Source organism: Miniopterus natalensis, chromosome 1 (genome assembly GCF_054644295.1).
Source record: "Miniopterus natalensis isolate mMinNat1 chromosome 1, mMinNat1.hap1, whole genome shotgun sequence".
NCBI classification, from domain to species: Eukaryota; Metazoa; Chordata; class Mammalia; order Chiroptera; family Miniopteridae; genus Miniopterus; species Miniopterus natalensis.
In genome coordinates, this window is record NC_142081.1 from 162,271,149 (window position 1) to 162,343,237 (window position 72,089).

The 72,089-nt window shown below is 39.7% G+C and overlaps 2 protein-coding genes across 2 annotated transcripts; both read right to left on the reverse strand.

Moving 5' to 3' along the window:
* Positions 1–1,032: 1,032 nt before the first annotated feature.
* AMBN (ameloblastin) lies at positions 1,033–11,777 on the reverse strand. The gene is made up of 11 exons (XM_016207078.2): positions 11,685–11,777; positions 10,663–10,731; positions 9,147–9,197; positions 7,805–7,852; positions 7,192–7,302; positions 5,164–5,400; positions 4,236–4,274; positions 3,920–3,979; positions 3,790–3,834; positions 3,364–3,408; positions 1,033–1,572 (listed from the first exon to the last, which is right to left on the reverse strand). The coding sequence occupies exons 2-11, from the start codon at positions 10,714–10,716 to the stop codon at positions 1,033–1,035; spliced, it is 1,230 nt and encodes a 409-aa protein (XP_016062564.2). The 5' UTR covers positions 10,717–10,731; positions 11,685–11,777.
* Positions 11,778–21,822: 10,045 nt separating this feature from the next.
* On the reverse strand, positions 21,823–52,806 carry AMTN (amelotin). Its single transcript, XM_016207079.2, has 8 exons — positions 52,753–52,806; positions 49,790–49,876; positions 48,746–48,811; positions 48,014–48,103; positions 44,497–44,532; positions 43,067–43,093; positions 40,984–41,248; positions 21,823–22,121 (listed from the first exon to the last, which is right to left on the reverse strand). The coding sequence occupies exons 1-8, from the start codon at positions 52,804–52,806 to the stop codon at positions 21,823–21,825; spliced, it is 924 nt and encodes a 307-aa protein (XP_016062565.2).
* Between the last annotated feature and the right edge of the window lie 19,283 nt (positions 52,807–72,089).

Genomic DNA, 72,089 nt, shown 5'->3' on the forward strand with positions numbered 1-72,089 from the left:
GGAGGCTACTTCTCAGGGGTGACCAGACTGGCCTTGGAACCTCTTAATTTAGGCAAACAGCTTTCACTGATACATACGTAGTTTGGTGACAAGTAATCATCGCTTTCTGGGTTCCCTTTTCTGTTGTTATATTTCACAGGGATGAGCTAACTCTCACATGGTCTTTGGACTTTTCATGGCACTTTTCATATGTGTGGTGGGTTTGGAAAGATCTCTTTTGCAGTGTTGTTGTGAGATAACATATGTACAGTACTTGAGCTTGGCCCAGAGTGGCTGTTTTTGCTATTATTGTGATTGTCTGTCTACTTGTCAAAAATCTCCATTATAAGTTCTCAGGGAAGGGACTACGTCCCTGTTGCCTAGTGCAGTACCTAGGACATCAATAGATGCTCAGCAAACTTTCTGTGAAAGAATGAATGAATTTAATAAAACGCGTTAAAGAGCAGCAAAGGTAGGAGGTGAGTATGCTTTTCTTGACCATTTAAATATATGTAAATAATAAACGTATAATTCCTGATTTTTCAGTGAGAAAAATTCTTTATTTAAAATAGGCTAAATGTTTTTACTAGAGTAAATAAAATACTCTACAAATGAGAATTTAAAATCCAACATACCAAACCCAGTAATACCAGTCAGGAATTTCCCACAGATCCCCACTAAATAACATTTGAATAAAATAGTTTATAACTCTGAGAATATGTGCCTTTGCTTAGAGAAAAATATCCAAAGCAGTGTCACATTTCCTGGATATAACAGTATCTGTCACACTAGTGAGAGAAATTCTGTAATGCCTCAGAAACAGTGATTTTCAAATGCAGGGATTAATAGTATTCTAAGTCACAGAGACAGTTGACACCTTTTATTTCAATAAGAGAATGAAAGCAAGAAGGGAACCTACACTATTTCTAGCCACTTGTATTTATTGATTTGCCTTTGCTGCAGAAGGGTAGTAAGTGTTTTAGGGAAAAGATAAGCTATGGGGACAAAGCTGGGGAGATTGTGCACACAGAAGTAGCTGATATCTCCAGGCACTCAGGGCTCTTGGAAATGCCACGCATTGTGCATAATATGGGGCTGCTGGGCCTTGTTTCCCGGCATCGATGTTTGCTCTGTGTCTGGGGTCACTGTGGTATCCACGGTCGTTTCTCCCAAGGGTGTGGTTGTGTCAGCACCATAGGACTCGTAACCTTCAGCTAATCCAGGGGTCATCAGTGGGTCTGCAGCTGCTGGAGTAACCCTGGGGGATCCCTTGCTGTGCCCTGCAGGGCCCCTGGCCAGGTTGGGAATATCGCCCTTCGGGAGAGCAAGAAGCCCCCCAAGGGCACTAGGCACTACTACCTCTGGAAGGAGAGCTGGGTTTTCTGGGTTGGCCGGGTTGACCTCCGGCACTGGGGAGCTCTGCACAATTCCTTCACCCTTCTCTGGGCCTTTGGTTGCAGCAACTGGGGAGTCAAATTCCAGAGTAAAGTCCCCACCCATGCCTGGATGGGGAGGCATCCCTCCGAGGCTCGGCCTCATGCCTCCGAATCCTGGGAACATGGCTCCATAGGCCATGGGGCCTCCTCTGCCTCCCTGGAAAATACCATTTACCAAAGACACGGTTATCACATATTATTACTCAGCCATGCAGTTGTACCTGGTCAGATTCACTGAGAAACCACAAAGCACTGATAGGGAACAGGGAGTTGGCTGACAGCTTTGTGTAAGCACATTTCTCACTAAACTGGCTTTGAAATACAAGAGAGAATTCTGCACTTTCCTGGGAGGGGAAGCCCACATGCCTGGCCAAACGGGTAGGAAAGAGAGAAGCGGGCTGGAACCAAGCCTATAGGCAAAAGGCAGTTTGAATTTCATTTTAAGAAAAAAGAAGCAGCTGAAATGGACAATACCATCCTAAAACAAACAAAAACGGATCCATTCCTGAGTTTGTTGAGGGATGTCTTGAAGGATCTTGTCAATATCATTTCTCAATATCCCCCAAATGAATGAAGCCCCATGGAAGAGTTTCTGTTTTTTCTTTTCTTTTTTTAAAAAAATGTGTTAAAAAAAGAAGCTTGATTTCTCTGGAGGAACTGAAGTATTTTGTTCCTTTGGACAGTTAGAATTCTAGAACTGAACATGTTTTGTTTTGTTTTTCCTTTGCTGCCCTAAATTTCAAAATTAAAACCTTGGGCCATTCACAACAATTGTTCAGGGCTTTGTAACTTGCATATCTGTATTCTCATTTCCTCACACTTTTTATTTATTTAAAATTCTATCTTCAGTTTTTTTTGGTTACATTTATTGTGCATTCTTCATAAGCTACAGCAAAAGCTTTTGAATGTGAGGCAGAATATAAATAAATAAATTAAAATCATAAGATAATAATTATCGCTTACTTGAAATTTCACCCAGTTGTGCTGGTGTTATATAGATACAATACTCTCCTCTTACTTCCTCCTGGCTCCCCACTTTCTGTATCATCTGCTCCAGGGATGGCATTTTGAAGCCCTGGGCCGGGCTAAATGCCACCTCCTTTCCCTCCCCTATAGCTCTGATGGCCTTACCACAGGACTTTGACATTATCTGCCTTCCTGCTGATCTTTTCCATGGATTCGAATGTAAGCTCCTTGCGAACAGGACACTTACTTATTTTGCCTCTGTCGCATCTTTCTGTGCGTCTACCTCACAGAAGGCACTCAGGGTCAAGGTGCACATTTTCTTTCAGGGATAGCCTGTGGGTGTGTTTATTAATCTGATGAGGTCTGTAGTTGCTGATGGTTTGTTAATTAGTATGGTTTTGTTTTGCTTTGTGCGGCAACAGATGTGACATGAAATCTCCTAGAGGAAAAGTCAAATCGTGTGAGTCTATGGATCTCACATTTTAAAGTCATAATGTGTGTGGATAATGATAACAGAATAAGAATATACTTGAATTAAGTTATTAATGTACTTTCAATTTTATAGCAATCAAATTTCAAACTTGGTTTAATTTTCCTTTTTTCTTTTTGAGCCCTCAGTTTTGAGGTCTAAATGATTTGTGATGCTGTTGGATTTGTTTTGAGGAGTTAAATGGTCCAAGAAGGAGCAGGAACTTTGCATGTACCACGTGTATCTTTTATGGTTTGGGGCGTTTGCCGTTCAATGATGGCTTTTCAGGAGGGATTTCTCCTCTCCTCAGGGTCAAGAAATTGGGCAAAACCCTATGCTCAAGAATGGCCCCCTTCAGAAAACGTCTGTCTGGGAAATGTGACGAACCCTTTGCACGCTGCTTCAGGGTGAAGCGCCTGTGGGCTGCATTTACGGCCGGGCCTCCTGCAGCCCGGCATCTGTGACTGTTCTCCCCGGGCACTAGCTTAGGAAGAGCTGGAAGACACTACTCACCGCCATTTCTTCTGAGCTCATGATGCCCAGTCTGGTAGGGGCGTTCTGTTAAAAAAGAAACACTGCCTGTGTTATGGACCAACGGACTCCTATTGTAGCTACTCAAGAAAGTTAAAGGTCATTTAGTTTCTCCTTAAATCTTAAAGTTAGTGCTGTGTCCAGAGGCAGAGTAAAGTGGAGAGATGAGAGTAATTGAATAAATATAGCCAATTTGGATAATTCAGGTAGCAAATGTACTTTTTCTTTAATGCTGTGTGTGTGTGTGGCCAGAATTATCTAACTAGGAAGTGCGTCTCTGACGTTTCAGTTGCTAAATTAGGCATTCAGAGAACATGGAATCTATTGTGTGAGGGCTGAATTTTATAATTTTATCTCTCAAGGTAACATTTAATTAAAAATGATACTTTTTATAGAATATGGACTTACCAATTGATTTGCTCCATAAGACATGTAAAACATTCCTGGATAAAGCTAAATATAAATACAATAATCATCACAAAATGCATTTTCCAAGGGAAAAACTTATAAGTAAATGTGGTATTTAAAAAATACTTACTGGAGATGGTTTATTTTGTGGCAGCGGTCCCTGAGATATCAAACGGGCTATTGAGAATATCTTTAAGTGGTAGAAAACAGAAAAGTAATTCATTTTTGCTACAACAGACACCAACCTCCCATTCCAGCCATTTCTAAGACTTATATGAAACATTTTCAGATGTATTCATATGACAATGTGCTTAATATTTAAGAAAACAAAGGAACTCATTATATTTCATATTCATAATAAATGGGGCAATTTAAAATTTTTACTCTTCTTTCTTAAAGGATAGAGATATTTTCCCCAAGAAAGTCTTATTGAGATCTATACTTACTGATGGACCTTGTGGATCAGCAAAATCCATTCCTGGTAGCTGCAACACAGATAAATATTAACATTACTAAACTATCAAAATAGACAAAGGAAACCGAACACACTTTTATTTACAAATGTGATAAAACAATCTCAAGTAAGTTCCTGATTTTTACTTTCATTAGTCTCAGGGGCTGCAGACTGAGAGACTGCAGTTGCCTTTTACTGACTCTCAATTGCCCGGCAGGGGATGCAGCGTGTCTGTCATGGGCTTGCTCTGTCTTGCACAGTAGAAAGTAACGGGCGTTGGAATCGGAGCATTCCAGGTTGGCTGAATCCTGACCCTGCCACTTGATTTTTGTGGGATACTGGGAAAATGTTCTAACCTCTCGAAGTCTGTCTTACCTTTTTGAAAAGGATAGTAGTATCTATCTTTATAGCACTGTAGAAGGATGATATGGGGAAAGGTAAATGTCTGCAGATCCTAGTTACATGGCACCTTCCTTTTCTGTCCGTCACTCTTGTCTCTACATTATTGTGAGATACTTTTGTCTTCTTTACCACCAGGTAGAGAAACAAGAATGCAAAATACTCCTTGCACTGCCTAGGGCTCCACCACTCTCTCTGTCCTTCCAACAGTGAAAAGGGCCCCGATGATAGGAAGCCTGGACTTCTCTGGTCTTCCCTATTTTCTCTAAAAGCTTTCATTTTTGGCGACTAAGAAACCAAATTTTACAGACACAGGATCTTTTCAAAGCCATGCCCCACTCCTGGTGGCAAAGGACAGGAATAAATGTTTATGTTCTACTCCCAGATATGCCAACTGCTTAAAACATATTTGTATCTTCATGCATTATGTCCTGAAGCTCTGATTATTTAAATGTGTTCTGCAAATGGGTTTTCTTGCATGAAGTTAGTGGGTGACCCCTTTCTGACTTCGGAGGAATTACCTCGGCCTTTGGTGGCTTATCTGATGGTGCCACCTGCTGTTGAATGATTGGCCCCTCTTCCTGCTGCAGGGGTGGCTGTCCCTGGTAAACGGGAGGCTGAGGTCCTCCCTTCTGGATTGTGTCTTGGATGGCGGTGACAACGGTCGGATGGAGGAAAGGTTTCTGCCCGGGCTGGTGAGGCTGCAGGGATGGCTGCGATGGGAGAGGTGGGGGGTGCACAGGCAAAGAATATTCATACTGCAGAGAAATTTGAAAGGAGTGTCAGGAGGCGCTGGCTCACTGAACGGCGCCGTCTAGAATTTCTAAAGCACAAGAGCTTGGGGCGCTTCCACTCGGGAGAACCTGCCCTGGACGGTGGGAAGCGATGGGCTTCCTCGTAGAGCGAGTCGCTTCCTCCCCTTGGTCCTCACAGCCGCCTGGTGCATCTCTGTTTACCACTTTCTCACTGGACCACAGTGATTTATCAGCCTCTGTCCCCAGTCGACAGGAGGATACCGTCTTATTTATCCTTATAGCCCCAGGACTTAATTTAGGTCCTAAGAAGTGCCTGGCACATGATAGGCACTTAACGTAGTTTTTGAGTTAATGAAAGGAGAAAGAGTCATTAAATAAAATGCCAATCACATTTCTGCACTACAGAGTCCATTGTGGAAAAAATCAAGAGGAGGAACAGTCACCATTAACATTATTTACTGTCCCACTAAATGTGGTTTGGTGAGCAATGCTACCTGTTGTGGGAGGCCAACTGGACTTATAAGTTCCTGTTAAAACAACCATGTTTTCTTGATCTTTTACAAAATCACCTGTGGTAAATGGCTCTCTATTATTTTAAAATCGATTGCCAGCTCCTCACAGTGACATGGAGCTCACCACAACCGTTGTCCACCTCTGAACTCCGGTGGCTTTCGTCCCTCATCCCTCCTTCGTTACTTATACCTCACAACTTTGCACTTTGTAATATGTTCTCTTGTCTTATTTCCCAGTCAGATCTGAAATTCCATGAGCCTTGGAGCCATTCTTAAATATCTTCACTTGCATTCCCGAGCTACAATTTGGTTTATGTGTTAGGCACCTAACAAATAATGGTTACAGTTAATTGATGTGTTTATTGATTGCTGTAAGGCTCATGATGTTTCAACCAGCACTTTGGCATCATTTTGAATGTGCCTTTTAATAATTATTTGGGGAATCTTGATTAACGTGAGAACCGCCCAGGATTTAGCCTGTTTTTATTCTGAGGATAGTTTGTCTATTGTTATTGCTGAGATCTTTAACATAGGTTTTATATTTGGGAATCTGTATCTTCTTATTTGAAATAAATGTTAAATGGGTTGAAAATTTGGACCACCATTTTATTTTATTTATTTTATTTTATTATTTTATTTTATTTTATTATTTTATTTTATTTTATTATTTTATTATTTTATTTTATTTTATTTTATTTTTTTTTTATTTTGAGTTCCAGTGGGCTTTTATTGAGATAAATGAACTTAAGTCAAGATTTTTATCAATCATCTTTTCTGAACTTTATAAGCTCAGCAGAGACTCCGGTCCATATGTGCACATACAACTTAACACATCCTGACAAAAACAAAGCCCCACTGGAACATCTGCCAATGAACAGAAAGCCAGTTTCCCTTCCCCAATGTTCTCAAAGGTTCGAGTCCCCACTGCTCACTGCTCAATGCAGCCCATCCCTTGTGGCTAGGGACAATGAAATCATACCCCATTTTTATTGAACAAAAATTTTTCTTCAGGTTTTAGTTTTGTTTCAAAAAAGGAAACGGTGACTTTGTTTTCTGCAGGCACCCCCCTCCCCCACAACCACTGGCTAAAATACAGAAGTCTGTGGACCATTTTATTTTAAATATTCCAAAGTACTAAAAACAGTTATAAGTTTTGATGTATTTGGTATCTGGATAATTATTTGTTCATTACTCTGTGGGTAGTATATGACAACTTAGAGAATGTAAGTAGGGGAAGATTGTGAAGCTTGATGTTTCAAACACATTGATGCAACTCACTTACCTGTTGAGTCTCATGTTCCCTTGGTCTCAGCCATGGGAAGGAGGAATGTGGTGGGAGGAGACCATGCATCCACAAAGAATTAAATGATTTTCCAAAGCCAAATCTTGAATACTAAAGACATGGGGGGGGGGAAAAAAGAGAGAGAGGGACATACTTCTATTTCAATATTGACTTAAACTTGTTTTTCATTTTCTAAAAGAGCCACAGAAAGTGTAGAGATAGCAAAAGTAAGAGTGATATTTAATATGGATAGGGAAACGCTCTCTTCCAACAGGCTTACATTCCATTCTGAGCCAGACTGCAATATCCTCATACACTTGTCTGGGATTTAGCTTTTTAAGCACTCATATTTTGGGTTGTATAATAAAATTGATAATGCAAAAAAAAAAATTTTGTTTTACTAAAGAAAATTCAATACTGTTTTTATTTCCCCCCACTAGCCGATCCCAGAATCTTATTTTGTTTTAGGTTATCTCAGTTACTCATTTGTTTTTCCAATATTTAGGAAGAACATACATGTTCTTCACAAACATATTTTATAAGTGACAGTATCACTACTATCATCACTGTTAATACAGTACTTGCAATAAGAAATATTTGAAGACAAGGTTACCTGAGAAAGCATGTTTAATCCCTGCAAGGTGCCCAACTGTCTCATTGTCTGTAAAGAAAAAAAAGTGGGTTACTTTTTAACATATATGTTCCTTTCCTGTACGACACAACTGATTTCTCAACATATATTATTGGCACAAAGTTTGGAGAGGTTCAATTTTAATAAACTAGAAGTAGACATGAACTATCACTGAAAAGTGGAAATGTTGAATGTGGTTCTGCCATTGTTGTAATTATTGATATTAAAGTAGTGAGCTTGCTTTTTATTATCAATTAAGAGAGAAAAAGCATCATTTAAATGAGGTCACATTGAAACATGGGAAAATAGTTCATTCAACTGAAAGATAAGTGGAAATTTGAGGACATTGCTTCTTTGACTCCTCCCCCCCTTTACCTTCCTTTGCCTTTTAAAATTCAACCTGAAGAGGAATTTGAAAAAACAAATAAACAGGCAAACAAATAAACAAAAAAATAAGACATCCTCCATTTCCTTCCCAAACAAAAAAATCCTCAAAATAAAATATATAAAAGACATTGGGAAAAAGGGTATCTGGATAGATTGTAAAAAATACTGGCAATTCAACAGAATGTCAGTTTCAATGTAATGGAAAGAGGTTTTGAGTGCTTTGAATTGAGTTTAAGCTAGAAAGTGAGAGAAAAATAACTCAGTGAAATTAGCTGGCATGTGAAATAGGCATCTAGTCAATATAGGTACTAAGTGCCCTTAGATTATTATAATATGAATAAATTTTGCAAGGTCATGATAAATTTATAATTTCATAAATATTCTTCTATTTGTAACTGTCAATATATTCTGTTAATAAGGTCAAATGGTTCTATTTTGCTGGGACTTTCTCAAGAGAGTATATGTTGGTTATGAGAAGTACAATGAGAGTACCTACCACAGGTTACAGACTCTTATTTTGTTAGTGTTATTTACAGGAGTTCTTACAAATAACTGAATTTTGTAAGGTAAATTTTCTTTATGGGAACTTTATAATATAAGATACTATAAGGAGAAAGAACTAAATATAAACCATTTGTGACTCAGAACAATGTGTTTGATTAATATAGTAATTATGTTAACATATATATAGTAGGTAGTAGATAATAGTATGGCTTTGATTCACATACAGATGACATTCTAAAGACTAAAACACCCGAGAATTTAAAACTGGAGTAAAATTATACAATGAGGCTCTCACAGATGTCATGAGCTTATCTAGAGCTGCATGGGACCCCTGACTTCTGACTGGGAAAACCAGAAACAGCCCATCCCGTTTCTCCCCTGTCAGGAACGTGCGAACGTAGACATTAAGTGCCAGTGCTCTGCCAGTACAAACCTCCAGGCTCAAACTAGCCATGCCCGGCGTCCCAGGTTGCTGAGGAAACACCTAAATGAAAATAAGAATAATTTGAGTTCTCTTTGGTGAGACACTTCCTTACTCACTGGACATAGAAAGTACAGCTGAGAGGCCACCATGTGGTTTATCACCCGAACGACTTGACCTGCAGATTGTTCAGAGTGCGAGGGGCCTGTGAGAACAGAGCCTTCTTGCCTCCCATTGGCCTGTACACAAATAAGGCATCTTGGGCAGATTCAACTACAGTACAAAGTATACTTTGCTTTCCACCTGCTCCAAGTCATGAATTAAAGAACAATATTTGTATGAATGAAATAGGCAGGTGAAAGGAGAACACCTGATTTGGCAGGCAGTCAGTTGATGGTCCTGAGCAATTGTCTGGCTCCTCACAGTGGATCTGACTGTCACAGGTGTGGAGCAGTATAGGTTCCAATAGTGTCAGGGTATCAGACTGATGATGGAGGCTGACCTCAATGTCAATATCAGACAAAGGTAAACTAGAATGGCAGCTTCAACTTTTCTTTCACTTAAAATTCATGTTGAACAATAGAATAGAAACTTTTTATTTGTAGAATTGAGGTTTTCATCCTTGTAATCAGTTTTCATCCCCTTGCTCCAAAATGTTTAACTTTAAGAAACCCAAATAGCTAACCTTCTTTATCAAGGAAATGAAATATTTTAAAGTTCATTTGAGGCTGACTATGAGCTCCCTAGACAGGAGACGATGTCATATTTACCTTCATGTCTCCCATGTCCAGCACATTGCTGGGTGCTTGGCAGGTGCTTAGTCAATCTTTGCCAAAAGCAGCTAGCAGCTGAATAATGTCCTCTTGAAAACTGAATCACATGCTATGGCTGGAGTAGTTCAGTGTTCAAAAGAATTATATTGTTATGATATCATCTCAATATATGATAGAGTGGACCAGGTGTGTGACTGTAGACACAATTAGCACCATCGCCATGGCATGTTTTGATTTAAGCAACTTAGCTCTCCATCACACAATACTTCCCTATAAGGCAAATTTGTTGATTAATTACTAGCTTCAAATGGAATTACTAGCTCAGTTTTGTAGCCATAGTAATTTGGCTAATATTGTTCTTTTAAAAATGAAGAGAATGTACTTCACTTTTTTTGGGAAAATTTCTCTTTCCATTTCAATTTCATAATAGTAGCAAGTAGTTGATAAGAAAATTGTGCCATGGCATTGTGGAGACAACGTAAATCTCTTATCTTTGAATGAATGGAAGAAGACTTAGAAATTGTCTTTGGAATATTTTAAATATCTTTTTGAACAGAGAAAAATGTATGTTTGACTTATTGCTTTTGAACTGTAAGGTTCATGTCTGGGCAGCTATGACTTTTGGCTCAGTAGGAATTAGACCATTGGGTTAATTCAAGTGAGTCTGTGCATGGACTCTCAGCCCCTGGCCTTCAGCGTGGTGTGATGTCCAACAATATCTCTGCTAGGAGACACTCTAGAAAACTCCGACTTACCGGCACCGCAGAGCTCATTTCCAGGAGGCACAAGATCAGTATCAGGTTCTTCATCTTGAAAAGTGGGATCTGGAACAGAGTTAGGTTGGAGAATGAAATCAGATGAATTTTAATTCCAGAATGGTTAAAGATAGTATTTCAAATGAGCTGAGTCTCTGATCTTCCAAAACAACCAGGTTCAAAACAAAAACAGAAGCAAAAACAAAAACTAAACCTCACTGAACAACTGAGTTGTATTTACTACTTTTTGGAAAAAAATTGACAAGCAATTAGAAAATGTCCAAGGACTTTTTTTTTTTGCAGAGCTACAACCTAAATGAACATGTAGGAAAAACCTCCCTACTATTTTTTAACTGCTGTGCTTCATTTTGTAAAATAAAATATGAACTTGAAAATCTATTCTACTATGTGAAATTTTGGTCTACTAAGAATCATTCACAAGAGGTTATATACTTCATTTCCTTCCAGAGTAAATTTTAAAATGCATTGAAAATGTAATACAGACAATAATAATTTCATAACAAACTTTATTTACAGATTTATAGAGTATATCATTCTATGTTTAGGTTGTCCATATAACTCAAACTTATGTTTTTAAAATAAGAATGAGCTTAATACTTAAATTTCTTATAATGTTAGCAGAAAATATTTCTTAAAATTGAGTTTTTCTAAAATAAATCATCTTTTTAAAATTATTTTGTAAGTTGAAAAGGCTCTTTACCCTTACATGAACGAAAGCCTGTCTAGCCAAGAGATTGGCTGATCTTCTAATACTTTTATAAATTAGGCACGGTCACTAATAATGACAAATAGTAAAAAAAAAAGCTCATAGATAAGTCTTATTTTTTCTTTAACTGGAAGGGTCTTAGGCATATTTTCTCTGCAATTTGCTAATGGTTTACAATAAGCTATTATTCAGTTTCTGGTGACAAATGAAGATAAACTCTCTTTACAAAAGCTGCCTGCAGATAGGAAAAAAGAACTTACAGGAATCACATGGAAATCATAAAATCACATTTTACCTTCAATGCTGGCCTGCACTGTGCTCTCAGGGCCTGGTGATGCCAACCAAGATAGTTCTAAGAAAAGAAGATTAATTTTTTTCTGGACTGTGCTTGCCTGGAACTCGCTCTGTATCTCTCATCAGGGTAGACCTGAAATCTTTATTTAAAGTGCCAATCCACCAATCAAAGCGAAGCAAAACGGGGGAGAAAACACACACTAAACTCTGCTCCTGCAATTAGCCCACACCTTTTACTGCATGCAAGGACATTGGCCCGGTAGAGGCTCATTATTTTTAATTGTAACTCAAACCCTGTATTTATTCAGAGAACTTGATTGCAGGGAAGACAGCGAAGGAATAATGGGCATAAACTCTGAAGACAATCGTTTTGGTGAGCTGGGGGGAAATACATGTAAAATAGGTTCAGAATAAACCATTATCTGTTTTGTGCAGGTTTTTATCTGCAGATAAACCTAGTGACCTAGTGCCAACACTCTCACGATTTCCACCCTCATGTTTGTTGTGGTAAAAGTAACTTCCCCCTCCTTCCCTCAACAAACGCACAGTCTAGAAGGAAACACTAAAATAACTTTCTGGGCTTGAAAGAGAGCGTGGGAATATTAGGTAACTCATGCTATGATTCCCCCAGACTTTCCTAGGGATTGCACTAGAGACGCGGACTTCGTGGGGAACTGCGGCTGGGCCCCCTGGAGGAGCCGCGCGGGTAACCCCCGCGCATGTTCTCTGGGGGGAGGGGCACAAATCGGAACATGGCCACGGCTCAGTCGGGTCAGTGGGCCACTCCCAGCCCCCTTTCGGACAGACCCATTTTCAGGATTGTGCTGCTGAAAAGGCTGACACGGACGCGCGGGGCTTCCTCCGGGAGCAGGGAAGAGTGTCTCGGGTGGGGCTCGAACTTCAGCCGCTTTTGTTATTTCTCCGGCTCCCCTTGCCTTCCCAAAGGCGTGCTTTCAGACTGGGAGGGGCAAGCGTGTCGACTGCTTTCCTGAAAGGGGCGAGTCAGCACCCCCTGGGGAGCGGGGACCCCGCCGATTACAGGGCGCGGGGAGCCGGCGTGGACAGGCGGCCCCCCGCGGGGCGGGCCTGCGGCCGGGAGTGCGGGCCGGGGAGCTGCTCCCGCGAGGCGGCTGCCGTCGGCGAGGGAGCTGTTTTTAGGCCGCAAGAAACAGGGGGCGCGAGTCCGCTTTGTAAAGGGCGACGTGTTCCTAAGGTGAGCAGTACCGTTTTCGGCTTCTCCCGCGTCCCTCTTTGCTCCAGCCCCCTTCCCGGAGCCCTGCCTTCCCCCGCCACGGAGGGCGCTCGTGAGCACACTGGGCTGCCCTGCGGGCTCAGCGAGGCGACAGGCCGGCGGATTCTCAGTAATGAGGTGGCTGTCGCCTCCTGCGGGAGAAACGCCGTGAAGCGTGGGACCACAGCGATACTGTGCGTGTGTGTGTGTGTGTGTGAGTGCGTGTGTGTGTGTGAGTGCGTGTGAGTGTGCGTGTGTGTGTGCGTGTGTGTGCGTGTGTGAGTGTGCGTGTGTGCGCGTGTGAGTGCGTGTGAGTGCGTGTGTGAGCGTATGTGTGAGTGCGCTCATGTGTGAGTGTGCGTGTGTGTGTGCGTGTGTGTGCGTGTGTGAGTGTGCGTGTGTGTGCGTGTGCGTGTGTGAGTGTGCGTGTGTGTGTGAGTGTGCGTGTGTGTGCGTGTGTGAGTGTGCGTGCGCGTGTGCGTATGTGAGTGTGTGTGCGTGTGAGTGTGCGTGTGAGTGTGTGCGTGTGTGAGTGAGTGTGTGAGTGCGCTCATGTGTGAGTGTGCGTGTGTGTGTGCGTGTGTGTGCGTGTGTGTGTGCGTGTGTGTGTGAGTGTGCGTGTGTGTGCGTGTGTGAGTGTGCGTGCGTGTGTGCGTATGTGAGTGTGTGTGCGTGTGAGTGTGCGTGTGAGTGTGTGCGTGTGTGAGTGAGTGTGTGAGTGCGCTCATGTATGTGTGTGTGCGTGTGTGTGCGTGTGCGCATGTGCGTGTGTGTGAGTGCGTGTGAGCGAGATGGGAGGAGGAGGAGCACCGGCAGTCGGTCCCCAGCTCCCAGGAGGGTGGAGGGGGCCTGGCGGGAGGCATTTCCTCTGCCCGGAAGTTGGTCCTGAATCCACGGGGCTAAGCCGCCCGGCGGCTGCCAGGCAGGCGTGGAGTGTGTGTACGACTCCTGTGGCTGCGAGCATGACCATGACATCCTGATAGTGATGTTTCCGCGAACTCACACCAAATTTATCACCTTTAAAATACTTTTTTATCCTCACCTGAGGATATGTTGATTGATTTGAGAGAGAGAGAGAGAGAGAGAGAGAGGGAGGAACTTCGATGTGGGAGAGAAGCACCGACCGGCTGCCTCCTGCGCGTGCCGGCCGGGGATGGGCCCTGCAGCCTCCTGGCGTGTGGGATGAGGCTCCTGCAACTGAGCCCCCGCCAGGGCCACGCTTATCATCTTAAAATGTTGGCTTCAGCATATCGCTGCCGACTCCAGAACATTTTAAGGATCCCCAAGGCTCTAATGTAATACTCACCCCTTGTAACTAGACGGTCAAACTAACATTTCAGTTCACCTTTCCAATCCTATCTCCCGCTTAATGTGAGACACGGCGCATCCATACAGTAAAGATGTTGTTGCAATCAATTGAAGTTGGTTTCATTTTGCATCAAGTCAACAGCATTTTTTATCTTGGGCTTATGTTACTAGGAAAGTTAGTAAATATATTCCCATGACATTCTATGAAAAATATTTTAATTACAAAAAATTGGAAATTAGTATGAGTATATGAGTGTATTTCTGATAGTAATTATAGGTGTTTAGGGGGTTACTGTAGCTGATGGAAACTATATTACATTGATCAAGACTGTACCTATATAAAGAACAACTAGAACACCAATCAAAAAAATAAATGCTGTGTCCAAAGTACAGCAAAAAAGGAAAAACTCAGAATTTCTAACAGAAGACCTGAGACACATGAGGGAACACATGCCACAGAAAAAGTTATGAAGAAAAACCTAGAGAAAGAAGATGCCGTGGAAGATATTAGTGTAGTAGCTGAGAGCACAGCTGTGTCAATCCCCTCAAGTGACATTGAGTGAGCTACTCAACTCAAATATATATAGTATTTACATATAGTAATTTTATCTGTGAAATGTGGTCTGCCGTAGGAAAGCATTGATTTAATTTAAATATAATAAATATAAAGTGCTCAGTATACTATCTCAGTCAGGGATGATTAAAACATTAAAAAAATTTTTTCCAATTACAGTTGACATACAATATTATATTGCTTTCAGGTGTACAACATAGCAGTTAAACATTTATATACCTTCTGGAGTGGTCACCCCCATAAATCTAGTCCCCACTAGTTGTGATGACTTTGTGCCTCTCCCCCAGCATGGAGAAACAGTTTGGGAGACAGGGGCATGTTTTTGGTTGTCACAGTTTACCAGTGGGGGGAGGGGGAAGGGGAGGGGGAGAAGGGATTTGTTATTGGTGTCTCGTGAGTAGAGGCCAGAGATGCTGCTAAACACCCTGTGATGCACAGAATAGCGCCCCCCACACCCCCCAAAGAAAAAAGCATCCAGCCCCAAATGTCAATAGTGGTGAGGCTGGGAAAGTTTGCTATAGAAGACTATTATAAAACCTTTGAGACTGGAGAAACCCTATTAGGACAATAGATTCATGCTGCTCCTTAAAGGAAAAATGAGATTTGACAAGAGACTTAATCAATGGCTAGTGACTGAGTGAGTTGATAAATCCTTGGTGTTCCAGGGGAAGAATCTGAGGGTGTCGTGCATTGAGCCTTAGGGCAAGGGAACAAGGGCAGGGTATGGCCGTGCCCCAGGGAGGCTAATTTCTTTTTTTAAAATTCTCACCTTAGGATGTTTTTTCCATTGCTTTTCAGAGAGAGTGGAAGGGAGGGAGAGAGCGAAACATCGATGTGAGAGACACATCGATTGGCTGCCTCACACACGTGCCCCGACCAGGGCTGAGGACTGAGCCTGAAACGCAGGCACATGCCCTTGGCCAGAATCGAACCTGGGTCGCTTCAGTCCGGGGCCGACGCTCTAACCACTGAGCACACCGGCCAGGGCAGGAAGGCCAATTTTAAGGCTGATTTAGGAGATGTAATCCAGTACTTTATTAGTGTTCTAATTTACATTCCTTTGTACATTGTTAAGGTTAGATACTTTCTTCACATATTTATTTACTAACTGTATTTCCTCTTTTGTAAGTTTTTCATGTTTTTGTTTATTAGCCACAGGGAAATGAATATTCTTATTAATTTGTGTATGTGTTCTATATATCATTAAATGTATATTATAAAACATTTTATATAACATACAAATTAATCTATGGTCATGTTTGATGTAATTTTGGACAGACATTAAAAAGGTTTCTGTTAAAAAAAAGATATATGTTAAAACGCGTTCCATATAAAGGCTTTCTATTTCACGGTAATTTCTTACAGAGAATACTTCACGTACATCTATGGGAGTCCGGTTGAGCTTATTTTCCACACCTGGTGCTTTTTTTTGTATGGTGGGTTCCAAAGACACATACCTGAAAATTCTGACAGTATACAAATTTGGCCTCAATCCTTTACAAACAAAGGAGTTTGTGGCAAAAATATGTGTAATGGATACAAAAACACTCACTTGCTTTGTATGTTAAAATGGTGACTCATTTGTTTTTTTTCAGGATTATCACCATCTGCCAGTTGATACTCAAATAAGCGCCTTCAGAAGGACTTTTGGAGGAATGAGTTGACCACAAGACAATACAGAATGGCTTCAGCTCTTCGCACATTGACCTTACTCTCCGACGTCGGAGTCAGTTTTACAGCAGCAGTGGTACTTGGTTTTTGCCTTGCCCTGGAGAAGCCTCTGGTGTAGGTAATTGGGAAGCAAGTCAGGAGACATGTCTTGTGCTAGTCACTTACCCGCTGAGTTTGTTAAAGAACATTTATTAAAGGCTTGCTGGGAACAGACCATCATATTATATTTAATGATATAAAGGCTTCTTTTCCTGAAAAAACATGAGTCTAGTTGAAGAAACCATGTATGACATGGATACATGAACTGACATGAGCTTTATTATGGATTATCTTATGAAAAGATAGGGTACAAATTGCTTCATTGCTAAAAATGTGGGCTCTGGGTTCAGACTAGTCAGGCTAGGATAGAGATTCATGGTTCTTTAGCTGTGTGTCTTGGACAAGTTACATCACCATTCTGTGCCTCAGCTTCTTCATCTGTAAAAAGCACAAAGGACTCGACATAGGACAAAATGAAGGCCCTTAGAACAGTGCTTGGTACATTGTAAGCATGCAATTAATAAATATTAAAGGGATGTCAAATCAGGAGGTTATGAGAATGGGCTAGACTTAATCATAGAAGCATTCTTGCAGAAAAGGAGTTTTAAATCTAGGATTGTAGCAAATGAATATAGACTGACAGTTATAAGAAGAAAGACACTTCATATTGAAGGAATAACCTATACAAAGAAAAGAGCTGATTACACGATACTAAAGAATTTAGCAAAAAATGTATCCAATTAGTAGCCTGTGATATAATCATGATGCCAAACACAGTGAATTTAGCTAACTTATATGCAAAAAAAGAAGAGAAACTGAGTTGCCTCACTGTTTTCCCTAAAAGTTACTACTGTTTCCATCTTCCAAAAGGAAAGACCAAGGTTTCCAATTTTAGAAACACTTATAGTCACCTGAAATAATAGCTAAGCCCAAGAACTAAGATAAACAAACAAAACAAAACAAAACCAAAAACAAAAAAACAGAGAGCCTGGAAACACTTGATATGGAATCTACTTTTCACTGTCTTATAATAGGAATGGGAGTTTGTAATGGTCACTGTGCCATTAAAACCAGCTTAGATTCTATTTTTTATCATTAAGTCAAGGAAACAGGTAAAATTATAGATGTTTTGGCTTTAAAATAATGAAACGTGTTGGAATTCCTAACCCTTATCAATTTCTAGGCCAAGCACACGCAGTGTTCTTGTAGATATACAGAGCTCTGGTGCTGGATTGCAATCTCCTTTCCTTTCCTAAGGGCTGGTTTAACAAGCCAGAAGAAAGTGTCGAGGCTCTTTTTACTCCCCTTTCTTTTAATTTTGGAACCTGGAACAAGCTCCATCAAGGAATTTCCTGTTTTCTTTTTCTCTGAGGCTCTTCTTGACGCATTCCAAAAGCCTACAGATGCTCCCAAAGCTCACACTAAGCTTTGTGTGTGAGCTCCTGAAATCAAATGCCTCCAAATCTTTCAGTTTTAGGTCAGTAACTATAGACCACAAGAGCCACAAAAATTTCTAATCCTAGAGACCTCTAACTTCAAAGCCTCTTTCTGCAGCTCTGCCCCTGCTGTGAGAGACCACTCCCCGGTCCTGCGATGTCTGCCCCTGGACAGGAGGGACAGGAGGGACCGGAGGAGAGGGGCTCCCGTGGCAGCACTTGCCTTGGGCTGGGCTGTGGCCCCCAGTCCTCTGAATTGCTAGTCAGGTTGTCCACACTGCTCTGAATTTGTGATGCGGACCTTCATCCCATTTTCACATTTTCTTTTCTACTTTGTAGAACTCCTTTCTAAGTTATTTGGGGTGAGTGGAGTAGGAAATGGGTCAACTTTAAACTTCATTTACCTGCAAATTCACTTGTGTGGAAGAGCACATTCTCTGATAAGCCCACTGAATGGAGTATTGTTGGTCATGTAGTGTAATATATGCAATATAATGTATATGAAGACTGGTTTCACATGATGACTTCTTTAGGGTTTATTTTATTCCTGAGAAGTAAACTTCAACTCTTTGTAGACGGATGTGGATTACAGTAATGATTGTCCAGTAAGAAATTCTACTGTGACCGAAACACTGCATTTCACAGGGTATAGGAAGTGTTGGGTTAAACATCATTAAATGTTTTTTAAAATTGACTGACCATGAGAGTCTTGGGAATGGAGTTTGGAGGATTTTACTGGATTTCAGACAGAGAAACGTAATATTTCGTTGATGTGGTAAAATTGTAGGACTCTAAACTAATTAACCTGCAAATTAAGAACAGCTTCTCCCAAAAAGCAGCCAGGTTTCTTATTCAGGCCGGATGAAGAACCTGTCTTAGCATGTCTGGCGGAAACGCAGACAGAAGTGCAGAGAGGAACAAAACTGCAGCAAAAATAACCGAGGAAGTGCGTGTGATCGAGCCCGCGTTTGCTCTTGAAAGCAGCAGAAGGGATCTGCCTCTGGCTGGTTGCGCGGTGCTCTCCAGGACTAAATGAAATGTGGCACGGAATAGGGGGGAGGCGGAGGCTGCGACTGGCTTCCACTTTTACTCTGTGCCTGGCACTTTCCCTATATCGTTACATTTATCCCCCCAAGGACCCCAGTGGCAGCTGTTATTATCACCCCTGTGGCTGAGACATGGAAACGAGCGTCAGGGAGCTTTCGGAACTTGCTCAGGGCCTCACAGGTAAATGAATCGTGGAACTGAGTTTCTCATCCAGTCTGGGTCCAGAGCCCAGCAGCGCTGGGGGAGGACTCGCAGTTACATAGTGGGGCTGTTCTTCCCCAACTGTTCTGGGGGGCATATGGAGATGCCCCCTGAAAAAGGCCATGTGGCTGAATGGAAACATTGCATTCTGTATCCTCGAGTGCGGTGTCGGTTCCAGGAAACCCCACAGTAAAGACGCTTTAGAAACTTCCCCCAGTATACCCCACATTTGATCTTCTTATATGGTTTGTTCCGTAGAACATACCTTAGGAAATGCCACTGAAGGGTTAGTCTGTCACAGCCCAGAATGTGAGCCCTGAGGACCAGGGCTGTCGTTTACTTTCTGTATCTCCAGTGCCTGGCACTTGTTTACATTTATAAGGCACAGTATTTGTTAAATAAGTGACTCAGCAAGTAAATGAACTCATCTGGCCACTCCAGACGGGTCTACCTGAGAGGAAGTGCAGCACAGGCCCCTGCTTTCTCAGGGCGACAGGCGGAAGGCCCTTCACTTTCCGTATCCTAAGGGCACGCACGTCATCTCTCCTTAATCTTCTGAGATATGTGTGAAATTGAATTGATTCCCACATCGTGTCGGGGGCAAATGGAATGGAAGCAAGACGGTACATTTATTCAATATGTGTTAAATGGTCGATGGTGGAGAGGCGCTTTTTCTACGTTATTTCATGTAATCTTCATATCAGCCTTATAAAGTAAGCCTTATTGTCCCCATCTTTAGAGATAATAACACAGGTTCCAAGAAGGTAAGGAACTTGCCAAAGATATATATCTGATAAGCATGTCAGAATTTGAATTCAGGTCAATTTTGACTCCCAAATCCATACCTGCTGTTCACCTTACATCACACTGTCCCTAAGTAGGAAACTGGATTTGAATAGATGATATTAACACAGCATTATTTACTTTGAGACTTAGATGTGCTTTGAATATGTTGTATATGAATTCTTAATATTAACTCACAAGATTAATTCACAGTGGCTATTAGAATGGAAGGAAGCCTATGGGTTCCTCTCTCTCTCTATTTTTTAAAAACAAACAGAACAATCAGTTTCTACCACTCTAAAGCCTGGAATTGTAAGTTATGGTATAAGTGCTCTGCATGTATGCCTTTTTTTTAACCTGGCTGTTTTTTTAGACTCTGTCTCTATGCTCACTTCTTAGCTAAACTCCATCATTTGTACCAATTCTTCAAAGGCAAGAAAACTTACTGATTTTTTTTTTTTTTAAGAGCTGGTCAGAACTGGCAGTCTTTGATTATAGGCCTGAGCCAACTGGGAGAAAATCACATTATGCTCAATCCACATTTCTGTCTGATAGGCAATGTCTGAGGGTGTCTATGGGGTAATTACTCAGGGAAAATATAGGCTAGAAAGCCAAGAAATGGGTAGACTACCTTTCCCCCCCCAAACCAAAGAAATGATGATTAACAGATGAGCCAGGATACGTAAAATTTTAGGGTTTTCACGATTCAATTAAGAGACCAATTAAAACTCAAGAAACATTTTCAAGAGCATGAACAAAAAATTTGTGAGATAAATATATATGCAGGAATTAGAAAATGTGGATTTGCCAAGTTTAATTTCTCCAGATTATTTCTATAGATGCGTGACTGTTAATGATAATTGTAAATGATATAAAACAATAATAAGGAATATTAATGAGCTCTTACAATGTGCTGGGCATATATTAAGCACCTGACAAACATTGTCTCATTTAAAAACTTGGAAGTTCAGTTTTTCTGAATGGTAGTTATGATCAAAGTTGGGGAGAAACTGCTCCCTTTAACAGGACGAGCATCCTTATTTTTCTCACACTGGCTGGCTTCACTCATACGCGTTACCCGCCTTGCCTGGGTAGGCATTTTGGTTTTTGAGGGGCACTGTATCTTAAGTGCTTGTCACTATAGCCTGAAGGATAACTGGCTAAATTCTTTCCACTCTCCCAGAGCTTACAATGCCATGTGGCTTAAGCTGTTACAAGCTGTAGTAACAAAATATGCTTCTTAATTAGTGAAAGCAAAATAGGAACAGGTGCCTATTGGCCTCATGGCGACGGGATATTGTCTTCCAGCCCCTTGTTTTTGCCCTGGTAGCTGGCAGCAGCTTCATGACTTAGCAGAGACAGCTTCCTCCTATAGGCGGTCACCAGTACGGAGACGGCTATTCCCGGTGCCTCTTTGAATGAGCCAGTTATTACTAATTGCCTCTTTCTAAATTTCCAGTATACATTTCCCCAGACAGAGGGTCTGACTGATTCAGCTTGTCCCCATTCCACACAGGAGGCCTGTATTGGGCAGATCTTCTGGGTCAGGGCACTCCATAGAAAGTTGGCTGGAAGTACTCGTCCCTAGTCCAGTCATTTATGTCCAGGGAGGCAGAGTGGAAAGGCATGAGGCATGATTTAAGAACCCTTTAGAAGGGGAGGTGGGCCCAGCAGGCACCCTGAAGCCCCCAGAAGGGGCTATGACTGTCATATACCTTCCTTGTGTCCAACTACAAGCTTCTTGACGCATTGGGAGTATTCAAAAGAAAGTTAAAATCAGACAGCTATTTTATTAATTTATGACAAACAGGAGAGCTTGCTCTCTCTGGTCAGGTTATTCATAATCACTCTAGTATCTCCCCATAGAAAGACCTGCATCAAAAGCTAAATCATAATCAGATAATTCTTTTTGAACACAGATGTTAGGTGGTAAAAGACTAAGCTGTTCTGACACATCTAGCTCATGATAGGGCTGGACTTGCCACTGGGCCTGGAGTACGTGGAGTTTCTGAGCTACCAGCTCCTGCATTTTTCTCACATCATAGATGGCCTTACAGATGGTCTCAAATTTTGAAGTTTCACTGCAAAGTGCTCCTTCAGTGGGTAACGTTTGGCTAGACACTACTAGTGTTTGTGACTCATCTTTTTCTAAGAATGGTATTTAATTTTTTTAATTTTTAGCTAAAAAAGTTAATTTTTTAAAAATGAAAATATTTTATTTTTTACTGGAAAAATAATATGTAGCTCTCCTTGATACTCCCAGTCACAGTCCTTGTCTAGCCAAGACTCTGGTCATTTGTGTATCATTGTGATCGTGGGTCCCCCAAGAGTGTGACATGTCCAAGCCAAGACTGGCATTCTAGGTTCTGACAGGAATGGCATGACCAGTGCAGGGCTCCTGGAGTGTACGGAGCAGAATCTGTCCTTGAACGAGAGGCCTGTTAACATTTTCTCACCCATATTTAATCTATAGGGTCATGGCTCTCAAAGTGTGGCCTGGGGACACCTGGAGTTCTCGAGATCCTTTTGGGGCCCTGAATTAGAAACTTTAAAAAGTAATACTACTAAGGTGTTATTTGCCTTTTCTATTTTCATTCTCTTCTCCCATAAGTGCACAGTGGAGTTTTCCAAAGGCTACTTGATGATGATGTAACACAGTGAATGTAGAAGAAGACGGGACAATCCAGCATCATCTATTCAGCCAGACATTGAAGAGATCTACAAATATGTAAAAGCAATGTTGTTATTTTTACTAAAATTTTTGTTTTGGGAACTATAGTTATTTTACATATAAATATTTTGTTCATATTAACCTATAATTGGTTTATTATTGTTATTTTAAAATATATTATGAATAAATGTTAAAGCAATTTTTTAGTTTTAACCCACAAAGCTCTTTGGAATCTTAATAGTTTTAGAGTTAGAGGAGTCCTGACATGAAAAAAATCTGAGAACCTCTGATATTGGTCTTTTTCTTTTTTCTTTTTAACATTACTGTAACTTAAAAATTGGACAAAACATGTGTTTACATCATATAATCCCAATGCTGTAAAACTGTAGACATGTATATTGTATAGAAAAAAGAAATAATGTGATAAACTTTGTTATGATTATAGACGATTTAAATTTTGAATATCTTTCTTTACAAAATTTCTAAAATGAGCATTAATTCTTTTATTATTAAAACAAAATAATACATTAGCTATCATTTAAAATCTAGAGCATGCTTATTCTGTGGTAATGCAGATATGGCAAAGCGAATTAGAATAAACTTGTTTGACTTTTAGGGTTATTTCCAAGTCTACAAGGCTTAGCCTTACAAAGATGCTACAAAATATAATTTCTCCCATTTTTAAAGAGAATAAAAGCTTTCTAACCTTGAGATGGGCTTCATCTCTTTTTCTTTTTTTAAAACTCTATTTTCCTTTAGGTCTCTTTCAAAGATTCTCTTGTAGAGAAAATTTTTGCAGAGGAGAGGATTGAAAATTAGACCTGAAGTCACTACAAATTGTAACGTTACTTTGAAAGTAAAATTATGGGGACCTCTATTGAAGGGACTTTAATTGCATTTGTTCCCATTAAACTGCTTCCACATAATCTACAGTTACACCAGACTCCTCGTGGATTTAATGAATGCATCCCTACGGTCACTCGTAAACACTCACTGGGTGATTTCTGTGAACTAGTCAGTGTACTCCTGTGCTGAGATTACAAACGTGAATAATCTTGGTTCCTTCCCTCAGGAGCTAACAGTCTGTGAGAGAGTCAGACACATAAAGAACTTATTAAATTTTGGTCTGACAAGTGTTGTAATACAGGATGTGCCAAGAACTATGCTGCCATATAAAGTTTAGATGTTGGTTTATTTACTCAACCAGAATTTACTGAGTTCCAATGTTGTACAAAGTGTAGTGTAGGACAAGGCAAGTAATTTTGCCTTCGAGAAGTGTACAGCCAGTTGAGGGAACAATAACACACACACTTACACGTCCCAAGATCAGCAGTGGTAGTTGAAGGCTGTTATGAGATTAAATTCCAACGACTTATAGAAAATAGAGCCATAGGACTTCAGAGAACAGACCTATATAGGCAGGAACAGTTTCAAAGCCCTAATTTCAGAGCCCCTTTAAATGAGTCTTGAGGAGCAGGTAAGATCACAGGACAGAGAGGAGGCACAGGGTCCCTGAAGGTGGGGCTTGCAAATAGCACCTTTTGTTCTCTTTAGTCCTGAAGCCCCCTTTATAGAATAAATATTTCCATTTCTGAAAATAAATTAATTCTATAGCCTGTGTGCATTCATAATTTAAAAACTAAATTACATGAAATATAAACATAATGTCCTTGTTGTAATTTAAAGGAGAAAAAAAGGAAAATAAACAGTGTGCACTTTAATGTATGATGATTGAGCATGACTAGCCAAGAAACCAAAATGAAATAGTCAGATGTTTGTACCTACTTGGAATGACTCAGAATTGAGAAGAAGTAAAATTAAAAGCCAGGCTGAACAAGAGGAGGGAAGTAGAAGGGCAGAGGTGAGTGTACATAGAGCAAAAACGAGTGCTAGGGAAGAACGCCAGCCTCGCCCTGCCCATCTACGACAAGACTAAGAGGAAGAGAACCGCGACTGCAGCCAGGGTAACATGTCAAGACAAATTACAGGGTGTTGAAGTGAGAACATGAGGAAGTATGATATTCTTGCAGCGAACTGAGCCCTTATTTATAAGTGTGTCCAAATAAGTCCCTGTGTGGCATGGGATGGAGAGGAGACAGGACAGTTCATTGAGCAAATTCTCTCTTGAAACCACATGTTGAGGTTTACACTCTGTCTTGAGCATCTAGAACAAGCACGGAGACCACATGCTCTAACAGCCAACAGGAAATCAGAGATCTATAAAAAAAAAAGAAATAGCAATTCAAGGGACGGAAGAAGGCTTGTGGCAGATCTCTGAGGACTTTAAGATCGAAAAGAACATTAGATTCAAGAACAAGAGGTAATTTCAAGAAATTTCAAGCTGTAATGTTCACAACATACTCAAAATGTACCCATTCTGCCACGTAATTACCATAAAATAAAAAGTATTAATAAAACGTGTAGATCTTTGCATTCATATATCTCAAATAACATCAATGGCGCCTCAGGTCTTCTCTGTAAAATATTTGCAAATTGAGATGCTTATCAGCTACCAATGAAGATGATTCAAGTGTGGGGCGGTGGCTCAAACACCGTGAGTGGTGCTTGCCTTTAAGGACATGATTTTTCACAATGGTTAGCAACTCTTGGGAAGGTCTGAGCAAAAGCAAAATACTCTCTTCCTATGATTAAAAGGAAGGTGCAGGCTAAAATATTCCATGTACATTAATATTGTGCAAAAAATACATTGTGTCATATACCAAAAAGACCTGGATCCTAAGCTCAGATATGCAAATTGCTTTATTTACCTCCATGAAAATCTGGTGGGACATTTGAAAGTCATGCAGGATGGGAACCAAATTGTCCTTGTTTGGCACTTCCCCATGCACAGCAAAACACTGAGCAGCACTGGCTCTTGACACCGTATGTCAATAGCAGCTTTAATTGTGACAGCAAAAAAGCCAGCAAAAATTGCCAAAGTACACCCCCATAGGCTTGTCCCATTTCCAGTCCAAGGTCCTGTTACCATAAAGCAATCAAAAAAGCTTAACTACGTTGAGTTGCACTGTAAAACTAATAATGTATTACAGTGGATTTGAAGGAGAGTGAAGAGGCCTTCTGTTGGGTAGAGCCAACTAGTGGAGACTTTTAAACTCAAGGCTGCAGATTTTACTCCAAGATTCTTGAGAAATTATTAAAATGTTCTAATGTCTTACTTAATTTAGTCTAAAATTTACACTTCTTTAGTTTTTTGTGTTTCTGTAATTTTTCTACTATCACAGTTCAAAAAGATCTAACTCTTTAGATAAAAAAACTGAGTTTGCAAATTGTATCGACTCACTAGCGAATGCTTGAGCAGAGTTCAAGTCCTGACTGTCTGCCATGAGCATTTGTGGGTAAACATCAATTGTAGGGAATGTTCATTTCAGGGATGTCATTCCTGGAATTTCACGTCTGCTCACACATCAAACAGATAACTACTGGTCATGTAATGACTGGGGTAAGAATAGAGTGTCTGCCAGAATTTTTGTTTTGTGAAATTTTATAGTCTTGCAAAAATGCAAATCTTTAAATCATGTCTAAGTTAGGAAAGAATCGAGAATGTGCCTGGCCATATTTTTACCCCAGACCTCTCATGGTTTGGAGTCACCTTTCTCTTCTAGTGTCCAAGTCTCTTAATGTACTCTGAGTGTCGTAGTTTAGGGAAATTTGAAGCTTAAATATTTCAGGATATTTCAGTGTCTTCCAGATGGTTTTGTAGAAGGATGTCCCTGCTTTTCATGGAGACACATTATTCTAATGGTGCAGCATAAATACACGCCAATCATGCTTTCTTGACAGACAGTGGAGTCCCAGGCCCAAAAAAACTTCTGTGACTTGGTAATTTCCAGGAGAAAAGTATAGGATGATTTCAAGAACAGGGATTGCATCTTATTTCTTCTGTATTCCAAGCACCTGGCATGCTGTCTAGCACTAGGCATTTAGTAACTGTCTTTTGATTGAATGAACGAGGGAGAAATGGGTGGGGGGCTGCTGTGCTTTGGGGTTTTCCAGGTTTATTCTCGGTTCCAGCTTCTCTGGCTGATGATGTCTGACCAGCAGAGGGAGCCCAAGATCCATGTCAGGGTCAGAGAACAACATGCAGAAAGGAAATTTCTAGCCATAGAAAAGCAACTATCAGGAGAAGGGAACAAATAAGTCTGAAGCTGCCAAGAGGGCTTAATTTAAAGACTTTCAATAAAAGATTTCTTCTGGAGTTCTGACTAATCTTAATACTATGTGGATAATATATTAGAGAAAAATATCTATTTTTTATTTGAGTTTGAAACATAGGACAACCAGGAAATTTAAAGGAGAAAATAAAGATTGCTCACAACTAACTTTGACTCAAATTTCACTGTATCTACTTTTATTTTTAGATACATAATATATAGAATGTAAGCTCTTCAAGGAAAGAAATTTTTGTATTATTTATTGAATTAACTCAAGCACCTATTATTATAGTGCCTGGCACATATAGATACTAAATAATTAAACTGTTGAATTAATTAATCAAGAATTAAAATTATACTATATTATAGTTTGTGCCATTTTTATTTAGCATTATATTGTCTATCAACAGATGAATGGATAAAGATGTGCTATGCAACCCCCACAAGCGCAGGTGCACACATATGGAATATTATTCACCCATGACAATGGAGGAAATCTTTCCATTTGGGACAACATGGATGGAACTTGAGGGCATTATATTAAGTGAAGTAAGGCAGACAGCAGACAGAGAAACCTAAATACTGGATGGTATCACATGTGGAATCTAAAAACAAATAACAACAACAACAACAACAAAACAATAAAAACAAGCTCAATTAAAAAAAACCCTAAAGTACAAAAGTCAAACTCATAGAAACACAAAGTAGAATGGTGTTACCAGGGGCTGGGGAGTAGGATGGAAGAAATAGGGAGAGGCTGGTAAAAGGGTACAAACTTTCACCTAGGTCTGAGGATCTAATGTATAACATGGTGACTATGGTTGATAACACTGTATTGCATAATTGAAATTTGCTGAGAGTAGAACTTAAATGTTCACACCTAAAAGAAAGGTGATGGATTTGTTAATTAACTAGATGAGGGGGATGGTGGTGAGGGGGTGGAATCCTTTCACAATGTATATATCTACCAAATCACTACAATGTACACTAAGTATTTTACAATTCTAGTATTTCAATTAAACCTCAAAAAAGCTGAAAAAAATAGTATTATATTATAAGCATTATAAGCATTTTCCTATATTATATTTTTAATATTTATATTATATTTAATTATCCATATAATCACAATTTTATCTATTCAATAAAACATTCATTATGTCTTTTTAAAATTTATCTTTACTGTTGAAAGTATTACAAGTTTCCCATTTTCTCCCCCCAATTAACCTCCTCCACTTGGCTCCCACCCCCTCCCCAGGCCTTCACCTCATTATTGACTGTGTCCATGGGTTATGCATATATGCACATATCTTCTTTGGTTAATCTCTTCCCAATTTTCACCCCCCAATTAACCTCCTCCACTTGGCTCCCACCCCCTCCCCAGGCCTTCACCTCATTATTGACTGTGTCCATGGGTTATGCATATATGCACATATCTTCTTTGGTTAATCTCTTCCCACTTTTCACCCCCCATCCCTCTTTCCTCTGAAATATGATCACCTGTTGCATGCATTAATGTCTCTGGATCTATTTAGTTCATCAGATTCTTTTGTTCATTAGCTTCTTAAAGAAGATCCTTCAGCATATCATGTAATACTAGTCTGGTGGTGATGAACTCCTTTAGCTTTTTCTTATCTGTGAAGTTCTTTATCTGACCTTCAATTCTAAATGATAGCTTTGCGGGGTAGAGCAATCTTGGTTGTAGTTCCATGTTTTCCATCACTTTGAATATTTCTTGGCACTCCCTTCTGGCCTGCAAGGTTTCTGTTGAGAAATCAGCTGATAGTCGTATGGGTCTCCCTTGTAGGTAACTAATTGCTTTTCTCTTGCTGCTTTTAAGATTCTCTCTTTGTCTTTAACCTTTGGCATTTTAATTATGCTGTGTCTTGCTGTGAGCCTCTTTGGGTTCCTCTTGTTTGGGACCCTCTGTGCTTCCTGGACTTGTAAGTCTATTTCTTTCCCCAGGTAAGGGAAGTTTTCTGTAATTATTTTTTCAAATAAGCTTCTTTCTTCTCCTTGTGGAACTCCAATAATATGAATGTTGGGCCTCTTGAAGTTGTCCCCAAGGCTTCTTGTACTATCTCCATATTTCTGGATTCTTTTTTCTTTTTGCTCTTCTGGGTGGGTGTTTTTTGTTTCCTCATAATCCAAATTGTTGATTTGATTTTCAGCATCCTCTACTCTACTGTTGATTCCCTGTAAGTTATTCTTCATTCCAATTTGTGTAGCCTTCATTTCAAATTGGTACTTTATTAGGTATCGAGTTTCTCAGTTGTTTTCATAATAATATGCTTGAGCATCCTTATAAACAAAATTCTGAACTCTGTATCTGTTAGCTTGCTTGGATCTATTTCATTTAGTTCCTTTTGTGGAGATTTCTTCTGTTCTTTCTTTTGTGACATGTTTCTTTTTCTTCCTTTCTTTCTTTTTTGTTTTTTAATATATCTTTATTGATTTCAGAGAGAGGAGAGGAGAGGGAGAGAGAGAGATAGAAACATCAATGATGAAAGAGTCATTGATCGGCTGCCTCCTGCATGCCGCCTACTGGATATTGAGCCCCCAACCCGGGCACGTGCCCTGACTGGGAATCGAACCCCGATTGCCTGGATCCTAGGTTGATGCTCAACTGCTGAGCCATGTCCAGCTGGGCTGTGACATGTTTCTTTGCCTCCACATTTTGGCTGCTTCCTGGTGTTTGTTTCTGTGTATTAGGTAGAGCTGCTATGTCTCCTGGGACTGGTAGAGTGGCTTTGTGTAGCAGGTGTCCTGTAGGGCCCAGTGGCTCAGCCTCCCCAGTCACCTGAGCTGGGCCTTCTAGGTGCTCCCCTGTGTGGGCTGTGTGCACTGTCCTGCTGTAGTTGAGCCTTGGTTGCTGTTGGCGTCCCTGGGAGGAATTGACCCCCAGGCCAATGGGCTGTGAGGACCAGTTGCAACGATAGCCAGAGAGCTGCTGTGCTGGAGACACCCCTATGGAGCAGGATTTACTTCAGTGGAGCTTTGGTGTTCACCAAGTGCGCCCCTTGAGTGTGTCACTCGTGGATGTGGTAGGGTTGTAATCCAGCGTGGTCGAGTCTGACCACCAGGTGCACTCTCTCTGGGGCCTCCTGGGAGGTGCAAAGTCAGCCTGTGCCAGTGCCTTGCCCAGGGCCAGCCAGCATGAGCTACACAGCAAACCGTAGTTGGCTGCCTCTTGTGCTGGGCTTGGAGGTGCCCAGGAGAGGCCAAGCTATGAGCCAATGCAGCTGCTGCTAGTGCCAGGCCTGGGGCCGCTTATCAAGCCGTATGGGGCAGCTGCTGCTTGTTTGAGAGATTTTAGGAAAGTCCTAAGCATGAGGCTCGAGAGGCCACTTGCACAGAAAAGCCCCTGGAAATGGCCTGGATGAGCTGCAGGTGGGGGGGCGGGGCCTCCGAGAATCACGGGGCGGGGCCGAAGGTGTGAGTCAGGTGCTGGCGACTCAAACATGGCGCCTGCCTGCCGGCTGCATGCGGGGAGGACTCGCCACAGGAGCCATGGCCTCCGCCAGCCCTTCTGCCTGGAGGAAGCCGCCCTCTGCCTCTCGCCCGGATCTCAGGCAGGTTAGTTCCTCCCGAGTGTCCCGGGTCCTTTCTGGCTGCTGCCCGGCGCTGGGCTCAGAGGGAGCGTCCGAGTGAGTCCGTGCCGGGCCCTTCAGAGGAGCTGCTGGGGCTCCCACAGCCCCCGCGACCCTCAGGGACAGTCCCCGCTGGTTTCGCAGCCCGGAGTTGTGGGGACGTCTCTTCCCGGCCCTGGAGCCCTGGGCTGGGGGCCTGCTGTGGGGCTGGGACCCCTCGCTCCTCTGGGAAACCTCCACCACCGAGATTCCCTCCCGGGTTTCAACCGTGGCACCGGGTGTGGGCCCGCGGCCTCTCTGCATCTCCTTTTCTCCAACTGGTCTCGGTGCTTCCCCAGCTCCCTGGTTGTAGACCTTCTGTTCAGCCGGATCTCAGGAGGCTCTGAGTGACTGTGGTTCTGTATTTTAGTTGTAATTTTGATGTGGTTGCGGGAGGCGGTGGGTGCCGCGGTTACCTACGCCACCATCTTGTTTAAAACATTCATTATATTTTGATTAAAAATACTCACTACCCAAGCACAGACACACACACACACACCCCAAAATACTTACCCTGGGCCCTACTCTCAGAGATTTTGATTTGAATAGTCTGGAATGGGATCTGGGCATAGGGTTTTGTAAAGTTCACCATGACATTTTAATGCACAGCCGGGACTGGGAAGCACTGCTCTGGATCACACAGCCAAACTGCTTTCCAAAACGGCTGCACTGGCTTTCAGCAGACTCAGTCACACGTAGCCCACAGCTCTTTTCACAACATTCATCGTTATGGCTGCAGGTCACCTGAGTGTTCCAAGGTGGGCGCCAGGTTCAGAAACATTGGCATCCCTTGGATACTACGGGAAATACAGAATCTCTGTTTTGTTCTCTGCTTCAATGAATCAGGATCTAAGTGTCAACAAGACCCCCTGGTGGTTTGAACACACATTAAAGTTTGAAAAGCACTGATGTAAAATACCTTTTCTTAATTTGATAAAGCAAAAAGCATGTCTTGTTTTTATTTGAACTTGCAGAAGTTCAACTTTTGAGGTTAAAAATGTTCCCTTCCCATGTTTGCCATCCATTTCTAGCTCTTTTTAAATTAAAATAGTCTGTTTCCACCCTTTGCCTATTTTAAAATTAGGGTTATGTTCTCAATATTTGAAGGTATAAAAAAACTGAGGGATTTAAAAAGGGACATGAATGAAGTATGAAATATAAATCTATTAACATTGAAGTTTAAATCTACTGGAAGTACATAACACAAAGGAGAGAGAGGGGACAATGTCCTGAACAAAGGAAGAATAATTACACTGATCCTTAATTGGGGCTCTTAGCTTTTATATCTCTTTTCTTAGCATTCGCCAAACAGTAATCCATTTATTTAATACGTTTTCTGGTTTATCTGTGTAGTGTACTGTATGAGTGTGGTGAGTCTGTGTGCCCATGAGGAACTCTGTTTGCTCATCTTGGAGCCTTAATCAGTTTGTTGTGGTTACATGTATGCAAAGCTAACTAATGAAAATTTGTTGTTGATTAAGATTGATTGTTAGCTTGATGGCTCAGACATTGGGGTCTTCCTGGAATTAGGCAATGAGTAGTGCAAGGAATGGAACTCACATCCATTGGGTGCTTACCCATGTACATGTTCTGCCTTATATAGTGCTCATGATGACACTGCACGGTAGTCAGGACACTGAGTCATCAGTCATGCAAACAGATGATTAGTTACTGCTATTGGATTCTAATAAAATAAAGGTTTTTTTGAGGGAGAAAATGGGCAACTTTTCTTTACATAAGAATTCCAATGAATGAATGTAGAGGAAATAAGAGTACTAGAAAATCAGCATGAGAATCCCACAGTAATCATCGCTGCAGGCAAGATCCACAGACGAATGTCAGCATTAGTGGTCAAAATTTTAAGGAGAAACATGATATTTGCATAGCTTAAATTGTTTCCCCAAAATATTTATTAAGAGAAAAATAGTAAATTTATGGTACAGAAATCTAGCAGGAACCAATTCAACATCACATGAGACATATTGATACCATTTCCCCGCCCCCCCCCCCCCCCCACGATGCCCTGTGACACATCACCTCTGCGGTGCTCTTCTCAAAATCACAACCTCAATCCAATCACAAGAAAACATCAGGAAAAACACACTGAGGCACAGTGTACAAAATACCTACTAAAACATTTCCAGAGTGTCAAGGTCATTAAAGACAAGGAGAGACTGAGAAATAGAAACTGGTTGGAAGAGTCTAGGGGAACATAGTAACTGAAGGAAAATGTGGGAACTGAATTGAATCCTGGAACAAAAAAAGATCAGTAATGGAAGAACTGGTGAAACCCAGATAAAGTCTGTGGTTTAGTTCATGATATTGTACTAATGTTATTTTCTTCGTTTTGATAATGTACCATGGTTATGAAAGATGTTAACATTATGGGAAGCTGGTTGAAAAGCATATGCTTCAGTAAGTCTAAAATTATTTCCAAAAAAAGTGAAACAAAAACTACCAAAGTTTAACTATACCTTTTCATCTTGATTCCGTTCTCAACTTATGACTGTAACCCTAACCATCTTTATAGAAAAGAAGAAATTAAAAAATGTAATTAGGCTTTCCTTTTGTAAAGAGATCATTTCAATACAAATACAAAAGTGCTGGCTGGTACAGTCCCTCCTCCTCTGTCAGAAGTTCTGTGAAACACTGTTCCTGTGAGACAGAAACTACCTCGTACACAGGACCTCTCTTGTCATGGGCCTTTATGAAACTGCCCTTCACAATCAATAGCGTTTCACCTTGGGCGTCATGTAACCCAGCTTGCTTATTTTCATTTTATAGTCTAAAAAGAGGCTGAAAATAAGAGCGTTTATTTATATATTACTTTGTATTTTGCAAAGCGGTTTAACATTATAACTCATTGCATCTTCATCAGCCCTGTAAGATAGAGTAATTGCTATTAGCATCTCTGTTTTGTAGATTTCAAAATATAGGCTCTGGGATATTTATTAAGTTCTAAGGATTAAAAGCTCGGTATTGGCTGGTACTCTTTGGCACTTCCCTGAAACTTTACTCCCTGAAAGTGGGAGTGGAAAGTAAAATTCTCTTGCCCTTACAGGTCAGAAAACAGGGTAATATTTATGTAATAATAATAATAATAAAATACCCAGCCTTTATTGCTTTCTTACAATGTACTAGAGAATTTGCCAAGTGTTTTCTAAATAGAGAATCTCATTTACTCTTCTTTAGGATTTTATAAGGGGGTTGAAGCAGACGTGGGGAGGATTGGCTTTGGGTTGAACGTGATGGGCAGGAGAAGAGGGAATAAGGGCCTTGATGGTTGCAGCTTTGGTGGTGTGTGGGACCACTATGGAGGGACCACTAACTAACACAGAGGGTGCAGAAAGAGGAATATGAGAAAGATGATTTCTTTTTGTAATATGTCATGTGTGTACTCTCGTCCCTACAGTATGCCCCCTATTTGACGTCTTTAAAGCACTTAGACTAATTTAAGATTAAAAAACTTAAATGTGTATGCTACTGAAATGGTTCGGGGACTGAGATTTGATCTATATGAGACGGTGAGCGCAGAGCTCTCAGCAGACTCATCCAGCAGCCACTTGCTGGGCACGGTGCAAAGCTTCCCTAAGCATGTTTCTGAAGATGGCCTTGGTACAGGAGCTTCAATTAGCCTGGTGAGACATCCCTTTGAAAAGCAAATCAGACGACAATTACAGTGTGTGGGGCAGACAGACATGGGGCCGGGTGGGGTAAATGGTAATTAACGAGAAGTTTGCTGACATAAAGTCTGACTTGAGCAGTGATAAAGGCCCTGTCTACAGTTATAGCACATGGTTTTCTCTCTCCGTAACCCAACTGCATCCGTCGGAGTGGACGGGGGTGGGGAGAGACAGTACATTATTAAGCAATCTTACACCAGCTGATCCAGCACACACAGTGCCCACAAGAGTGTACAAAACAGCCCTGCCGGCCAGAGTCAAGTCCTTCCACCCGCACAGCTCCCTCCACAGGGGTCCTGAGTGCAGCCACCCCCACGGGTCACTCACAGACAAGAGGCTTCCCGACTCTCCCATGAAAACAACAGTTTCTGTATTGCTTTGTATTTTTTAGGAGAAAAACAAACTTTCCCTTTGGACTTAAATCTTATCCGTGGCCTCTAGATTCTTTTAATCTAGGGCCCTACACTTTCTTGCCCCAGGTTTCCAGGGCAAGTTGTTAGTTCCACTGATTCCCCACCAGATGGGGCGGAGAGGGGTCTTGTTGGGTGAGCGGAGTGTCGAGGGGCCAGTCAGATCTCTCCCGTTGCCCAAACAACCACTCTTGCCTGTCTTCCATTTGATATTATTCCCAAACGCTCTCTCTTTCCTTCCTTCTCTCACCAAATGCTGCCCTCTGTTATCCTGTGCATTATGTCACAGCTATGGGAGAGATGAAGGAAAAAATACCAAATACCATCTCACTGATACCAGTTTTCAGGTAGGGAGAAGGAGGGAAGGATGCTCACAGGGGTAGGAAATTCCCTTCATTTAGACGTAGATAGATTCACAGAAATAAAGGTTCCCTTACAGTATAAAATCCTTTTAAGATTGTTAAGGAATTGGCTGCATAAATTATAGTTAATCAATAAAGTAGAATGTAATTTAGACATTAAAATTGCGTTTTAGCAAAATGACAGGAAAAAATAGTTATGATATATAGTTAAGTGGGAAAGGCATATTACATAACATTATAGACTGCTGCAGCACAAGTTCAACTGTGGAAAAATACGTATACTATGCACAGAAACAAGTGACTAGAAAGTACTCATCAAAGTGTTAATGGTAGTAACATAAGAATGGTGGGATTTGGGGGAATAATCTTCTTTCTTATAATTTTCTGCATTAAATTTTTTCTACATGTGTCTCCTTCAAGAAACAAAGTCATAAAAATCAGTTGATAATCAACTAAAAGTTTCATTATTTGATAAACTGCACCAGCTCCAAAAATATTTAGGTATTTTTACAGTTCTGGTATAATAATTAAAAAAAAAATATATCTTTGTTGACTTCAGAGAGAGGAAGGGGGAGGGAGAGAGTGAGATAGAAACATCAATGATGAGAGTCATTGATCGGATGCCTCCTGCACGCCCCCGACTGGGGATCGAGCCCGCAACCTGGGCATGTGCCCTGACCGGGACTCAAACTGAGATCTTCTGGATCCTGGGTCAATGCTCAACCACTGAGCCACACTGGGCAGGCAATAATTTGTTTTTTATACAAAAGAATTTATTTAAAAAACCAGTTAAGACACTACTACAACATGACACTGTCATACTGGGAATTTTACTTTTTAAATGAAAACACATATACATATTCAAAGAAGGCAGAATAGTGTAATAGTTTGGAGTCCAGTATACACATATACAAACACACTCACACACCCTCCTTTATAATTTTTTTCTTTATTCAGGACAATAGGGGAACATTAATGTTTAATTCTTGAGATTCTAGATGTATTTCTAATGAATAATCACTTCTTATTGACATAGGGTACTGAGGCACCATGTGGGGTTGGTCCTACTTTGTCAGAATTAGCAATAAGCCCCAGGTGAGGGCAACAGGATCTGCACATCTACACGTACCGGGACCACCAATTCCTTGAGCAGTATACATGTTTTTGATTGTTAATATATCTCCCCACTGCCAAAGATATTGCCAGATAGGTTAGGAGTAAAGATCAGGAATGACTTCTGGTTTTATCAATGGTAGATTAAATCACTTGGACTGATTCCCCCTGTTCAAGACAACTAAAAAGCTGAATGAAATATACCAAAAAAAAAAAAAAAAAAATTAAGACCATCAAAAAGTTAATCAGATCGTGAGAAATTACTAGATCAAGATGGAGGAGGGGATGAAACTCTAGAGAGGAGAATCCAACATTTGGGGCCGTTTTTGCCGTTATCTGAGTGACCCCCCAAAATATCAAATTCTAAAATTGGATTAAGATGATCTAGATTGTTGTTCCCCCAGCTCCTGGAAGAAACAAACAAAAGTAATCTCTGACCCTAATTGTTTCTACAAAACATTTTTAGAAACAGTATTGGACATGCAATCAAAGATAATCACCTGTGTTTGCTTAGTTTCGTTGCGTTGCTTGAATGTGGCTTCTAACACCTTAGAGTAGATGTCTGCTGGTCAGGTCTGCCAGTATTTCATTGGGAGGATGAGCTGGCATTTTTATGGCCTACTTTTCCTGGCTGCAGAGGTCTTCCTACCCAGTTGGAAGAGTTATAGAATTTGCTTTTCTTCTTTCTGAGTCACTCCCATGGTATTATAAGGCATCAATCACATATACTTTGCTCATATGCTCTCTGATTTTGCTTAAATGTTGTCCTCTATAACCCTTCTCCCTGGCTACTTGAGTTATTATTTAGATTTATGAATAGCTATCAGATTTGAGAGTGAATTTTCTTCTAGAAGTACCTTTCCCTTTAAAGGGGCTCTTGCTGTCTTCCATGGCTCCAGCAGATCCATTTAGTTTATTTCACAACCACTAGGGGGCAATATTTTCTCTCAGCCCTATTATTTCTAGCAAACCATATACATTTGCAAACATTGTGGGCTAATATTTTAAAATACAAACCAATTTTTAAAATCTTTTAAAAAATTAATACACTTAAAAAATCAGTTTTAGGCTTACAGGAAAATTAAGAAGAAAATACCAATTCCCCTTTATTCCCTTTCCCTCTCTCCACAGTTAATCTTATTGTTAACATCTTGCATTAGTCTGGTACATTTGTTACAACCGACGATCCAATACTGATACAATTTTAATAACTAAATTTTGTAGTTTACATTATGGTTCACTCGTTATGTTGTATATTCTATGGGTTTTGACAAATGTATGATGTATGGATCTACAATTTCAGTATCAAACAAGAAAGTTTCATTGCCCTAAAAATCTCCTATACTCCACCTATTCATCCCTCCCTACTCCTGAACCTCTAGCTACCACTTATCATTTTATCTCCATAGTTTTGCTTTTTCTAAATGTCATCTAGCTGGAATCATACAGTATATATCCTGTTTAGATTGGTTTATTTCACTTAAGAATTTGATTTTTCATGGCTTGATGGCTGAATAATTTTCCATTGTTTGGGTGTACCATGGTTTGTTTATCCATTCAGCTACTGAAGGACATCTTGGGTGCTTGCAAGTTTGGCAATTACGTGTAGAGTGGCTATAAACATCTGTATTCAGGTTCTCACATGAACATAAGTTTTCAACTCATTTAGGTAAGTACCAAGGAGCATGATTGCTGAATCACATGGTAGGAGTAGGTTAAGTTTCCTAAGAGATTGCAAACTGCCTTCCAATGTGGTTGTACCATTTTGCACTCCCGCCAGCGATAAATGGGAGTTCCTGTAGCTTCACATCCTCCCAGCATCTGGTTATCAGTGTTGTGGGGTTTAGCTTTCCAACAGGTGTGTAGTGGTATCTCATTGCTATTTGAATTTTCAAGTTCTTATTGACCTATGATGTTGAACATTTCTTTATATGCTTATTTGCCATCTTTATGTTTTCTTTGATGAGATGCCTGCAGATTTTTTGCCCTTTTAAAAAAATTGTGTTGTTTTCTTATTGTTGAGTTTTATGAATTCTTTGTATATTTTTAATAGCAGTCCTTCATCAGATATGTTTTGCTAAGATTTCTCCCCAGTCTATGGCATGTCTTTTCATTCTCTTAACACTGCCTTTTGCAGAGCAGACATTTTTAATTTTAATGGAACTCCAACTTACCAATTTACTTCTTTCATGGACAGTACTTTTGGTGTTATATCTAGAAAGTCACCAGCAAATCCAAAGCTACCTAGAGCTTCTCCTGTTATATTCTAGGAATTTTATCATTTTGCATTTTGGTTTATGAACCGTATTGAATAAATTTTTGTTAATTAAATTTAAATATCCTCACCAAAATTTTAAAAGCTGTATTTAATTTAAAAAGTATGTTATTCTATTAACATGTAATTTATGTATTATTGATATTTGAAAATAAACAACTAAACATTTTTAATTTCTTGGTTTGCATTTCTAGCATCTGAAATTGATTTCAGTGATGAATCATCTGATAATTCTAGTAGGTCGTCATTTAATTTTGTTAAAAGCTGAGAACAAGAAACTACCCAAGTTGCAAAAGGCCATTCTCATTCTTAACACCAGTGCCAATATTTGAAATTCTTCCTTTTATTTTGTGTCCTGGAGGTTGTCTATGGCCAAGCAGCTGTCCACAGCGAGGTCAGTGACAGGAAAGACATAGGTCTGTCTTTGTGAGGTGGGAGACGGGTAACTACAAAGGGAGAGGAAGAAAAGAACATATTCTCGGGGGGCCCTGCCTTAGGAGGGCACACAGGGGAGATGAGTAATGGACACTCTGCCCTTATACCATCTGTGCCTGTAGCCTTTGGAAAGTCTTCCGGTTCCCTCAGGTAGCACAAGCCAAACAGACACCTGGTCTCGATGGCAGCCATACACCTAAACTAATCACTGAAGTGCAAGGAGGAAGCTCAGGGGGAAAGCGCGGGGCTTCAAGAACAGATAATTTCAGCTGGTTTGAAGGATATTGAAGGTAAAAAAAAATGAAATTTTATAGTGGTTTGGAGTTTGCAAAACACTTTCAAGGATTGTCTACTTTGATCATATTAACCTTGTGGGGTATCTGTGACAGGCGTTTTTTGCCCCCATTTTACAGATAAGAAAAATGAGGCTCAAAGAGAATGCTTTGTTGTGTGTGGTTTTGTTTTGTTTTGACAGAGGGTTACCTAGGAAGTCTTCTGATAGCAGTTTTAATTAGTATCACATGACACTAATGGCAATAACTTTTGGAAAATTGAATCCTAATTTATTCTCATTTGGTTGTGAAAGTCTTGACACTTCATGCATGCTTTTCAGATTCTGCAAATCTGAAGTACTGTGACCAATAAATCTTTAACCACCCGTAAATCTTTAACTACCTGAAAAGCTTACCATGGAATATATATATACATATATTGCATAGGTTTATATTTAGGTTTGTTCCGTACTGATGGGGTTGATTCAAATACACTGAGAGATGCTATTAAACCTACTCATGTCTTTCATTTGTGCACCATAGTGTAGTTTGTATTAATCTCTCTCTCTCTCCCCCACTCTGAGTGAACTGTAATGGTCTAGGTAATACATTTAAATCGCATTAAATTCTACCTTTCATGTGTGAGAAGCAAGAGTACCACCTTTAATGATAACTTATCACTGTCACTTCTCACTTTCAGACATACCAAAATTAAACATTAAGCACCATAATCACTAGCTCTGTATGTAAGTGGCTTGAGGATAAACAATCTGATTCACAATTCTTTGTTTCTACTGTATATTTTAGATGATTAAAAATAATTTGCATATTGAAATTAAATTTCTAGCTCTTATGGGAGAGACTAAGTCATGAGGCGGTTGTGAGGAAATCAGAAAGTTTCCTTCCATTGCTGGTTACACACTCTCGTGACTGCAGCACTGCCTACTTCCAAAGACAGTTCTAGACCAGAGGGTCACTGCTGGGAGGGTCTAACTTTCTTCCATCCCCAAAGAAGAAAACATCAGTTTTCAAAATATCTTTTAATGTATGTATCTTCCATATCCAAGATGGCGTAATGTTACATTTCAAAGGCAAATCATCCATTTAACTATTCTTTTTCAGAAGTCCGAATTCTCTAGGAAGAGTATGTTCTTCTGAAATTTCAAGAAAGTTTTGAGTTAACTAAGAATTAATTTCTTTTGCTATTCTCCACTGTGTCTTATTTTTTTCCATAATATGATCAATGACAAAAGCTTCTATGTAGCAACACAGTTCAGGTGATTTAGTTGAAAAAACTTGCAACGGCTTACTAAATTCCTGGAAGAAAAGAAAATATTTTTAAAGTTAGGTCAAAGCATATTAAATTTAAACATTTTTACTTGACATCAACATTTCTAGGAGCAAAAGTAACAACATCAAAGCATTCTTTTGTTATCTCCAAGGACATTTGGCTCTAGACAGCCACACTTGTTAAACTATTATGTATGCTTGTTTGTGCCAGAGAGCCAGCTTATTTTTGCAACATTTCTCAAGTCCCACCTGAGGAGAATGGCACGTGGGTTTATGTATGTGCCGACTGCAGTGTGCTACTAGCAGCTCTTGTAGCATTAAGTTGGGGAGGTTCTGAGGCTCATCCATGATCAGTGAGTGGAAAAGTGAATGATGATAGATTAACTGTGTCTGCTGTGGGCCTCTGTGTGTCTGAGATGGGAAAAGGAGAGTGCAGTCTGTTTCCAAATATTTCCAGCTCCTGCCTAAGATGGAAAGTTTGTTATGCCAGCAATTAAATGTCTTCTTTCTGGGTCGAGCCGATAGGGTTGGTGGCCCAGTGAAAATGTCTTCTCACATTCCTGCAGTCCACTGTGAGTGAGTGAAGGGGCTCCCTGGCTTTATTAAGATCTGTATTTGTCAACGAGACAAAGAACCTTTCTCTCCCACTCTGTAGATGACTTTTATGACCCAGGGACATTTTCCTGGCTGGGAGAACTTACCATTTGGGGACCCTGTGGTGGTTTCCTCAGTAAGGCTCATGCCCCTTTGGATGCCGGCAGGGGTGGTAACTTCCAAGTCATCGCCTGTGAGGCTGGGGGTCAGGAAGGGGCTCTCCGGGGTCCCTTGGATGGCAGGGTTTACTCCTGCTTGTCCTGCAGGAAGGATTCTGCCCTGGACATCTGGATTAGCCTGGCTGGTGGGCAGGATGGCCCCGGGGAACAAGGGCTGGAAGATGAGGCCTGTGAAGATGTGAGGGGCCACCGGCTGGAATGAGGGAAGGAAACAGAAAGCAGAGTTAAAGGAACACATTTTAAAGGCCAGGCAACCAGCCTTTCTTCTTTGAGGGCAGCAAGTTTGGGTAGGAAGGGCAGGATGGAGAAGGGACAGTCGGAGAGAGTGATAAGGATGGGCCTTCCTCGGAGGAGATGCCCCCCAAAGAGGAATGACACTTCACTTGCTGACACCAGGAGTATCTGGAGGTAGGACTCAGGCAGAAAATCCATACAATCACGACGGGCTCTGTCTCTGTTATTCACCTGAACCATCGTCTTTCCTGAGCCCATAATTAAAAAAAAAAAGTAATTTAGGAGACTAAAAATTAATGGCCGGAATTAATTCAAGTAGATGAATCAATCTTCATTGTATGCTTTGTGTCCCTGCATGTGTCTTTTGATGTGTTTTTCAAAGGCACTGGACTATTCGGTCAGAAATATTTCTCTTAGCAATTCAGCCCCTTGTGTATCCCTTGGGGTTACCCAATGGAACTCCTCTTTATCGGACTATCAGTGATTTGCACACTGGTAATGAACGATGTTGCTGTCACACTTTTTTTTCCTTCTTGGAAAAAAAATTACTGCAAAGCTTCCCCTAAGAAGAAATAATTTGACATTGGCTGGTTTTGGAGAGAGTTCAGACAGGACCCAGTTCTCCGGGACCTCCCAGCTCTGATGGTGTTCTCATAGAATCAAAGTGTTAAGAGCTCACAATTAAGAAACAGGTCAGTTTCCTTGAACATGGCTCTCAATTGTTAGTTTTTGTAAGAACCACCGGAAGAACTTGTTATAAAGGCAAGTTCCTAGGCTCCATTGTTAGAGAGATTATGATTAAGATGAGGGCAGGACCCAGAAATCTGCATTTTCACCAGCATGCCAAGTTGCCCTGATTTGAGGTCCAGGACTGAAGTTTGGGAAACACTGTTGTAGATTTACGAGGTATTGAAGCCAAAATTAAACTTATGCTGGATGAGAGACAGGAGAAGAGTACAGTTTTCCAATTGGGGTCATGACATCCATAGGTATGAAATAAAGCAGGTGGGTTGTGCCCATCACTAAAAAATAAGATAAAAAGAATAGTCTAGATAGACTATGAATTACCTGGTGTATTCCATAGAGGAAGGGTAAATATAGTTTCATGAAACGTGTGTGTGTGTGTGTGTGTTGGCTGCATGAAAAATAGAGCTGTTACTGTGGGTTTGAAAACCACTGGCATAGTAGATAGAAAAACAGCTTTCAATCTGTTTTTGACCTTGGGACCTAATTTACTTAAGCTCTCTGAGCCTCACTTTCTTTACTTATAAAGTTGGATAAAAATTTCTGCTTTGTAACTTGGTAAGGATTAAAAAAAATGTATGGAAAAGATCTATAAGGTGCCTGTTCTATAAAATTGGCTCAAAAACTGGTAGACGTAGGTGTTCATGTATGAATGAACACCTGATATTGGCAAAACAGCCCCATTATTTTATTTATGGACAATCTAGCATAGCTCTACTTTTTTCATAATAGAAAAAAAGTTTAAATAACTATCTTCCCAGATATTGCTTCAATTCTTAATTTCATTGTCATGTTTAGATACCATATTAGTTCATCATTTTCCTCTAAAAATGACTTACGGAGAAATGCATAGAAAAGCCTAGCAATGATAATATAACCTAATGCAAAGACCTATAAAAATGTTCAATTTATTGTAGCAGACACCGAGTTTAGGGCTTGTGGTCAAAGGAGACTATAAATGTGAGACAGAAAACAGCATTATGGTAGCACTGAAAAGAATTTTAAATATTAGTAATTAAAATTTTTTTTTTACCAATTCCTCTGAGCTTAGGATAGTACCCTAAAAAGAAAATAATAACACAAATTATTAGAAAAATTTTAATATATTCATGGCAAGATATGTATAGCATAACTTCAAAACTTAAAAGTTTTAAAAATTATAAAAATAAATTTTTTATTTTCAACAAAAATTTAAACTGTCTTGTGACTTATATCACAAAACTCTTGTTAGCACATGATATTGAACTGCTAACATTATCTGAGGGATGGGAGGTCTTCTGTATTTTAAAAATTATATATTTTCTATTATTAAGTAACAGATGCACATTGGAGGAAAGTTGGAAAGTGCAGAAAGCAATAAGAAAAAATATATAATCACATCAGGCAGAGTTTGATATATTTTCTTCCAGATGTTTTTCACACATTTATTTTACACATAATAGAAGTCAGTTCACTTATACAACTGTGTCTTACCTTTTCTTTTGTACTATACAGCCATCATTTAACAACATAACTGACATATTTTAATAAATAGACTTTCTTTCCCCCCCATTTTATTTATTTAAAAAAAATTATCTTTATTGAAACTATTACAGACGTCCCCTCTTTTCCCCATTGACATAAATACACTTTCGAATGGTCAGAAAGTATTGGCTTTTATGTTGCACAGTTTACTTAATTATGTTCCTTTCTTTAAAATTTAAGTTGCACCCAATATTCTTCTTTACTATAAATATTATTTTGACTAGTATATTTGTAAATAATCCTTTGCTGTATTTCAGATTATTTGAAATACAGCAAATAATTGGGATTGTTCCCAGATGTGGAATTAAGAGTTGATATGAATTTTATATTTGATTCTGCTTTTAGAAGTAAAAGCTGCCACCTGGTGTTCATATTTGATCTTGACCCTTGGCAATTTTATCAGCGATCTCAAGGATTACCTTTCACACGCTCGCGCGCGCGCACACACACACACACACACACACACACACAAATGGGGAGAGAGAAGAGGCAGTGTTTGTATCAATTTTAGGGAAAATATATATAGTTAATAAATAAATTTGAAATTAAAAAAGAAATCCTCCAAATCATTGCTCATTAGATCAATCCCATTAATTTTTTTCTTAAAATTGACTCATTGCTTCACCTGTGACATCTACTAACTCTGTGATTGTAATTGAATTACTGTATTTACTCATCTTCAGATTGGCAATAAAAATATTGTCTATAAAAGGTTCTTTTGAAGATTAAATGAGATAGTACATAATAAATAATAAAATGCTTATAACAGTGCCTGGCACAGAGTAAGCACTCAATACATGCTCTTGCTATTATCAGTGTTCATACAGTGCAAAGTAAATAGGAAGTGTGTCCACTATCTGGTGAATTGAGGCAAGAGTAAATATTTCACATTAAGATGAGATGATTTAAAACAAAAATCATCATACAAAATAACCTTACCTGGGCTCCAAGTTGTGCTACAATAAGTGGTAACATCTGGAAAAAAAATTGTGAAAAATTCAGTAAAAAATATATTCAAAGGTAAGTTCTGATGGATGATAGAAATATCAAGAGTTTCTTAAAAAACACTATTTCTTCAACAGGTATTTGTTACTAATGCATCATCTGCAATCATAGATGTAGACTCATAGAGCTGGGTGCAAATCAGAACTCATCCAATTTGTAAAAAGAAGATCAGACCCAGGGAGATTTAGAAACCTGTACAAGGCAGCCCATTTAGAAGGTAGAAGTTAGTAAACTGGATGATCAAAGTATAATTTTGGTCTTACCTCCAAAATCTACCTCCAAACTGAAAATTATCCCAGGAAATGATACCAAATGTGATAAAAACGCATGTGTTTATTTTGTACTGCATTTTGGAAGATACATTAAAACATTGAATATTTTAAAATACAATGGTTTCTTTAAGCATTTATGGTTAGTCTCATCATGGTTCCCTGGGAATTTTGCTGTTAAAATAGAGCACTGGAAGGAGATTATGGAGGATATTGTTCGATAATCCCTGGCACTGACAGAGCTCTTAGAACTGAGAAATATTTTAATGGCCGCTGGTAACTACATAAATGTTATGCATTTATAGTCAAAAAGATTTGGGTGAGGTGCTGGTGTGCTCTAGTACTCTAAGAACTAACCTACAGTTTGTCAAAGAGAGCTAGGGTTTTAGGATTTATTTTTATTTCTATAAAGATTCATTTCACAGTGTCAGGAAAAGTAACCAAAATGGAACTTTTAATAGCAACCAATCCAAAAGATTTGAAAGACTTATGAAATAGACTCTTAACTTTATTATTTCCCAAGACAGTTGATACAGTAATAGCCATAGCGACAAAAGGTAAAAAGTACATGCATCTAAGGAAAAGCCTTACTCTCTACTGGATCTCTGGCTACTGACCAAAAAAAGAGCTGATCTCAGGGTGACAATGGGAAAGTGGGTTGAAGGGAAGGGACACTTGAGATTTTGAAGAAAACAAAATTGAAATTTCTTTTTTAAAGATGAGTTGGAAGGAACAAAAAGTTACAAATAGGAAACCACAGATGTCTAAGTAAAAAATGGTAATGACAGATAATTTAATATTTCACCAATGTAAAAATAAGGTGGACAGTTTTTATTAGTTTTTGGTAGAGAAATTATTTGAAATAATAATAGCTAACGCTGATTGTTTGCTGTGTTAACTGTTCTGCGTGTTTTAGGTATGTTTACTCATTTAACCTTTACACAGGCCCTAGAGGTAGGTTGTATTTTACTCCCATTTTAAATTGTGAAGACAGTGAGCCTCAGAGTGGTTAAGTGACTTGGCCAACATCTCATTGGTAATAAGTGGAGAGCTGGGATTTGACCAGAAGTTGTGTGAATCTAGAGTTCACTTCACCGCATTGGCTTTGCTTTGATAAATGAGAGCTTTGGACAAGTAACGGAGTTTCTGGTAGAGGGCCCTGGAAAGGCAGGATCAGAGGGACTGGGGCTACACTGGAGAAGGTCAGGTATGGGGACCCTAGGTGGTGGTATAGCCCAGAGACAGTGAAGAATCTCCCCTAGAATGGGGGTTGATTTATGTTATTGCATGTTGAGGGGGGTGTAATGCTAAACCCTCTCTACTGAACCTTTAGTAACATCTACAATGACCACTAATGCATTTAACTGGAGTGGATATTCTTTGGTGAATATGAAGATGTACTAAGTCTGACTTCAAGGTTAGAGCAGGGCGATCATTGAAACTGAAGTCAGGCAGTTGGCATAAGGATTATGCCAGGATCATGTGTTAAAGAGATTCTCATTTTGTTTGCCTGTCTCTCTAGTCTTTTCCAGAGGATCACTTTTATTATTGAGATATAAATTAGCAGTAAATATGTTGAGCGAAGGCTCTAATATTCTGTAAGAAATAAGTACAAGTATACATTTCAATATTAAAAAAGAAATGTAAAAATTAGTTATGTTATAGAACTTCGCAAATATGAATTAATAAAGCAGTATAATCTTGTGTTGTTATTTTGGACAATGGCACAGAAAAAGGTATTAGTTGCCTATGATGTAAAATTTAAATTGAGCAGCTTAAAATTATTTCGTTAGTTAAACTTAGCTTTGATTATAATTACTAATTAATACAAGCTACTCTTATTAAAACCTGGAGATGTCCATAGTGGTTAGAAGATGGTTAGGATATATCGGTTCATTATTGTATTTATGCTTTATAATTTGGGAATGTGTATTAAAAGTCTTATATTTTTATGTCTTTAAACCTACAAATTCTTTTCCTAAGAGCTGTTCCTAAGGAAATAATCATTGATATGGTCAAAGACTTAGTTACAAGGATGCTCACTGTAGCATAATTTATAGAAGCAAAATTAGGAATAAAACCCAAATTTTTGCAATGGAATACTAAGTAATCATTAAAAACAATGTTATGAGTGAATGTTTTAAAAACACAAAGACTATTCAATATTTATTAAGTGAAAAAGTCAGGTTATAGAACATTAGATATTATAAGAACATATTTTCTTTAAAAAATATGCTTAACACATCATGGAGAAAAAGACAGGAAAGACATATCTTAGAATGCTGACTGTTTGATTCTGGCTATTAGGATTATGTGCCCCCCCTATTAAATGGATTTTTTTTTTTTTTTGCTCATCTGTATTTTCTAAGTTCTCTATAATTACCATATATGATGTATGTAATACACAATAAAGCTTCTACAAAAAAATTAGACCAGTATGAGGGCCTGAGATAACCTGTTAGAGAGAATAAGCTATCCGTAGTGACTTAGTCCAGTCATGAAGGGGTCATTGTATTTTCCTCCAGAGCCTAATAATATATTTAAAGAAGTTTCAAGTGGGTACAAATTTGTCCTTTGTTCATAGTTAAAATTCAAACACTTCCCAAAGTGTTTGATGTCCTGAGTATGCACTTTACATAGTAGTGGGAGAGGGTTTTCTAGGTTTTTTCCTGAAAGCAAATGATGGTGGGAAGTAAAGAACTGGAAAGAACTTGGGGACTTTTGAGGGAGCCTGATGAAGGGGTGCAAAACGGAAAAGATTAGATTTGCTGAATTTAACATCTATTCACCTTTTAATTTTAATTTGGGATGATTCTGGCCACCCAGAAAGTCTTCAGTAGAAAACACAACATGCTAGAGAAGAATCCTGCTACCTCTCAATTTTCCTCCTTATACTTTTGACTTTTCAGTCTCCCCCCACCCTTCCCATTTTTGTGTTACCCATTACAAATGTATTCTAGAGAGGTTATGGGGCAGCGTGCTCAGTTTTCCAGGTGTGTTCTCATGGATTTTCAGCAAGAACCAAATTGTCAAGACTGTTCCATGTTCTGTAGCACATCCCTCTGCAAATTATCTGGGTAAAATGTGTAAGAACTTTGAAAAAATGCTCTCCTCCTTCTTAGGCTCCCACCTGAGAGAAGATGCTCCCCAGTGGGAAACCGAAGTCCCATCGCTAAACTTACCTGCGGTTGCAGCTGCTGTTGTACGTTCAGTCCCCCCAGGGCCAGTGGGAGGGTCTGGGCAGCAGGTGCCAATCCTGCAGGAAGATTTAGCTGAAAGGCCAAGAAGATTTTCATTGTGTTGTTTTAGTTTGAGCATTCAGGAAACGAACATGTATTTACTAAATGTAAAATACGTTTACTTGGAGAATTTACTCTGCAAACATGTAGTATACTATACTGCATTTAGAATTAGGTAGAGAGATCAAGTTCAAAGACTTGTTTAGTCTACCAGCACAACCATATGTTTCCTAACTTTTTCCATATTAAATTTTTCTTTGGCATTTAACACATTTTCTTTGAGAACTACCTAGGTGACTTCCACCTGGATTTTCCTTTTGTGGGCTATCACAGCACTGATTCCTGGAATTTTCCTAATGGTTTTCTTATGAAGAAGGGGTTCTTCATAGGTATCCCCATGGAAATTGTGAGTCAGAATAAATGATCTAGTCTGCATAGGATCTATTACTTGAGAATTAGAATTCCTTCAGCGACTCTTGCTAAGAAAAAGTTTTCGTGATGTACTGAATAGCATTCAGCTCTCTGACTTCTGTCTTCTCTCTTTCTACTGACCTACCATGAATATGTGTATATGTGTACATTTGTGGAGACACACACACATATATACACACACTCAATATTAGGTATTCTATTTACATAACACAGGATATTAAAATGATATAAAAGGGTACTCACCAGTTGCAGATCTGACCCCAGTGTGAGCATCTGTGTCAGTGGTATTAGACTTAAAGAAGGGAAGACCTGCAGGGCATTGAAATTGATGAATGAACCAAGAGGTTGTCTGTTTTCACTGACTTGTCAATGGTGGACATCCGCAAGTGTCATATACTCCCGTCAGACCTGGATTCATCATGAGGGTGCAGCTCCAAGGCCTCTCACCAGCTCTGGCCCCTTCCATGGCCCTGGGAGGCACCCGAGCATCTATCCAGTTTATGGCATTTATCAGCTTAAAAATATGTATTTCTTATATCTCATCTCATTATGAATTATTCACTTTAGTACTTAATTTTATACATCTAATTTTGTTTTCTTCGTCTTAAGGTGTATCCCCAAATTGTATAAGCTTCAGGTTTCCTAAGGAGAGAGACAGGCTTATGCCTTGAGTGTTCCACAATGTCCATAGATTTAAAAAGGAACTTTAGACTCTGGTGTTATCTGATTGTTTCACAAAGGCTAGGGGAAGGTAAGGTGGGGGCCTTTAGAACAGGGGAAGGGTTGAAGTGGGAAGAAGGGTAGTAGCCAAGAGACAATGCAGTTTTCAAAAGGATTTAAATACGCTTTGAAGAAACAGACTTTATAGTGACACGTTAGCTCATCAGCGACAACAGAACATGAGGAAATCTGCAGTTATTTTTCCAGATTACCTCTTAATCCCTGTTAGCTCTGGCAAATACCACATGTGACATGTCACAGTATCACAAGGACATAGATGACCAAGCTTTGTCAACAGCTGTAGCAATTGCTTTTCAAAGTTTAATAGATTTGGTTGTTAAAACAAGTTATTATTTAGGCAAAAGGAAAAAAGACTGAGGGTGCTTTGTTTTCCTGACTCCGATTTTTCGAAAAAGTGTATTGGTTCTTGTTTTTCTTTTCTCCCCAAAGGAAAGCCTCTCTCTCTTGTTGACTCATGAGGCTCTGTCTACATCCTGATTTTCAATCCGCTAGTCTCACCACGTTTCCTTCGCTGGCCTGCTGTGATCCCTCCTGCAGGGCTCTCACCTGATTTGGCTGCTGGTGCTTTGATAGGGTCGTCTGGTCTGGAACCAGCTGAGCTGGAGGAAGTCCCAGAGCAGGGTTGAGCTGCATCTGTGATAACAAATATTTGACGAGGCAGGGATGTGTTTGAGGTTTTGCATCCATTTATTTTCAGGATGTAACAAGTTGTCCCAAATGCAAAAATGTCTGTCTTTAGGCTGTGTGTGTTTTGGCATGGTTTTAATTTCCTGGAACATTCCATGCATGACAGGAGATGGAACTGCAGAGTGGAAACGTGCCAGCCCAGGGGGTGTGTGGTGAGGAGGGAGCCAGCGTGGGGCCAGGCGCATGGTAGTTCCTAGGTTCCCTTTTCATTTCTGTAACTACTTCTTTTTTCCGGGTGTGAAATACATAGTCTACCCTTTAGCTCTGAACAAGTTTGTTTTTCGCCAACGCTTGAAGGTCCCCGCCACCATTCCTAGTGCATTTTTATGAAGCTTCCTGCTTTTGCCTGTGCATAGCAAGTCGCTTTCTGTAATGGAAGTGAAGTCCCTTTCCTGGCCAGAGTAGTTTCTGTGTATTAAGAAACAATGAATTTAAGGGGTGAAAATGTGCTTGTGATCTGTATGATATATTTGTATGGTTTTGTTTAAAAATAAGGAAACAGGCCCAGACAAGCAAAGTGACTTGCCCAAGGGGACACGGTGAGTGGCAGAGCTGGTACTAGGATCCCACAAGTGCCCTTGGTTCTTGAAGAAATGAATCCTTCCCTTAGCTTCTCTTGCGCTCCCTCTGCATTCAGGTGGAAGCTCCCCGGCCAGGGTGACCCAGTGGCCTTTGCTTCGGGCTGCATCTCAGAGGCCCTGTGGTGTAGCCTTTCAGCACGTGTCCTTGGCCACTTGGATATACCCTGGAGCTGCCACTGATTCTTGGTTTCACTTTGGACTTTTCCCTCAGTTGTAAGAGATAAGGTTGGCATTATCTGTTCTTAGAGGTCCCTATAAGTGTTAAGATATGTAAGTATAAGCTCTGCAAATTTCTTTTCATCCCTTACAATCTATAGTCAGCACTGTAGCCAGAGTGGTCCTTTGAAAACAACAGTGTGGTCCTTTCACCCCTCTGCTCAATCCCTGCATTGACTTCCATTCTCACTCAGAGTAAAAGCCAGAGACCGTACAATGGCCTCCAAGGCCCTCCACCCTGGGCTCCAGAGCCTCTCTGACTTCCCTTCCCTTCCCTTCCCTTCCCTTCCCTTCCCTTCCCTTCCCTTCCCTTCCCTTCCCTTCCCTTCCCTTCCCTTCCCTTCCCTTCCCTTCCCTTCCCTTCCCTTCCCTTCCCTTCCCTTCCCTTCCCTTCCCTTCCCTTCCCTTCCCTTCCCTTCCCTTCCCTTCCCTTCCCTTCCCTTCCCTTCCCTTCCCTTCCCTTCCCTTCCCTTTCCTTCCTCTACTACTGCCGTTGGTTATTTGCTGCCTCTGTGGCAGGTAAGGCCCACTCTTGCCCCAGAGCCTCACCTCCACCTGTCTCCTCTCTCTGGAATGCTCTTTTTTCAGACATTGGCTCCCTCCCTCACTTGCTTCAAGTCTTTGCTCGAGTTCACTTTCTTACTGAGGCCCACTGTCCTGAATATGCCACCTGCCCCATCTCCAATTCCCAAACCTGAACTACTGAAAACAAGTGCTAGGTGCTTTTAAGTGTCCACATTTGCAAATTGACTCATTTTTATGCTTTTATGATAATTTGGTAAACTCACAAATAATTTTTTAAATCTCATCCAGGTGTCCTGATTTTTCAGTTGATAAACACCACTACTATTCCTAATAGATACCTTAGTGTCACCTCCTGTGTCCCCTGCACCACGAATGCTCTAGCTGCTCTCATGTTATTGGCTCTCAGCAACCGGCACTGCCCTGCGTGCTGCTCCTCAGTCTGCCTTGAATGACAGCTGTGCTCCTGGAAAATTTTACTTCTTTCGAGTTTTTACAATTGTATGGTAATTTAAATACAGCAGAGACACCCTCTTTAGGAGAACCGTTTGGTAAATTTATTTGGTGGAGTGGAAAATCCATCTGACATTTCTTTTGAAAAATTATTTATTAGTATCTATCACGTTAGTGAGCACCATGAAGGACCAGTTCCCCCCCCCCCCATCACTGTATTTTCAACAACTTGCACAGTATCTGGTTTATGGAGAGTTTCCAATAAATACTTGCTGATATTGTACGGATGACTACAGAAGTGTCAATAGGTCTCAAAGCTTACCCAAAAAGGTTTCTTTATGTTCTGCTATTTATAGCAGATATATTGAATTATTTTCTTAATGTCCATAATCAAGCATCTCAAATAGTCAAAAGAGAAGTCTACTTAGAAGCCCAAACTCCATCTCTATGTCCATAAAATATTGGAGGACAACTGGAGTATGTATTCAAATGCAAGTGCTCATTTTCTTCAAAAAGCCGTCATGTGTAAATATGTTTGTGATGAAATGTTCTACGTTGAAAGTTACAGAGAAGTTCGTAATGTTCCCTCACAATCGCATGACCCGGTAGCCTTTTTGGAGTTTAGACAATCTAGATGTTTTGTGCTTCAAATTGGAAAAATCAGAAAATCTAGGTTATCTCTTTAGTCATGAGAAAATAATTAACTGCCAAAAAAATCTTAAATTCTTTTTGTAAAGTAAAATAATTATTCATTTTAAGTAGATATAATATAAGGCATTATTTTTCTCCTAATTTCTGCCCTATTGCCCTGCCAAATGAATAGAGATTCTACCATAATAGAGTGGATGCATTTTAAAAATGTTAATGCATTGAAATATGCACTAACGCTTTATTAGTTTATTATCTTTCACCTTGGAAAATAAAGCTAGGAAATTAAGGGAATGGGTCACAGAACAGAGCAGTTTTAACAGAGGGCAGGAAGAGGGATACGTGTGCAATTAAGATACTGCTAACACTGCTTGGTACATAAAATAAACATATTGCACTTACTGGTAATGACTGAGTTGATCCCAGAAGATAAAACAGTAGAATCATAGTCTTCATGTTTCAAATTGCTACCTATAACAACAAAATAGTGTTGCTCTTTCACTCCATTTTTTCCTTTTGAGAGAAGATGATACTTAAAAAAAAAAAAAAAAAAAGAATGTTCTATTTGAAACATGGTCAGTTAATGTTACCTTTCTCTCCACTAGGCAAAATGTATAGGTGAAACGGTCTTCAAAGTCCAGTCGATTTCTTCAGTTTCTGTGGTGAAAAATTTTACCCTTTGAGGAGTTGTGAGTTTGTAGAAGGAATTTAAACTGAACTCCAGGAGGCTGGCAACTGAGAGACCAATCAGGCCTCAGCTGTGAAATCATTTGGTTTCTTTCATTTCCTAACACTTCATTAGGTGAGTTATTAGCTGCAGACATCATATTACCCAATGTCTACCATTTGAAGAGAGGGTATTTCAGGAAGACGTGTCTTGTGTAACTAACAAAAAGTACAGACAATTAAGACAATTAAAATCCTTCTTCATCTCCATCTGCTTCCCAAATGACTTTCCAGATGTACCCATTTTATCATGTATGTACGAACATATAAATCAAACATCGAAATATAACTGTATGTTAAAAAATGAGGCCTATTAAGCACATTGCTCTGCAAGTTACTTTGTTTACTTAAGAAATAATGAACATCTTTATGTGTCTGTACATATAGATTTAATTCATTTATTTAATGGTTACATTATATTACATTTCCTTTTGATGGCTATTTAATACATTTCCATTTTACTTTATAATTATAGAAGCGGTACAATGAATATTTTTATACTTTTCCCCCCCACACATGTGGGAGTATTTCTATAGGTATTATAGAAGTACTGTATTGAAGAATGCATATGTTTTAAAATTCAATAAATATGATGGGAAATACAATGGTTAACAAGTAATTATATGCTTGATAAGCGTAATACCAGGAATATACACAGCATGAAGGGGAGTGTGGTTAATTTTGTTGGGGGCCAAAGGGGAGAGAAGATTTATAGATAAGCTGACACTTGAGCTGAATTTTGAAGAATTAAAAGAAACTTATTAAGAAATCAAGGAGAGCATCGGGCAGACCAACGTCTGGATATGAAGGAGTGATGTTATTGCTCCCTGTCACTGGGACAAAGTGGAAGACAGGGCTGGAGAGACACCTGTAGTATTTTTGTTCGTTTCTATTACTCGTTTTAGCTCTTGATCAAACATTATTTTACATGACTCCTTCATTATTTTCCTGCTGTATGTTTCTCTTGAACTAGATGGGGAGTTCCTGGGGTCTTGTCTTATATTTCTTTGTCTTCTATGTTAATAACATTAACACCACTGAGCACCAGCTGGCCTGTGCATGTTGGTGAGTCAGTGGTAGAGGCATACACTACAGGGAGCTGTGCTGAGGGAGGACTTCCGAGAAGAGATGGGGTTTTCAGTGGATTTGGAGACTGACTATGATTGACCGTACAGAGAGCCACATGATAAAGTGCTGAATATTGAGATAAGCACAAAACATAAGTGCTGAAGGATCTGGAAGGAAAGCAGCTGGCTTTCGTAGACACATTCATGCATTTTTTTATTCAGTCAATTCATTCTCTTCACCCATCATTTAACATATATTCACTCGATGTACTGTTAACATTGTTTTGGTCCCTGGGAATAAAACAGTAAATGAAAAAGACAATAATCCTCGCAAAGCTTATACTTTGGAGCTTATACTTTGGTAGGGAGAACATTAGATATTCAAGCCTCATCGTGTTGAAGAGAGCCCATGACTCTGCGGAGCCCACTTTCCTCTGGACATTATTTTCAATCATTGTGTAGGTGGAAGGGCTTCATATATATATACAGGGTGTTCCCCCCAAATGTATACACACTTAACAGCTGATAGCTCAACTGATGTTTCTTTCCAGATTTAACCAATTGGTACTTGTAATTATTCAAAGTATGTATACATTTTTTTTGGGGGACACTATGTATATGTAGTATCCTCCAAAAATAAATAGAATAGAATAAAATAAAATATATACAAAAATTATATATATAAATTATATATTTATATAAGAAAATAAAATTATAAATACATAATTTTATTTTATTTATTTATTTTTTGTGGAGGCAGAATGGAATTTTAGGCCCCCGTTGTTTCTTGGGCTTGGGTGAGGAGACTTGTGTTCTATTGCCAGCCTAGAACACGGTGCTAGTGAATAGCTCGTTTGAACTGAGTCACTGTTTGTGAGCGTCTGGGCTTCAGGTGATTCAGAGACTGACTGAGCGTGGATTGCCTGTTGCAGACATGCTTCCAACCCCAGGCTGGGATGGGGCACACCTAAGCCTGGAAACTGAGCAGGCAGTGGGATATGACCAAAATAGGCAAGGGAAATTAAGGGGGCTGAGTAATTTCTGAGACAAGAAATTTTAAGTTTGAAAACAGATAACTTGCAATAATATAATTATGGAGTTTGGTGTCAAGAAATATGTGTGATACAAGGGAAAAAAATTCCTAAATGATTCTAAAACTGAGAGACATCAGCAAAAACAGTGAAGCAATTTATTTTTCTGAAATGACTTAGAATATCAGGATTCATTAAAGTGTTTTATGGACTATAGGTGATATCTCTTAGCCCTGTTGGTCTAGACATTTCTCGGTCTTTCACATTGGTCTTATTTTTAAGTTTCTTTGAGTTATGCACCCTTTTGAGAATTTGGTTGAATCAATACATCGTTTCCTCAGAAAAAGGCACATATGTCCATGAACACAATGTGTATTAGACAACTTTAGGGGTCTCATAGATTGTAAAAACAACTGTGCTCTGTTTATGTAGAAAAACTTCAATAATATTAAAAGTACGCACATATACAGGGTGTCCCCAAAAATGTATACACAATTTGAATAATTAATTCCAATGGGTTAAATCTGAAAAGAAAGAAACATCAATTGAGTTATCAGCTAAGTGTCTACTGGGACACCCTATAGATTTAAAAAATAAGCTTCGTTGTAGGTGATTTGTCAAGCTGGGAAAGAATGTCCTGCAAACAGCAACAAATGAGGATGCCAAGGGGAGGGGTAAGAGATGCAGTACTAGTGTAAGCAATTAATTCATGATTTCAGTGTTTGTGTGATGGTATGGCTTAGATAAGATCTGGAATGCTGTCGGGAATTTATGTAGCTTCAGAGTTAATACAATACTGCCAATTGGGTAGTTACTTGCAGTTCTGTAGATGTTATCAGGAAAATACGTTGTTTCAAAGTCAAGTGAAAGGTCAGTATGTGATTCTGCAGTACTAAGGAGATTATGTGTTTCAGAGTTAAACACAGAGTCCATGCAAGTCTGGTGCCATCATAGGGAGATGATTTTCTCTTCAAGCAATTGATGGAGGTGCCAGCTTCCAGGCTGTTGTAGCATGGAGTGAGGTGTTTATGGTTATAGCAGATGTTAGTGTGGGAATTATAGCTGGAGTAGCAGATGTGGTGGTAGAAGTTGCTTTAGGGGTAGTGGTAGCAGGAACGGTGAAAGTTATAGTAGCTGTTTGTGTTTGAGGGTGCGAGCTTGAAAATAAAAAATATCTGAATGTGGGTTTGGATAGAGGAGCACAGAAAGGAAAAGTTAATTTGGGTTAGGTTGAGTTTGTTCAAGTCTTTTTGTTAAGTGGATTTGGATGAAGTTGGTGTGATCAGATATTTTTTTGAGGTGGCTTTGGACAAGATTTTTTAAAAACATTTTATTTTTGTTTAAAATATTACAGATGTCCCTTTTTCTCCCAATGACCCACTCCACCCTATCCTACCCCCAGTCCCTCTCCCCACCATTGTTGGACAAGATTTTGAACAAGATTGAGATATATGAGGTGGTTTTCTTTTTTATGAGTAGCAGCTTTTAGAAAATATTTTGATAGATGAGATTTTGATTGACTATGGAGTTTTCTATGAAATTTTGGAGAGCAAACTCCTGATTGAGTAGCTGTTTTAAGAGGAACATTGGATGTGACAATTCTTGGCTTAATAGCTGCTCTTAGATGATCGTATGGAAAGGCAACACCTGATGAAACAAGTTTTTTGTGTATACATTTTAGATGGGTTGGCTCTTTGCTTATTAATTATTCTTAAATGGTTTTGTATAGATCCAGGTCTTAACTGAATACCTGTTTTTGGACCAGCTTTGGACAGGGAAGTGTCTTTCTGATGTTAGTTTTAGATGAGTTTGATAGAGGCAACTATTTTTAGAAGAGTTTTGGATGATGCAGCTCTTTGCATGTTGCCTTCTTTCAGATGAGTTTGTTTGTGGTAGCTCCTTGCTGAACAGCTTGTTTGGACAGGAGAGTACTTCGCAGATCAGCTTGTCTTTGATGAATTTGTGTAGACCCAGGTTCTAGTTAAAAAGTGACTTTGATTTTTCTGTCCAAGTGAATAAATTGGAGAGAGTTGCTAAGAGATTAAGTACAATAAGGACTGAAATATGTCCATTTAAATGAGCAACAAGTAGGTCATTGGTGAACTGAGGAGCTACAGTCATGCATGTTATGATGTCCTTAGACAACTCGGCCTTTTGAAAAGTTCAGCTGTGAATTGATGAAGGAATAAAAGAATAAAGGCCCCGGAGGCAGAATATTTTTGTATCTAGAACACAGATGGTGGGATTGATCTTTGACTCGGCCATTGGTTGTAATAGGAATAAAGGAGAGGATGTGAACAGATGTAGATTTGCACTTATGGTGGCTGTAAATCGAAGGAATGAATTTGATGACTGCTGTTTCCTCTGTGAAATATTAGGCAAGTTCATTTACTAAGAGTGGGGGGAAGAGGGAAAGAGATTTCGGGGTGGAAGATATACAGATGTATCTCGTTTTATTGCACATTACTTTCTTGAGCTTCACAGGTGTTGCACTTATACAGATTGAAGGCAAAACCCTCCACCGGCAAAAAGATTTCAGCTCTCTTTATTGTGGTGGTCTGGAACCGAACCTGCATATTTCCGAGGTATGCCTGTATAGCAATTCTTTGGAGTGTGAGTGAGCATGCTTTATAAGAGCCCAGGGGTCTGGGGCAAGCGTTTCTAGTAATTCCAGTTGTTCTGCTGTGTGATTATCTCCAGTAGCTCTCAGTGTCTTGGTTCCAGGGCTGTGACTCAGATGGCTGTGTCCCCAGTGCTGTGGCTCAGATGGCTGTGTCCCCAGTGCTGTGGCTCAGATGGCTGTGTCCCCAGTGCTGTGGCTCAGATGGCTGTGTCCCCAGTGCTGTGGCTCAGATGGCTGTGTCCCCAGTGCTGTGGCTCAGATGGCTGTGTTTCCAGGGGGAAGCCTTTATAATTACGGACACTTAGCTGTGCTGCTCAGGACACTCCTGGCTTTAGGGCATGTCTGGACCTAGTAAGGGATCCCCACTTGGGATTGTTCCTCTTCAGATCTTTCCTCTTCCCCACTTTGTCCAGCTGAGTACCTCACCTTCCTTAATTAAACAATGTGCAGAGAAGAAAAGCCATTAGAGGGAAACCCTCTTATCTCCTCAACCTACCTGCACCTGGACTCATCTTTTTCTTGTTACAATGGAAGCATAATCCTTACTCCTACTAACGGACAACTCCTCTATTTTTGTTCTGAATCCCACTCTTTTGTACTTTCTAAAGGACTTCACTTTTTCAGTAATCACCCCAACTATTCTCTTGGATCATTTCCATCAGCATAGCAACATTCTCCACACTAAGAAACACAACACAAGTCTCTTGACTACATCTCTCTCCAACAACTGCCTTACTTCTTAACTGCTCTTCCTAGGAATTGTTTGCGTTCTCTCTCTCCTTTTCTTCACCTGCTTTTCGCTCATTTCACAATGGTTTCCATTCCTACCACTCCACCGCACCTGCCCTCGCTTAAGGTGATGAGGCCTCCAGTTGTCTGTGCTGTGGGACACTGTTCTTTATCTCATTCAGCCTGTGGGTGGCACTTATGCCATTAACCACAGCCTCTTCCTTGAAATACTTTCCTCTCTTGGCTTCCATGATACTACTTCCCTGGTTTTTCTGTTACTTCCCTGGCTGATCCTTCTAATTTTTTGTATTGTCTTTAGAAAAGTTAGAGTTAGTGCTAGGCTTTCCTCCCTGGCCTTCTCTTTCATTCTGTTTCCTCCCCTTTCCTTGTCATCTCTTCTCCCACCTCTTTCCCTGGATGATCGCAATTCCGTGTCTATAAATACAATTCAAATGCTGCTACCTCTCAACTTTATCCATTTGCCTAGGTTTTTCTTAGAAATTCAAGCTTCCATACCTAATTGAGACCTCTATCTGGATATATGGTAACTATCTTATACATATTTCAAACTGAATACTTGAATGCACTCCATTTTCCCGCCCAAGTCATTTTTTTTTCTCAAATGTTCACCATCTAGGTACATAGCACCATCACCCACCCAGTTATCCAGGTCAGACACCTAGGATTTACACTCTAACCCTTTGGGCATGTCCTGTTGTTACTGAACCAAAGTTTGTATGCCTGACACTTTGAAAGGCCAAAACTCAAGATGTCTGAGTGTGGAGTAAGGAGAGTTTTTTGATCAGGAAGACACCAACTGAGAAGATGGGAGACCTAATGGTGCCTCAAATCTGTCTTGCTTGCTGCATTAGGTTAAGAGTTTTTAACTGGTTAGAGGAAACAGGTATGCAGAGGTGCTCATGGGGCAGGCTTTCATTGGAGATCCTTGGAACTTGGCTATTTATGGTAAAGGGGAGTCACCATTGGATCTTCCTGGACAATGGAACTTTGGCTTCTGAAAGGGTTCCTCCTGGTGTTCAGGTTCCAGTTATGCCCTGGTGCTTTGGTTCTGAAGGGAGTGGGGTGTGAGACTTTGGTCTGGGTGCAGCTGGAGGTCAAAATTCTCTTCTTTGCCAAGGCAGTGGTTGCATGACTTGCGGTTTTGAACTGTTGTCTGAGTGCATACAGTTCTATATGTACCCAGTGAAGAACCACTGATCTAGCCTAAGACACCATTATCTCTAACATGAATTGCTGCACTAACCTCCAAGCTGATCTCCTGGCTCTTACTCCTGCCTCCTGGACCCAGGTACCATGACCTGTGCTAGGACCTCTGCAATAGCTTTTTCACCAATCTCCCTGCTTCCACTTTGATTCCAACCAGCCACTATATAAAATGTCTATCAGTTAACATCTTGTCCTACTTAAAATCCTTAGTGGCTTCACATTGAATTTTGAGTGAAATACAACTCATTACTATGGTCTACAAAATCTTTAAAAAATTTTTTAAGTTAAAAAATCTTACAATAATTTGATGTTTGTTAGCTTCCTCTGGTACCAGTCTTCCTGCAGTTTACTATGTTCTTGCCATATTGGACTCCTTTCTGTTCTCAAACATGTCAGGAACTTTGCCTTTGTTTTTTCATCCACCTGAATCCTTGGTCCATAAATGTTTGCCTGGCTGGTTCGCATTCAATCTTTAGGGCCTGGCTTACATGTTTCCTTCTCAGAGACCTTTTCTGGAACACTGCAGCGCCCAGGGAAGTGCTCCCCCTCACTTTCTATCACATCACCCTGTTTATTGCCTTCACAGTACTAACCACTGCTTCTAATAATTATCTTGTTTATGTGCCGTTTACTTGCATGCTATGGTTCTCCTGAGTAGAAGGCAAGTTTTATGAAAGTGAGGACATTGCCATTTCCACTGCTATCTTGTTGCCTGGCACATAGTAGGCACTTGATAAATATTTTTCATGAATGAATGAGATAATTTTGTATTGTGGAAAGAAACGCATTTGCGTTTGAATTCTGACTTTGTTACTTCCTGGCTGGATATCCTCAGGCAAAATAAGGAATTTTGCTAACCTTTAAATTCTTCATCCAGCCCAGCCGGGTGTGGCTCGGTGGTTGAGCTTTGACCCAGGATCCAGGCGATCGGGGTTCGATTCCCGGCCAGGGCACATGCTCAGGTTGTGGGCTTGATCCCCAGTTGGGGACGTGCAGGAGGCAGCTGATCAATGACTCTCTCATCATTGATGTTTCTATCTCTCCCCCTCTCCTTTCCTCTCTCTGAAATCAATAAAGATATATTAAAAAAAAAAATTCTTCATCTGTAAAACAGAGTCGTAGGTTTGTATGGCTACAAATACCTAGCACTATGCTTGTTGCATAGTAAGTATTTAATATTTATATTCTGTTTGGGGTATGAGACCCAAGAAGGCTAAGCTGACAACAGATTGGTGTCTGTGGGAAGGACATGTTCATTGGGTCCCTTTGCTTCTGGATTTTAGCAATAATCGCTCACTTCCTCATAAAAGGTGATAGGCTTCTCTCCCTGCATCCCTCCTCACTGCTGGTTCTCCATTCTAGGTGGCAGGTGTGGGTATCCCAAGCATGTGTGGGTGATAACTGCCAGCATCACCAGTCCATTGCACTGGGGACTCCTGAATATCCTGGGGCTCGGGAACTCACTAGAGAACATACACAGGTTAGATAGCACTGGGAACAGTTCAGATAACCCAACTCTGTTCCCTACACTCCAGATTTTTAGATTTTTTTTAGATTGGGCCTATAAAGAGACTCAGTCATTCCTATGAATGAATGAATGAATAAATAAATAAAAGATAGGTATATAGATGAGAGCAAGTGAGCAAGCAATCTAGCAAACCAAACACTATGACCAGAATCTGCCCTTCAGGAAAGCAGCCACTAGAGGGCACATCTGCCAAGGCCATGCTGCAAGAACTAGGGTGAGCAGCTTCATCTTAGCCAAAAGGTGGGAAGCAATGAACAGTTTCCTAAAGCCAGTGTTTATAGTCAGAAATAAAATTCTCTAAAAAAAGCAAAACAAAAACAACATTGACAAGCCTGTTTGTAAATAAAAAAGATGCTGAAGAGCAATAGTGTTTTTTGTTTTTTTTAAAGGAGATCCCCCCCCCCCCATATATCTTTATTGATTTCAGAGAGAGGAAGGGAGAGGGAGAGAGAGAGAAACATCAATGACGAAAGAGTCATTGATGGGCTGCCTCCTGCATGCCCTGCACTGGGGATCGAGTCTGCAGTCTTGCATGTGCCCTGACCTGGAATCGAACTGTGATCTCCTGGATCCTAGTCGATGCTCAACCACTGAGCCATGCCGGCCGGGCAGCAGTAGTTTTTTAAGATACAAATATTCTGTAATGGTTACTGACTCCAAATCAAATTCTCTGGAACTCCTTGATTAAAAATGTACTCTATTATTTTTAACCTCTTATGCTATTCTTTTTAATTCTAATGCCATGGTGGGGCTCAGAGGAGAGAGCAGGGCATCCTAGGCATCTCATCTCTGCTCCTGTGAGATGCCTGTGGTGGTTTAACAACCTGAGCACACATTTTTCTTCATGTCATGATGTCACTGGACTTACTTCCAAATCTAATAGTGGATACATTCTAGTAGTTATTTTTAAACTCTTGCCCTATTATTTTTAACTCTAATCAGACTATTTACCGAAAAAATACAAGGGTATGTTACTCATACATATTGTAGGATTCCTGATTTGTTTAGAGAGTCTCAACTAGAGATTTCTTTTTGGTTTGAAAACTCAAAACTCACAAGAAGTAAATTAAGAAGGTTGCTTAATTTTACTTTTTAGTGTCTCAAGATGGAGCCAAGTCTCCTGTGGGTAGGTTCCCATCATAGTGATAGTTTCATGAAAAATGTACTATTTTTCCTTTTTCAGCCATTAATTATAACCCTCAGGATACTCTATAAAAAAGGGATCCATGGTTAAGTAAGTTTGGGAGAATGCTTCTGACTGTGCCCCAGGCTCCCAGGAACCCTAAAATAAATGAATGTTTCCTCTTACATACCTCAAACTTACTTCCTTGGAAAATTTATTTTCGTGCAACTACTTTTCTGTGGAATACATATTGAGAAGCGCAAAGCACATTATCACTTGAAATTTACTTTTTTGTTGTATGTCTAGATATGATGATACATTTTTGTCTTAAATTGAGTTTTTATTGATTAGATTCCACATATGAGTGAAATCATATGGCACTTGTCTTTCTCTGACTGGCTTATTTCACTTTGAGTAATACTCTCCAGGTCCCTCCATGCTGTTGCAAAGGTTAAGATTTCCTTCTTTTTTACAGCTGAGTAGTATTCCATGGTGTAAATGTACCACAACATTTTTATCCACTCATCTACTGATGGGCACTTGGGCTTCTTCCAAATCTTAGCTATTGTAAATAACGCTGCAATGAACACAGGAGTGCATATATTCTTTTGAATTAGTGTTTTGGACTTCTTCAGATAAATTTCCAGAAGTCAAATCACTGGGTCATTGGGCAGTTCCATTTTTTAAGTTTTTGAGGTAACTCCATACTGTTTTCCACAGTAGCTGTACCAATCTGCATCCCTGCCAACAGTGCACGAGGGTTCCCTTTTCTCCACACCCTCACCAACAAGCCTGACTCTTAAGAGTTATTTTCAGATTATTTTAAATGTATGGCTTTTCCTTGATTTCATATTAAAGTCTATTAGTACTAGCATTATTAAAGATGGAGAATGGGGCCATAAGCAGAGGAATGAAGGTGTCCTTGAAAATCTGACAAGGACACAGTTTGTCCCCTAGAGCCTCCAGAAGGAATGCAGTCCTGCAAACACCTTGATTTTAGGACTTCTGGCCTTCTGAATTATAGAACAATAAATTTATATTGCTTTAAGCCACTACGTTTGTGCTACCTATAGTACCAATAGGAAAGGAATCATGCATTATCATTAAGAGAAGTAGTTTTTAATTCATTAGCTGATTTATCTTTAAAAATCATAAACACTATATTTATACACACTAAAAGGAAAATTTTCTCACTATTTTAATGATCCATTTTTTTTCTTCCATAATGTACAACCAAATCAAATATATAATTTTTTCTTATCAACAGCCTAGGAAAGCTAAAAATTTTGCCAAAGCTTAACAATGTTCTTTGAGGATATTTGGTGATTTTATTAAGGAGTAAAGCATGTTGGGTTTCAGTGTATTTTTAAATTTGGAGGTTTTAAGCTTTCATTTTAAAGAATCATTATGAATAATGCATTAGAGTTTGTCACTTTTTCTGGGTTTTGTCACACCTTACTTTCTTCCCTCAGCAGGGCTCAAATTTCAGCTGAAGTTTGTTGATTAGAGTCAAATATTTTTATCACATTTATCAGCACTTATATTTCTAGATCTAGCAATGGAACTTAAACTATGCCTCCATATTTTTCACATCATTCTGTTCTTTCAGTAATAAAGTAAGCTATACTAAAGGCAATTTATAAAGGTTCAAGTAAAATGTTGAAATTGTCACAAACTTTAAAGATATTAATCTGTATATTCTTCTTTTACAAAAATACAGTGAAGTTTTAAAATATTTTTGCCAATAAGAGAGAGAATTCTCCCTCATTTTGCATCCTAACAAATCACGTCATGTTAGTAAAAGGAAATTGTATAATGTTAACCTTCTTTCTACAATGATAAGACACATAATCATATACCAGAGAATTAATACAAAAAAGCCATAGATCAAATGACCCGTTTCTGACTAATGCATGTGTTAATCACTTTCTCTTCTCTGTCTCTCACAATGCTCAAGGAAATTGGGCATAGTGTCTGTTGTAATGCACACAGTTCATGCTGAGGATAATGTAATTATTCTATTCCGTTCCATTCCATTCCATTCCGTTCCGTTCCGTTCCGTTCCGTTCCGTTCCGTTCCGTTCCGTTCCATTCCATTCCATTCCATTCCATTCCATTCCATTCCATTCCATTCCATTCCATTATTCCACCTACTGACCTAGAATTTCAGTTCATATAAATGAAGTGTATGCTGATAATTGTGAAGTCTTTGGCCTCAGTGTGTTATAGCTTGGCTATTCTAAAGCTGGGGAGTATTCCTAGAGAAGTTACTATTCTTCTTTTAAAATAATTAAAAAAGACATAGAGCTACTCTAAGATCAGAGTGGAAGGAAGAGAGTTAAGATAGAGGGATGGAGGTCTTTAAGTGAGAAGTGTAGGGCACACACAGAATTTGAGTAGAAAACCTATATTAATAAGTAAGACTAAGTAAAGATTAAGTTAATTTAAGTAAATTAACCACTTTGTTTGAAAGATGAACATATCTCTGATGTTCAGAGATATTGATTGCCCTAACCAGGTCACTGGCTAATTAGTGGCAGTTTTGATGAAAGGCAAATCTTCATTTAGGGCCTCTTTTCACCCATCTCAGAATCTAAGCAAGACAAGGAGCTTCCAAACACACAAAATGAAAATAGATTGCTGCATAAAGTCTTTATTAGTTGGCAAAAAATTTAAATATAATCATTAAAGTTCTTAGTAAGTAGTGACAGAAAATAAAAATGCCTCCACATCACAGATTAACATTATCTCTACATATCAAGTAGATAGCTCTTATTCTTCCACTGACTAGAATTAGGGTTTATTTTCAAAGACAATTTTGCAAAAATTGACACCAGGGCAGTACTGTAACATGGTTTGCTTTAAAACACATTTAAATATATGGCTAAGAGTTTTAGAAAATATTTCACTGTTGAATACATTTCACATTGAATTAATATAAGTTAATTGAATTGATAGTAAATTGAATAATTGAATTAATAGTAAAATATTATGAACACCATGTGAACATACACAGAAATTCTTATGGTTTACGAAGTCTAGAATCAAGCACATCAGATTGAAATTAACTTAGATATAATACAATAAATGTCAATCATGAAGCCTAAACAATTACATGCTCTCAAAAATGGTGTTGGAGTCCTTGTTTGTGCTTGATGCCAGTTTTTTTTCACTCACTTCAAATCTACTTTCCTTGTTCTTTGTTCACATTTTGTGGAATGAAAGTTTAAGTTTTAACACAGTTGTTTAAAGGATTTTTGCCATGAATCAGTAATACAGTCACAGGTCTATTTATAGATAATTAGATATTTTTGTTCATTTAGAGAGACCTAATTCTTTTCTATTTGTGGGATTAGATAGCTTAGGTAGGTTTTTGATTAAAGGTACAATGTAGTGATTTTATCATTTCCAACATTTAGGGAAAAATAAACAGTTGCTGATTCATACAATTTTCTCTTCTTATCTAATGGCCTTCCCCTCCCTTAGTGGGCTCTGCAGTTTTCACAAAGGGATCTTAAATCATGGTTGTGCCCATGATTTGTGAGCTAGAGTTTGTTTTTCTTGCTAATAGGTCATGTGAGGTGAGTAGTTAGAATCAAAGATTAGTGGGAGTGCCGTAAATTTGAGGAATATTATAATTTCGCTGTGAGAAGAGTGGTAAAAGTAAAGGCGGTTCTGCACACATCAGTCCTATCTAAAGGCAGAGCACTTCACAATGTGTGATGTACTATGAATTATTTACAACATTAAAATAATGCTTTGCTATCTTGCTGATATTCAACAAGAACTCAAGAAAGGAATCCTGGGCGGGCGATAAAGTTGATTGTTTAAAAGCAGCAGTTTGAGTTTCGCTTGTGGGTTCAGGTGTTCTTTTGGATGCGGGTGGGGCTGTTGAAGAATCAAGTTCGGTATTTAGGGAAACTGTGGGGACAGTATTTTCTGTTGCAGAACTCGGAGTGACAAAACTCTGAGTAGGAATCACATTTGGAGAGGGAGAAATTTCTGTGGAAGTAGATGTGAAATTTGTAAGTGGAGTTTGGGTGGTAGCCCCTAAAGTATTATTGTTATCGATGGTGTTATTGTTGTCGACGGTGTTATTGTTGCCGACGGTGTTATTGTTGTCGGCGGTGTTATTGTTGCCGACGGTGTTATTGTTGTCGATGGTGTTATTGTTGCCGACGGTGTTATTGTTGCCGACGGTGTTATTGTCGTCGACGGTGTTATTTTTAACTGGACACTTAGGTATCCAGTGATATTTTGGGTCTCTGTATTGTTCCCACCTTGAATGTGAAGGTCTTTGGGGTCTGTGGTGATAAATAAAGGGGTGCCTTTGAACAAATCTATGAGGTTGAAACTCAGAATGAAATGGTGGTCGGTGGTTTAACATATATCCATGGTGGTTATAATGCCTTCTGTGATATATGTCCCATTGGCTTCTTTGACCTTCACTCACCTAAATAAAAGAAAGAAAAGGCATTGATTTATCAAGTAGGGGATTGTTGATGAATGTGTGATGGACAGTATTGTGGAGTTTTGGCATTGGAAACGTGATTGCAGTGAGTCGAGTGCTTGTCCTTCAGTTTCACCAAATCTCAATGACTTGCTTGCTATTAGAGAGTTTCCTTTTGTCAAGTGTTTTGTTCCTAGCTCACTAAAATGGATATATCCCCGTGGGTTCAATCCCAGAGGACTAGGTAGGTCTGCCCTTTGGTGCTGCATTTTCTTGTGCTTCCGGTAGAAAATGATCACGTTACTGCCGGAGGCCTGAGCAAAAGGGCTCCCTGCTTGCTGTCCTTTGTCCGTGAAACTTTAAAGACATTCAACTGAGGTCCAGGAGTCCTTTCCTAATCACCCCCTCATATCTACCATCATCAAAAAACAAAACAAAATGACAAAAGCCCAAACAACCACTTAACAAATAACCCACCTCAGCTTCGTAGTCTCCATATTGCAAGAAACTTAGTGTTTAGTGTGTTCAGATTGGAGAAAGAACTTTAGCCATTACCTTTATCATTATAAAAATCAGAATTACAGAAAGTCGGGGGCCCATGAACCCTCTGATACTGTAGGAATTTTGCATGTATATCCATTTTGTCCGATGGAGGACCTATAGCTTTCATGATTTCTTGAAGGTGTTCACATCTGAAAAGAACAGTGACCTTGCCCAACTGTACATGTGATATCTGATCTTTTTCCAGTTCACCTCCTGAATGGCTTTCCAGCCCCTGCTTGACAACATCTTCTGATTGCAAACCCATTACCATATTTCCCAAAGTGGCTTGCTAGGGAGTTCTTGGTACTGAATGGAAGTTGTTTTTTGGGATTTTCATCTTTAACTGAATAGAGATTTATTTCTTTAGATTTCCATTCTTGGTTCTAATTCTATACTTTGGCAGCACAGAAGATTCTGGAGCCCTTCAGAATTTGAAAATATCTGCCATGCCATCTGGGTCTATATTTTGCAAGATAAACATTCTTAGCTCCATTAGCCATTGCTGACATTATTTGAGTTAGAGTACCATCACTGTTTTAGTTTCTTATCTCTAAACATATCACAGTTTCTATATTCTTTTTTCTGTATTCATATTAGAATTTTAAATGATTAATTATATTGACTTAAATTGGGGAAAAGAAATTTAACATAACGATAAAGGGGCACATCCCAAACTTCTGAGCAAGAAGAGGTTACATTTTTCCTGCTGATGATTTCCACAGAACCTCTTTTCTAGGCCACCAAATACATGAATTATTCCAGCCCCACACTATGAAGCTGTCTTCAGGGACAGAGTTCAGCGCAGGCAACATGACAGCTTCTTAGAGACAAGCAGCATCATTCAGTTACGAAAGCTTCCTCAGAGACTACCCCACTCGGACTCAGAAATAACTTCAGAAACCATTAATTGTTTAAAAACTTAAATTATCCAGGACATTTAAGTTCCTATGTGAGAACATCCATAAGTTAAAATAGTGGCTTCTTATCCACATAACCTCAGTGTTTTTGCATAGATCCCTCTTAGAAGGGCATAGAATTTCAGAATCTGGAACTACATCCAGGAGTTCCCCTGTCATGGAACCTCTCAGGAGATTCTGTCCACTAGAGGACAGTAGGTTTCCTAACATGAAATATGCAGGTCGCATTGTTCAAGTGAATCTTTTCTTGGAGATTCAATATGCAACCCAGAAGAACACAAAACCGTTCTGATTGAAGCAGAATTGGGGGCCTTGCATTGCACTGGATGTCTCCCCATTCTGAGGTGGTCTCTGAGGATAGTGTGAAGAAATTCCAATTTTTTTTTTTTTTACATTTTATTTTTTGATTAAAGTTTACATTTATTATTATTTTGTATTAGTTTCAGGTGTACCACACAGTGACTAGATAATCATATACTTTACAAAGTGATTCCCCAATATTTCTGGTACCCACCTGGCACCATATATAGTTATTACAATGTTATTGACTATGTTTCCTATGCTGTACTTAACATCCCCATGACCTTTTTCACCCAGTCTCCCAAGCCCTCTCCTGTCTGGCAACTATCAGTTTATTCTCTGTATCTATTTCTGTTTCTGTTTTGATTGTTCATTTATACTGAAGAACTTCCAGATCTTATAGGAGCATGTTTGAAACGCACTGCAGCCAGTGGAGGTTTGGTTCTGTCCTGCATCTGCCATTAGATAACTGAGTGACTTTGGGCAAACTGCTAATTTCACTGGATCTCACTTTACTCATTTATGAAATAATTCGGATTAAGTTAAATTCCAGATCTAAAATATTATTCCATGACTAATATGCTTTAAAACAGTTACGCTGTTCATTCCCTTTATGAGATGATGAGCTTCGTGAGGGCAGGGATTTTATTTTGTTAATCTCTGTATGCCCAGTATGTCGAATTTATACCTGGCCTCTAACAGGCATCATTAGATATTTATTGACTGAACAAATGCATGAATTGATAATAAAGAAATTAATTCCTCATTGAATAAAATATTAACATTTAAAGTTATTTATTAGAATGTGAAAAAGTTTCAGCTATTAATAATATCTATGATGTTTTGATATGAAAGCAAATAGTGAAAATCCTATTTTAATGTTAGCTTAGCATAGGCCTTGTATCAGAGAACCAGTTTGACTGATTATTATGGTTGGCAGTTATAGATGGCTTTAACAAAACTTGTTGATTGGAACTGGGTTTAGGCAAGTTTCAGATGAGGAGGAGTAGAAAATGCCTCTAAACATTTGAACTTAGTGACTGAAGCATGGAGGTGCTGATAATAAATATGGATAAGCCAGGAAGAGCGGATTAACGATACCCTCATTTGCAGGTTCACATCTGTTAATTATATTTGTAAAAAAATTCTTATATAGCCACTCACTTTGCGTCAGGTTCTAGTCTAAATTTCTTTTTCTTTCTTTCTTTACAAATATAAGTTTATTTAATTCCTTAGCAACACCGTATTATCCTCATTATACAGATGAGAAAATGGAATCCCAGCGGGATTGATTAAGGAACTTGTAGGAGAATGTGTCTGCGTAGGCACACCACACCTTTGGGGCCAAGGGTGGGGGAGAGGAAGGAAAGATGAGGAGTGAGGGGGGGTGGGCTGGAGGGAGAGGGAGAGTGTGGGGAGGCACTGGCCTGGAGTGAGAGGGGAGGGTGGGAGGAGGCGGCAGGGCCCTAAAGTAACTAGGAGAGCGCTGAAGTGTGGGAGCTGGAGGGGGGATACAGGCCAGGAAAGACACAGAGAGTCAGAGAAGAAGAGGCTAGCGGGGCACAAGTCCCACGGCGCTCACCTGGCCTTGGAGAGCACGCGCACTCAAAGGTCTTCATTTTTGGTTACTAGCCTATTTTTACGATCATTTGAAAACTTGTAACCCTTTTCCAAAGAGGGAGGAAGCAGTTTGTTTATTTATTTATTTATTTATTTATTTATTTATTTATTTATTTATTTATTTATTTATTAAAAATATATCTTTATTGATTTCAGAGAGAGGAAGGAGAGGGAGAGAGAGACAGAAACATCAATGACGACAGAGGCATTGATCGGCTGCAGCCCACAACCCGGGCATGTGCCCTGACCGGGAATCGAACCCTGATCGCCTGGATCCTAGGTCGACGCTTAACCACTGAGCCACGCCCAGCTGGGCAGGAAGCAGTATATTTAAGTAATGCTATATTTCACAGAGTTCTTATCTGATTCCAGAATACATCCCCTCAATCTTCTGGGGGGCATTTGAAAGAAAGGGACCAGACTTTCCGCTCCCTAAAATCATCCCACGAAAGCAGAGTAGGTTATTGTCAGAGCTCCAGGGCTGATCTGACTGAGGGCTGGTGCCACACTCTCGTACATCTCATGTTTTCTATGGGCCTAGTTGAGGTATTCCCGAGCTACCGCCTCATATTCAAGGTCTTTAGAAATTCTTGACCTCACTAGAAGCATTTGAGAACTGGGCAGTTTAAAGAGTTTTATTTATCCTGAACTGTGGAAGGGATGGTTCTTTAGGTGCACGGATTTATAGGAAGTACCACGAAGGGCCTCCTTAAAATAACAACCAGGCTTTTGTCATTCCACAAACACACAATTATTTGTGTTGATTGGAATGTCATTTCTTCCGATCTAGAGGTTTTTGGTAACCAAAGTAATAAGTAAAAGTTGACTTATTAAAAAGCTAATATCACCAGGCATATTAGGCTTTAAATTCTTAACTAGTATGTAAATTGAAATTATAACAACTTTACAGTCATAATTTTTACAACTATGCAGTGCTTTGCAATTTATAAATGCATGTGTTCTCTAATTTCAACTGCCTGGTGAAGCATATACTGTTATTTTATTTTCATACTGGGCACTTGGGGCCCTATCAATAGATTGTAGTTCAAAGTTCATCTGGATGTTCAGATGATAAGATCACATCTTCTAAGCCCAATTTCAATGCACTTTTTGCTAGAATCACAGAAATAAGCATTAAGGTCCAGGGAAAAACCCAAGATTTTTTGGGGGGGTATATTATGTAAGTGGAGAAATATGAGAGTATCTAAGAGTAAGTTCTGTCTGTGTTATCAGCTCTCCTGCCTTTTCTACTTTTTTAGTCATAATATTCCGAGGCTATTCAGCCTCATTCAACAAATCTACATTCCTCCCTCTTCTTCTTCTTCTTTTTTTTTTTTAATATATCTTTATTAATTTCAGAGACAGGAAGGGTGAGGGAGAGAGAGAGATAGAAACATCAATGATGAGTCATTGATCGGCTGCCTCCTGCACGCCCCCTGCTGGGGATCAAGCCCACAACCCGGGCATGTGCCCTGACCGGGAATCGAACCAGGATCTCCTGGATCCCAGGTGGATGCTCAACCGCTGAGCCACGCCTGGCCGGGCTACATTCCTCTTCTTGACGCTTATTTCAAACTTGTCAAAATAAAAGTGAACAAATACATACAGGTATATAGCCTTAGAGAAAAATATGGTTATTTATTGCACTATCTATCACTTTGAATCATTATTAATTTTAATCTTTTTCCCCAGTCCACCGTAAAGATGGAGTCCACTTTGTAATCTTCTCTTTGGCTTTGAAACCATGCTTTCCCTTTTGTGGTTCCTCCATGTTCTCTATCTATACCCAGTCTCACTAGGTGATCTCGTAAGGCCCCATGGCTTCACATATGTTCTAAATACAGACTTCACTCCT

Bases quoted from the DNA above. Each gene is read 5' to 3' on its own strand.
- AMBN (XM_016207078.2), bottom strand. From the start codon at position 10,716: ATGAAGAACCTGATACTGATCTTGTGCCTCCTGGAAATGAGCTCTGCG. The intron at 7,303-7,804 runs GTAACCTTGTCT...CCATGTCTTTAG, and splicing joins GATTAAACATGCTTTCTCAG to TATTCAAGATTTGGCTTTGG. The intron at 5,401-7,191 runs GTAAGTGAGTTG...ATTTCTCTGCAG, and splicing joins GGGAACATGAGACTCAACAG to TATGAATATTCTTTGCCTGT.
- AMTN (XM_016207079.2), bottom strand. From the start codon at position 52,806: ATGAAGACTATGATTCTACTGTTTTATCTTCTGGGATCAACTCAGTCA. The intron at 43,094-44,496 runs GTAAGGTTATTT...TTTTCTTTTTAG, and splicing joins TAGCACAACTTGGAGCCCAG to GGTACTATCCTAAGCTCAGA. The intron at 41,249-43,066 runs GTAAAAAAAAAA...CCCTCATTCCAG, and splicing joins TCCTAAGCTCAGAGGAATTG to CCGGTGGCCCCTCACATCTT.